Below are 72,089 nucleotides of genomic sequence, written 5' to 3' on the forward strand. Positions count from 1 at the left end.
AATAATCACAAAAAGAGATTTTATTACAAATGTATTAGCACACTTAAAATGAATAGTAAGCATTTAGCCCATTCATATTCTTTTGTGTTAATATGAGGCAATTTTTCCCATCAAAATTATGCCAATTCCCATAACAATCCATCCCCCACTGTAGCTTATGCACCCATCAGCTCTGCACTGGTATCCGCCTACATCAGGAGTAATTTTGAGGAGCTAGTTAACAGCAAGTGTTTGGGATGTGGGAGAAAACAGGAACCGCTGGGTAAAGCCTTACGCGGTCACAGCAAAAACGTGTCGACTCTGCATAGACAAGGCTGAATTGACTTTATCTCTTACATCCTTCACATACATGAGGAGTAAAAATCTTTATATTACGTCTCCATCTACATGTGCCATGTGCAGTCATAGTAATTTACAAGAATTTATAATAAATAGAACAGTCTATGTAATATAGAGTACACTCAAATCAGCGTGAGTTCATCAGTCTGAGAGCCTGGTGGAAGAAGTTTTTCTCGGAGCCTGCTGGTCCTGGGTTTCATGTTGTGGTACTGCTTCCTGGATGGTGAGATTGCTGGAGCTATAAGGCAGCGGCTTTAGCTTTGTACTGTGTCACTTCAATTAAAGTTTTCAGTTTTTTAAAATACCACTTTTATCTGTTCTTCATCAGTGATTCCTACATAGCTTATCTCCGTGTCTAATTCTAACTTTATTTCATCCTGTAGAATTTTCACCCAGGGTTCTCTGTTTATTGCCCTTATATGGATAAAAATAATTCTCACAAAACAGAATGGAGCCAGTTAATACAATGGTCCATTTATGTTTTTTTGTCCTACTTGCCTTCTCTCGTCTTCATCTCAAGTCTTCAGCATATACTTCATAACTTTCTCAGTACTCCTGAATGCACAATGCTCCTTCTTCACTGTGGAGAATCTCTTCAGTTTCCTTCACCAGGACACATTTCCATCATTTTGTTGGGAAAGGTGCATTCCCTGTAAGGTAGTATTGATTAGATATGCTTAATTGCCCTTGACCTGAGTGGCTTGCTCGGCCATTATCACAAGGAAATTTGGATTCAATCACAGGAAATGGAGTGATTAAAATTGGTGATTCTAAGAGGTTAGAGTTCAGAGGGGATCCTTGAAGAGCAATCGTCTGGAGGACCTTATACAGATGGGGAGGAAAGAACTCAAAGTGGGATAAGGAGTTTTAAATTTATTGGTCTGGAATCTGCTGCCATCAGGTAGAAGGTACAAGAGCCTCAGGACTCAAACCACCAGACTCAAGGACAGTTACTACCCCTCAGCCATCAGGCTCTTGAACAGTTGGGGATAACTACACACACTGAGATGTTCCCACAACCAATGATCTCACTTTAGGGACTCAATATCTCAAAATTTCATGTTCTTTTATTGATTGCTATTTATTTATATTGGCATGTGCACAGTTTGTTGTCTTCTGCACTCTGGTTGATCTTTAATTGATCTCTGTTATAGTTACTACAGTATTCTATTGATTTGTTGAGTATGCCCACAGAAAATTGAACCTGAAGGCTGATTTATACTTCTGTGTCAACTTGACGCCGTAAGTACGGCGTCGCCGCGAACCCTACGCAGAACCTACGTGGATCCCTACGCCGTAGCATGACGGGCACCTCTCCCAAAATGTAACTACGCGTCGCGGCAACGCAGACCGAACAAGTGTGATTGGTCCGCTTGGTAGCATCGGATTTCCTCCTACGCTGCAATAGCTTCCCATTGGGCGACTGAAGGGCAGGGAAGGAACTCTGGCTGCAATGCTTTCCATAAAGCTTTACAGACGTCCGAAATTATGGAAGACACATTTCGCTTTTACGAAAAAAGACGCTCGCTTTAAACTTGTTTACCGTGACCATGAAGCCTTGCACGGGCAGGTGTGTGTGCATGCATGACGTGCCCGAATTGCAGAGTGATGCAGACATACCAACGCACAGGTATAAATGTTCACAACGTGCGTAGGTTACGGCATCGATTTGACGCACAAGTATAAATTAGCCTTCAGGCTTGTATCTGGTGACGTACAGTGTATATAGGAAGGAAGGAAATTGCCTTTCTGCATAGGCCATCAACTTTTTGCTGCTGATGTTTCTGTAGCAGGCAATTTCTTTTTTATGAGCTCGACGCTGAAGCCAGCACGGATGGAAAGCGTGCCAGGGGAGCCGGCTGGGTTCGAACTCGGGAACCTTTGCTCTGAAGTCCAGCGCTGATGCCACTACGCCACCAGCCGGCACAGTGTATGTACTTTGATAATAAAATTTACTTTGAACTTCACAGTTTATCAAGCAGAGGCAGTAACTGTCAATGAAGGGTTTATATCATCTTAAAGACAATGCAGGTGGGAAAGAGCCTTGGATGAGGACTTTTAAGCAGATATGATAAGGCAGGTGCTGTTTGGCTGATGTTACAGGGATGGAAGTCAGCAGTCTGAATGACTAGAGTTGTATCCTGCCAACACCCACTGTTTTGGCTCATGTTGAATAGAAAGACCGGTGCTTGATGTGTGTAACATGTAATTTAACTTAAGGATTGTATCATCTCAAAGCCTCTGTGCATCACTGCAATGTTTCATTATAGAAGCCTTTCAAGGCATTCCACCTGCGTATAAGTTGTTACCATGTTCCTTGCATGCTATTTTTTAAAGAAAATAACTTTTTGCTGGATTAGATTACCAGCTGTCTTTCATTACCTGTGTCAAGGAATGAGAGAAGATGCTGAAAGCTAGTGCTAGAGGTGTTGGTCCCTGAAACTATAAACTTTGAATACCATGATTGAACTGAAACAGTAAGATAAAAACTGAAAATGATGGAAATGCTCAGAAAATCAAGCAGCATCTGTGGAAACAGATGTGGAGACAATACTTTTAAGTTAAAGACTCTTCATCAGAACTGGGAAAGAGAGAAGAACAAGTTTGTTTTAAGTAAAAGGAATTGATAGATAGCACAAAGGAGAATACCTGTGACAGGCTGAAGCCAGGGTTGAATTGGAAAATGAATCAGACTGATTATCATTAAGCTACATGTGAGATTCATTGTCATAGATGGCCGTGGGGGCCAAGTCATCGGGTGTATTTAAAGCGGAGGTTGATAGATTCTTAATTAGTAAAGGCATCAAAGATTATGGGAAGAAGGCAGGAGAATGAGGTGAGAGGGAAAATAAATTGGCCATGATGGAATGGTGGAGGAGATCCGATGGGCTGAATAGCCTAATTCTGCTCCAATGTCTTATGGTTTCATGGTCTATATGATGTGAAGTTTATTGCTTTGCAACAGGGGTAGTGCAAATACATAATCTTGCTATAAATCAAAAAATAAATATATTGTGCAAAAAATAGGATAATGAAGTCCTGTTCATAGGTTCAGAGACTGTTCAGAATCTGATGGTGGGGGGGAAGAAACCTCTCTGAACTGTTGATTGTGGGTCTTCCACAATGGTAGTAATGAGAAGAGGGATGCTGCCTTCTTGAGATCAGAGTTACTATGACAGCAGTGGTTAGTGTGCTAAATGGTAGCAGTTTTAGAATGATGATGCAGACAAGGAGGTCTAAAATGTTATGAAATGCAGGGTTGTTGGATGTGCCCAGCAGGTAATGATGTACTAACAGAGAGAGAGTGAGAGAGGACAGAAACTAGAAGATGATTTACAGTGGAAATACCCAGTCTGTTACAGGGAGAAAGTGAGTTACTGACAGAATTTGTTATTACATCTATTAGGCTGCAAAATGCCCAGATAGAAAATGAGGTTCTGTTGCTCAAGTTGGCATTGGGCTTCAGAGTGGCGATGCAGTATGCCTCTGATAGATTGATCGGAGTGGAAGGGAGACTACATCTCTTCCCTCCCTGTCATTTGCAAGGATGCTATTCCCTTCTATCATTTCCTTCATCTCTGCTGCATGAGGTTTTCCATTCCAGTACATCTGAGATGCCCTCTTTATTAAGGTTTCCCCACTAATGCTATCAGTGTAGCCCTCTACACATCTCAGAATGAAATATCCACTGATCTTTTAAGAGGAATAGATAGAGTGGATAGCCAGTGCCTCTTCCCCAGGGCACCACTGTTCAATACAAGTGGACATGGCTTTAAGGTAAGGGGTGGGAAGTTCAAGGGGAATATTAGAGGAAAGTATTTTACTCGGAGAGTGATTGGCGCCTGGAATGCACTGCCTGAGTCAGTGGTGGAGGCAGATACACTAGTGAAATTTAAGAGACTATGAGACAGGTATATGGAGGAATTTAAGGCGGGGGGTTATATGGGAGGCAGGGTTTAAGGGTCGGCACAACATTGTGGGCCGAAGGGCCTGTACTATTCTATCTTCTAACTTTTCTCTCCATAAATACTGCCTGACCTACTGAGTTTCTCCATCATTTTGCATGTGTTACTCAGGAGAATTTAAGGTGTTATTCTCCATCTTTAGCCAGAGAGTGGTGAATCTATGGAATTTGTTGCACAGGTGGCTGTGGAGGCCAAGTCATTGGTTATATTTAAGGCAGAGGTTGCTTGTTTCTTGATTAGTCAGGGCATAAAAGGATCGGGGGAGAAGGCAGGAGATTAGGGCCGAGAGGGAAAATGGATCAGCCATGATGAACTGGTGGAACATACTCGATGGGTCAAATGGCCAAATCCTTCTCCTATATCTTACGTTCTTCTGGATCCCATTCAAACTCTGACCGAGCTGTGTGTGACCTTCTGACTATTGATATGAGGTCCAATGCAAAACTGAGGATTAGCTACAAGGATATTAAGCACAAGGGAATGGGAAAAAGAACAAAATTGTACTTTACGGCCTGGAATAAAAACAGAGGAGACAGATAGACAGTGAGACAAAGGCTTATGCATGGTACCCGATTATGCATTTGCCATTAATTAAAGCACTGAAGAGATGAGGCCTTGTGTTTATTTAAAACGAGTGAACAGAAGACAAACACAAAATCATGCTGATGCTTGTGGAAGACTCGGTGCAGGGTAAATCAACAAATTAGCCTCAAGCCAAACAACTTTTTTCTTTGCATTTAGAAAAGCGAGATTTACTGACCCAACCATTTCTGAAAAGAAATTGGTAACTTGATGAGATAAGAGGTAACAATTGAAAACAATGGTGTGTTAGGGGCAGTGGTTTCACTCTTGTCATGACATTTCATATGCCATTTTGCAATTTTTAAAATGTGATTAATCGTTGAACTTCCAGAATGTTTTCTGAAGAAGATGATAAACCTGGTTCTGGGTTGATAAAATGCCACTTACAGTACTTAGAAATGCCATTTTCAGATGGGATTTTCAATCAACGACCTTTTGAATATTTCAAATTTAATGACCTAAGGGCCTAGAGAGAATTCTTCTGCATGGCTGTTGAAGGACTTTCAACACTTGCTGCAGAACAGAAGATAAATTTATATATTTCACTACAGAAAATAGGAACTCAAGGAAGATGCTAAATTCTGTTAATCTCCCCAGGCCTCGTTTCCTCTTCTGTATCAGCTCCCCATTGCCATAAACCTACTGATTTTTCAAAAATTTACTTTTTCTCTTAATACCCCTAAAGATTTAGGTTCTACAGCTCTCTGGAGTAGAGAATTCCAGAGATTTTGTCATTTTCTGTGAATGGGTATGGTGTCTGAAGATGACAGGAAACCTGTGCAGGAGAGTTTTTAAAGAGGAAAAGACATTGCACTGACATGACGAATTCTGCAGATGCTGGAGGTTCAAGCAACACACAGCAAAGTTGCTGGTGAACACAGCAGGCCAGGCAGCATCTCTAGGAAGAGGTACAGTCAACGTTTCGGGCCGAGATCCTTCATCAGGGCTAACAGCAATAAAGAGATCCAGAGCAGGCAGAAGACAAGAGCGGGGTGTCCATGAAGAGGAGGAGGGTTGAAGACGGGAGAAGGGGTCATCGGTGGGGGTGGAAGAGTCCTTGCCGAAGAAGTAGGCTCGGAGACGGAGACGGCGGAAGAAGAGTTCCGCGTCATGGCGAACACGGAACTCGCTGAGGTGTGGGCAAAGTGGGACAAAGGTGAGGCCCTTACTGAGGACAGAGCGTTCTGCCTCAGACAGTTGAAGGTCGGAGGGGATGGTAAAGACTCGGCACAGATGAGAGCTGGGATAAAAGGGGGAGGGGGGAGGCTGGGGGGTGTCAGTGGAGAGGGGAGGGTTGGGGTGAGAGGAAGATGGAGCCTCTGAGGGCCCAGGAGCTGACGGTGGGATCTGAAGGAGACGGGGCTGCAGAGTGGTGGTGGGGGAAGGGGAGACGGGAGTCACAATAGCAGCACATAAAGACCCGGCCTGGAGTTCAAGGCTGGAGTCGGAGTTGGTGGTTGCGCAATCGCTGTGAAGGTGTCCATGGTCGTTGCTGGAGTCCGGGTTTCGAATATGCCCTGAGGTGTTGGAGACGCCGAGATCAACGGCAGGAGCCGCAATCTGAAGTTCATGCCTGCTAGCGTCGGGGCCGGCAGGCTCTGGGGTCTGCAGATGTAAGATTTTGCGATCTTTGCCTAACAGGACAAAGTTAAAAAAACGGCGATTGCAGGCATGGATCCAACAGAGGATGAAATAACGGGTAGAACCATTACAGACGGCGAAGAAAGTTTCCGGAAGGTGTGGAAGGGTCTGGGATAGGGACACCAAATACCTCCTCATGGCGGAGAGGGTCGCCTTCAGAGCTTGATGGGAGAAGCGACGAGAGGCAGAGTCAATAAAATGTGAATACCTGGGATCCTTAGAAGGTCCCAATTGAGAGGCTCGAAAACAAATCCTAAAGCCAACTGGAGTAAGTTGGCGACGGAGGCACGTTCCAAGAAAGGATATATGGCTGTGATAGCGAGTCTGAGTCAAAATGTGGTTGAAAAGTTGAAGAGCCGAAGAAATTACAGATGGGGAGCAGTGAGAGGTGGTTTCACTGAACTCCCGTTGAAGAGAAAATTTAAACTTCTTCAATGTAGGCATCACCGGAAGAGGCTTCGCAGTAGTAAATTTAAAAACGCAAACATGAGGAATTCTGCAGATGCTGGAAATTCAAGCAGCACACATCAAAGTTGCTGGTGAACGCAGAAGGCCAGGCAGCATCTCTAGGAAGAGGTACAGTCGACGTTTCGGGTCGAGACCCTTCGTTAGTCCTGATTAAGATTAAGGTTGAGTCTGTGGTAAAGAAGGCGAATGCAATGTTGGCATTCATTTCTAGAGGAATAGAGTGTAGAAGTAGGGATGTGATGTTGAGGCTCTATAAGGCACTGGTAAGACCTCACTTTGAGTACTGTGGGCAGTTTTGGGCTCCTTATTTAAGAGAGGATGTGCTGACGTTGGAGAGGGTTCAGAGAAGATTCACTAGAATGATTCTGGGAATGAGAGGGTTAACATGTGAGGAACGTTTGTCCGCTCTTGGACTGTATTCCTTGGAGTTTAGAAGAATATAGGGGGGAACTCATAGAAACATTTCGAATGTTGAAAGGCATGGACAGAGTGGATGTGGCAAAATTGTTTCCCATAGTGGAGGAGTCTAGTACGAGAGGGCATGACTTAAGGATTGAAGGGCGCCCATTCAGAACAGAAATGTGAAGAAATTTTTTAGCCAGACGGTGGTGAATCTATGGAACTTGTTGCCACGGGTGGCAGTGGAGGCCAAGTCATTGGGTGTATTTAAGGCAGAGATTGATAGGTATCTGAGTAGCCAGAGCATCAAAGGTTATGGTGAGAAGGCGGGGGAGTGGGACTAAATGGGAGAATGGATCAGCTCCTGATAAAATGGCGGAGCAGACTCGACGGACCGAGTGGCTGACTTCTGCTCCTTTGTCATATGGTCTTATGGTCTAATATAGTGTAGATCCAGGCTCTTTAGCTGCTGATGATAGGGCAATCTGCTCATGCAAGGAATTAACCAAGTGAATCTCTTTTGCATTGATTGTAACGCCAATATATTCTTACTTATATAAGGGGAACAAGACTGTGAACCAGGTATGGCTTCACCAATACCCTGTACAATAGTCACAATAGTTCCCTATTTCTAAACTCTTAACATTTTTTGCAATGAAAACTAATATGACATTTACCGGCTTATTTGCTTGCTGCACCCTCTTGCTAACATTTTGCAGTTTGTGCATAAGATCACCCTGTACTTGGCTCATCTGCATTCTTTATCCCGTCTTTCTTTTGATTCCTCTTATGACCATACAAAACCATGTAGAAAAGCAGCATCCATCACCAAAGATCCTCGCTACCCAAGCCATGCTCTTTTCTCGCTGCTGCCATCAGGTAGAAGGTTCAAATACCTCAGGATTTGCACCACCAGGTTCAAGAACAGTTACTACTCCTCTTGAACAAAAGGAGATATCTACACTCATCTATTGAGATGTTTCCACAACCAATAATCTCGCTTTAAGGACTCTTTATCTTGTTATTTCATGCTCTCATTATTTATTGCTATGTATTTATATTTGCATTTGCACAGTATGTTGCCTTCTGTGCTTTTGCTCTTTCATTGATCCTGTTTACAGTTACTATTCTATAGATTTGCTGAGTATGCCCACAGAAAAAGAGAATCTCAGGGGTGATATGTACCGTATGTGCTCTGATAATAAAGGTTACTTTGAACAAGCTCAGATCAAACTCCATTTGACGCATTTCTGTCCACTACCTCAATCCGTCTATATCCAGCAGCAGAGTCCTAATATCCCACAACAACACGCCTCCCACCTTACATTCTGCCCTCTATCCAGGCCATTGATATGAATTGTTGGGGTCCTCCACTAAGTCCTTGCAGAATGTGAATACTGTAACTTGTCTTTTTTTCCAACCCTTTGCCTTATATGCAATAACCAATCTTCAGTCCACATTCCACACTTGCCATAATACCGTGTGTTTTTGTATTGTGTGCCAGCCTTTTACGTGGCACTTTGCGAAAAGCCTTTTAAAAACTCCAGAAACTGCTATGCCTACAAATTCCCCTGTAAGGACTCTGCTAGTTATGTCCTTGAGGTGCAGCAAATTTGTCAAATATGATTTACTTTTCATAAAACAGTGTTGATTTGATTACATTCTGCTTCTCCAAATGACTAGTTATTTCTTTCTTGATTATAGACTTTAATATCTTGCCAATAACAGATGTCAAACTAACACACCTAAAAAGCAACATACATCAAAGTTGCTGGTGAACGCAGCAGGCCAAGCAGCATCTATAGGAAGAGGTGCAGTCGACGTTTCAGGCCGAGACCCTTCGTCAGGACTAAAAGCACCTGATTTTTGTCCTTCTCTCTTCTTGAATAATGTGGTTTTCTGGTTTGCTGGTACCTGTCCAGAACACAAAGGGTTCTGAACGTGGCTATGTTATCTCTGCCGCTGCTTTCTTTAAAACTCAAGGGCATTGTGACTTGGGTGACTTGTCTGTCTTTGGCCCCATTCATTTTCCAGCACATCGGTCCTCAAATCAACACTGTTTTAACTGAAAATGGCATTTGAAACCAGCACATCAGAAATATTTAAGATATTTGCAATATCCTTAAATACTGATGCAAATTATTGTTTTAACTTAACTTCCTTTTTCCTTATTTCTTGCTGTTAATTCACCAGTCCTCTTGGGGTCCCACGCTTATAGCTTTTCTCTTTCTTTTTATCTGTCTATACCTTGCTACTTGTTTTGATACCATTTGAAGTTTCTTTCGTAATTATTTTTCTCCATGACCTATAATTCATCATCATTCAGTTTATCATTAGCTCTTGCCACACTAAATGCCTAAGTCTTTCATCTATTTTTTTTTTGACCTTCTTTGTAAAACCTTGATGGATCATCTTTCTTTTGGGATCCTCCTATCTAATTGGGATCATTTCTGTTGAGTATTATGCCTTAGCAGTTGAAATATCTGCCACTGCTCATCCATTGATCTATCCATTGCTATGTTTATCCAGTCCACACCTTCATTCAATTCTAACTGCCCTTATTTCAGCTGAGGGCACTGGTTCTGGACCCTGGGTGTTTGGCCACAGATTGTATCTGGAATTCCAACATGTTGCGATCACTGCTCCTAATGAGATCCTTAGCCACATCCTTAATTAATCCTACCTCATTGCAGCTGACCAAATCTAAAATAGCTGGGTTCCAGGGAAGTTCTGTAACATGCTACTCTCCGAACCAATCCATGATACATTCCACAAATTCCTCTTCCATGGCACCCTTGCCAGTTTGATTACTCCAAACACTATATAGATTAGAACCACCTGTGACAATTACAATTCCCATTTTGCATGCCTTTGATAATTCCCTATTTGTGCCCTGCCAGTTTGAGATGAATCATTGTATTACCATGAAATGAATCTCCTCCCAGGATTTGTCATTGCATTTCATGTCAATGTATTATCAAAGAGACAATTTCTCCCTTGAATTTTGCTTAAACAGTATCTTGCTCTGGTATCACAAAGCACTTCCTTCAGTAAAATTGGAAAGACCTTCAAGAAAAGACAGACAGTCTCTTGGAGCCATTGGGTAGTGTCAAGGGAAAGAGATATGAAGAGAAAAACGAGCTCTGAAGTCTGGAACGTGGTACACTGCCTCAGAAGAACTGTTGCTTCCTCTCATGTTTTACTAAAAACACAGCAGTTCTCTTCGCATATACTGCCTCAAAGCTCGCTCTCTAATCCTGAAAGCATCAGTTCAAACTTTCAAAGCAGCAATATCACACTCGACTCCTTTTACAAGATTACTAAATCCAGAGAGGCAGCCAACAATGATGGAATCTCTGAACTTCTCAAACACCCCAGGGTCAGAGCGCCTGACTGGATGACATGAATTTTCACAGACATATAATTTTGTCAGGCAATTCATTGAACCTCAGTCAATTGTGTAGAAAATAATGGAGAAAGCAGTCCATGAAAGTTCTTTCAAAATGCAAATTGAAGTGCTAGAACACATCAGCACTGTATATTCACTGTAAATGTTAAGGGCATCACAGCTCAACTTCCATCCGTGAAAGGTTTCACCCCAGGGCTCCATGCTTGTTTATTTATCCTCTGTATAGCAAAGGGCACTAATCTCTCCCTTGAATTTCGCTTAAACAAACATCTTGCTTTGGAGCCACAAAGCATTTCCTTCAGTGAAGCAGAAGAAAAACATCGATGCTGCCTTTAGATTTACAAGGGAGATGATACTGGATGTTTAAAGCTGAACACTATGGAATGCTTGCTCTACGTTTCACCAAGGTAATGTTAAAGCAGAATACTCATGCACTGCAAAAATATTTTTTAACTTGCGCGTGTTTTTTTGGAGTTACACTGGAATGTATTCTCAGATTTCAACAACGTCTGTTGAACTTTGCAAGGAAAGCCTGGTTAAGTCAGTAACAGCAACACCTCTCCATCTGAGCATTAGTAATGGTCTTTGTTCCCCTGCATCTCAACTCATCGAGTCAGTTCTGATTATCTACGATAGATATCCAATGCTTCCAGTGCAGCCAGCCCCCTTTCGATTGGTGAGACTTGAGGTAGATTGGGGGACCACTTCGCCGAGCACCTTTGCTCCATCTGCTGCAAAAGGCAGGATTGACTGTATGCCATCTATTTCAATTTGATTTCCCATTCCTATGTCTGACCATGGACTCCTTTACTGCCACAATGAAGCCACACTCTGGTTGTAGGTGCAACACCTCATATTCCATCTGGGTAGCTTCCAATCTGATGGCATGAACATCGATTTCTCTAACTTTCAGTAATTTTTCTCCATTCCCCCTTTTCTCTTTTTCCATTCCCCATTTTGCTTCTTCTCTCACCTCTTCTCTTCTCCTCACCCGCCCATCGCCTCTCAGTAGTGCCCCTCTTCCTTCCCTTTCTTCCAATGCCCACTGCGTTCTCTTATAAGGTTTCTACTTCTTCAGCCCTTTACCTCTTCCAGGTATCACTTCCCAGCTTCTTATTTTATCCTCCTTCAACCCTCCCCCTCCGACAACCACCTTCCACCTCACCTGGTTTTACCTATCACCTTTCAACTTGTACTCCTTCCACTCCCACACCTTCTTGTTTTGGCTTCTGTCCCCTTCTTTTCCAATCCTGACGAAGGGTCTCAGCCCAAAACATCAACTGTTTGTTCCTCTTCGCAGGTGCTGCCTGACATGCTGAGTTTCACCAGCAAGTCACCAAATTCTAACAAATGATCATTGAGTGGAAATGTTATTGTTTTTTTAAACCACAATTTCTCTCCAAGCTGCTTAATTTTTTTCAACATTTCCTCTTTATTTCAGATTTGCAGAAGCTGCAGTACTTTAGTTTGGTATTTAATACTCAGATACACTTAACATATAAAACATTAATTTCTGCTTGTGACTAGTTAATGAGCCAATCTATTTCTTCAGCTTGTATTTTTCACTGTATGCTTTTGGCTATGCTGTGCAAATTTCCATTGAATTATTTTTCTAGTTCGTCTTTCTCCTGTTGCAAATGTAACAGTACTCCACGTTGTAAACCTGTAGTATCTGACACGGTCATTTGCCAGCGAGGTAATGACTGCTGAAGTTGAAAACCTTAGAAGAAATACAAAGCATTGTTTCTCATGACTATTAACAGTAATTAAAACAAATATTAGATTTAATGAGAAGCTAGAGACTAGTAACTGTAATGGAACTGCTCACCAGGTCAGGCAGCATCTATGCAGGGGAATAAACAGTCACCATTTCGGGCCGAGACCAAGTCCTGATGAAGGGCCTCAGCCTGAAACATCAGCTGCTTATTCCCCCTCCATAAATGTTGCCTGACCTGCTAAGTTCCTCCAGTATTTTGTGTGCACAGCTCTGGGTTTCCGGCTCTGTAGAATCTCTTGTGTTTCTGCAATCGATGTCAGAAAGAAGCAGACAGATAAACAAGGCAACATCTGGGGACATTTGGGACCAACTGAAAGAAATCACAAACAGCTCTGGCCTGAAGCTCAGATGGAAGTTAAAGCATTCATAAATCACGAGCCTTCTGATATTCATTTGAAGGTCATTAAAGGCATTCCCACATTTGTGCCTTGGGGTGTGGACATCCCAAAAATTGTTGGCTGCTCTTCCCAAATACACCACAAAGCGTTCTCTTCTTGGAGGTCAATACTGTTGCTTATCAATAATAAGTACATCGCTTTGGATACGGTCAGTGGGGAGAGGGGTGGGGAGATGTCCTATCAGGGGGAAGCCCCAGCGACAAGGTCTCTGGCACTCGGACTGGCTCTGTGGCTCAGAAGTGGAAGGGGGAGAAGACGAGTCCAGCAGTGATAGGGGATTCCATAATTAGAGGAGCAGAAAGCTGATTCTGTGGATGTGAAAGGGACACTTGGATGGTGTTTTGCCTCCCAGCTTCCAGGGTCCAGGATGCATTGCATTCTAAAGGGGGGAGGGTGAACAGCTGGAAGCCATGGCGCATATTGGTAGCAACGACATAGGTACGGAAAGGGAGGAGATCCTGAAGAGAGAATGTAGGGAGTTAGGCAGAAAGCTGAAAAGCAGGACCTTCAGGGAAGAAATCGCAGGATCGCTGTCTGTGCCACGTGCCAGTGAGGGTAGGGATAGGATGATCTTGCAGATGAATGTGAGGCTGAGAAATTGGTTCAGGGGGCAGGGTTTCAGATTTCTGGATCATTGGGACCTCTTGTGGGAATGACCTGTACGAAAAGGATGGGTTACACCTGAAGGGGACCAATATCCTTGTGGGCAGGCTTGTTAGAACTGAGAGGGTGGGTTTAATCTAGTTTGGCAGCAGGATGGGAACCAGAATGATAGGGCTAAGGGTGGGGCAGTTGTTATACAAGTGGATGCGGTGTGTTGTGAGACTGCCAGGAAAGACAGGCAGATGATAGGGCATAATTGCAGGCAGTGGGATGAATTAAAGTGTAACAGGGGTCCAAAATTGAAAAGGCTGATGAATACAGGACTGAGGGTGTTATGTTTGAATGTACACAATATCCGGAATAAGGTAGATGATCTTATATGTATATAGAAAATGACTGGAATGATGTTGTAGTCTTCAATGAGTTGTGGCTGAAGGACGGTCCTAGTTGGGAGCTGAATATCCAAGGATACACATTATATTGAAAGGGACAGACATTCCGGCAGAGGGGGTAGGGTGGCTCTGTTGGTAAAAAAGTGAAATGAAATCCAAAAAAAGAGGTGACATTAGACCAGAAGAGGTTGAATCCTTGTGGGTAGAGCTAAGAAATTGCATGCTGAGGAAAACCATCTGAATCAGTGAGGCCAAATATGCTGAAAGCTCTGTTTATTTCCCTGTTCGACCTGTGGTAGTACTTCCAAGGAATTATGGACCTGTATTCCCAGGTCTTGCTGTTCTAACACGCTCCTCAGTGCTCTACCCCAGGGTTTGCCTCTGTGGCTAGGTGGGCCATCGTTTAGAGTTGCTAATTGGATGCTGGTTGCCTCAAGAGGGAGGAAGGAATACTGAGGAGGAGCCACTCGCATCCAAAGGGCTCTGCACAGAGAGTTATTGACAACCTGCCATTGAGCTGAAAGTTCTCCAGTAGACAGTTCTCCAGAAAAGAGTGTCTGTAGATAAGGATCCTCAGAAAACTGAATTGGGAGAATCTCCAGTACTTCCAAGGAAGGAAGCAAATATACTTATAAATTTATACTTCAGGGATAGCATATAAAATACTTCTTTTTCTAATCATGTTAACTTTCCAGGAAAGCAAAGCAATAAATCTCACTTCCTGTCACAAACGTTTCTCTGTCCTCACTGATTTGAACTGTTTCCCTAAGCCTTTACAGTGTACTCATGGTCTGCAGAGAAGAGTGTCAACAGATTACAATGCTCAGAAAAGAGACTTGGGAGAAACAATGCATTCTTTGTTTTACCATCCTTGATCTTTTAGTCAGCTAAATCACTACTGCCTATGTCCTAACTTGTTCATCCACCTCTCCTGTGCTTGCTAAGTGCCATTTGTCCCAAGGTAAGCAATGTCTCAATTCTAATATTCTAAAATCCTTAACATTTCTTATTATTACAGTACTGTACAATAAAGACTCAGGCAGATATATATATAACTAGGGTGCATGGAGTTTTGCACAGCACTGTACGAGGGGTAATTGATAAGCTCATGGCCTAAGATAGAAGGAGTCAATTTTAGAAAACCTAGCATATTTATTTTTCAACATAGACCCCTCCTACATTTATACACTTAGTCCAGCAGTCGTGGAGCATACGGATCTTGGACCTCCAGAAAGTGCCCACAGCAGGGGTGATTGATAGGTTCGTGGCCTAAGGTAGAAGGAGGTGAGTTATACAGCTCTCGTTACATGCACATGCAGTTCAACTCTTTGAGTGATTATGCAGAAAGTTTGAACTTAATAACTCATCTCCTTCTACCTTAGGCCACGAACTTATCAATCACCCCGTGTGTGTGTGTGTGTGTGTGTGTGTGTGTGTGTGTGTGTGTGTGTGTGTGCGTGTGTGCGTGTGTGTGTGTATATATATATATATATATATATATATACCTAAGACCTTTGCACAGTACTGCAGTTCCATAATCTCTCCCAATCTTGTAATCCTCAGATATCTGTGTTTCTCCAATATTGGCCCGTAATTCAGTGCTGAATTTAGCTGCTCGACCACTGGCAGCCAAGTATTCTGCAGAAAGCCCAAGTTCAGAAATTATTTCCCTAAAGCTCCCCCACTCCTTCAAGACCTTCGTTAAAACCATCCTGCTGACCAAAATCTTGATCATTTTCCCTTATTTTGATTTAATGCCAATGTTTGCTTTCTGGTAGAAGATCTGGCTGATTGGTGCCGCAGCGTCAGCCTCTCACTCAGTGTCGGCAAGACCAAGGAGATGACTATTGACTTCAGGAGTAGTAAACCGAAGGTTCATGACCCAGGTCTTATCAGGGGATCAGAAGTAGAGGGGGTCAGCAACATTAAATTTCCTGTTGTTCACTTCAGAGGATCTCTCCTGGGTCCAGCATGTAAGTGCCATTATGAAGAAAACACCGCAGCACCTCTACTTCCTTAGAGGCTTGTGAAGATTTGGTATGTTGTCTAAGACTGTGACAAACTTCTGTAGATGTGTGGTGGGGAATATATTGACTGGTTGCATCACAGCCTGGTATGGAAACATCAATGCCCTTGAATGGAAAAGCCTACTAAAAGTAGCACATACACCAGTCCATAACATGTAAAGCCCTCCCCACCACTGAGTGCATCTACATAGAGCACTGTCGCAGGAAAAGAGCATCCATCATCGAGGTAACCCCACTATCAAGGCTATGATCTCCTCTCACTGCTGCCATCAGGAAGAAGGTACAACAGCCTCAGGATGTGCACCACCAGGTTCAGGAATGGTTATTACAACTCAACCATCAGGCTCCTGAACCAGAGGGGACAGCTTCACGCAACTTCACTTGCTCCATCACTGAACTGTTCTCATAACCTAAGGAATCACTTTCCAGGACTCTTCATCTCATGTTCTTGATATTTATTGCTTATTTATTTTATTATTGAATTTTATTTTTAATAATATTTATTATTGTTATTATTTCTTTTTTTCTTTTTCTTTTGCTGTTCACAGTATGTTGTTTTTTGGCACATTGGTTGTTTGTCTTTTATGTCGGGATAACTAGGGGAGACCAAATACCAGTGGCAGTTCAGGTGACTTAACTAGATAGAAAGATATTTCTTCATGATAGTTGCCTTCGAGCACCATTTGGAGGGGTTGGGTGGAAAGGTGGATCTGGCTGGTTCCCAAAGGTCAACTGCCCAGCGCCTTGACGTTGATCTTTTCTCTTAATTCCAGAGTTGGATCTCTCCACCTTTGCGCAAGACAGATGTCCATGCGATTCCCGGCTGCACCAGAGTTGATAAACACCTTAAGTTCATGGGTCTGAGACCTTCACAACAAGGAAGCTGTGAGCATTACAGAATTAGGTGACGCTGACTGAAGAGAGAATCGACCCGTCAGGATTCCCCTCCCTACTGACGGGTATTCTCTTTTACTGACACTTGGAACGTGCCGCCCGGAAGTGTCCTGGATCACCACAATAGAGGCAGGAACCTGTCCTCCAACACCGCTCTCATTCCTCCTGAGACAGGCGCATGCGCCCCACTTGCGTAGGCTCCTCCGTGGGCTGGGTGGTGAGGGAGGGGGAGAAGGCGAGGAAAGATGGTTATCAGGTGAGGGGGGGAGGGGGCGAGGAAAGACGGTGATCAGGTGGCGTGTAGAAAGTTTGAAACATTCTTTCCCTTCACGACTCAGTTACCCGGTCGTCAACTCGAATAGCCAGATTAATCAGGTAATCCAAACTACCCTGCTTGACCCGGACAGCGATCTCATGCCGGACCCTTGCGTTCAGTCCACGCTGGAAGGCAGTGATGAGAGATCTCTCATTCCATCCCATCTCTACTGCAAGGGTACGGAATTTAACTGCATAGGCTCTCACTGTTCCTCTGCCTTGGAGCAGATCCAAGAGTCAGTGGGCAGCCTCCTGACCTTGTACTGGAAGATCAAAAACCCTCCTTAACTCTGCCACGGAATGTCAGAACGACTGGGCTGCGGGGTATCCTTGCTCGCGTAAAGTGTTGAACAGGCTCAGTGGAAGTCCATCAAGAAGATTGACCATGTACGCCAGTTTTCGCGCGTCATCACCATAACGACAAGGCTGGGCTTGGAATGTCAGCTCGCATTGGGCAATAAAATTCCTGCAACCGTTGGGATCACCAGAGTGTCTGCCTGGTGGTGGAATACTCGGTTCCTGTATGGTTGTGGGAGTTGGCTCTGGTCCAGGCACGGGAGCGGGAGCATTAGCAGCAGAGATTGTCGGGGCAGCAGAAAAGGAGGACCTGCGAGATGCTGGGAGTGGGACTGAGGCGGCCTGAAGCTGCTGAATTGAGCTGGTGAGAACGTTAATGCTTGTCAGCTGTTGCTGGCTGCTCACAGTAAGTTCATGCACGGTGGCCGTGAGTGTGGAAATCGCAGACGCCTGAGTCCGATTATCTGTGGTGAGCTGTTGAACAGCTGTGGCTAGGGACAATACCTGTTTCTCCAAGTGAGGCTGGGCTTGTCAGCACGAGGTTATCTGTCTCATTGCCTCTGTAACTTCACTGAGAACAGATTCCATTGCCTGCAGCTTGTCTCCTACCTGACCAATGAATCTCACGGCCAAGGTTAGCTGCTCTCTCTCTGCTGGGTCCACCTTTGTTGGTCGAGACATGCTGTAACCAAGTTCAGATATGGCCCAAGTGTGGAGTGAGAGACACTGAAGCAGGTCGATAGTTCACAACTTTAATGCGAACAGTGTTAAAGGGAAAATAAGACAATAAATGCTAGGCCAAATAGGGCTGTTAACTAAAACTCTCAAATGGAAAATGAAGCCTACACTGTGGCTGGAAAGAAAATCTAAACGTTAAACGAATACCACTAGTCTTCAGAGTCAGTTGACTCAAAAGTCCAATTTCTTAGGAAAGGCCAAAAGCAAACAGGCAGCGAAGCATTGCTGTGCTCTGTCTAAAGGCTGATTTATACTTGGGTGTACTAGCTTATGCCGTAGCCTATGCAAGTGGGCTACGCCGTTGTGAGCATTTATACTTGTGCATTGGTGTGTCTGCGTCGCTCTGCAATTCACTGCCAAAACGCTAGTTGGCGGTGGGGTTTCTATGCCACTGTGTTGAGTTTCTTCATGTTGAAACTCAACACAAAGAAACTCGAACTTCAAACAATGGTGACTGAAACTGAAGGAGGGTGAATTTTCTGTGCTTGTCCGGCCACTGAGAGACGTGGACGATGAAGTGCATTTCAAATATTTTTGTATGTCAGCAGGTAGATTTGACGATTTGGTTCATCGTCTCCAACCATTTATTTTGCATCAGTGTACACTCAGTATACTCAGAGACTGGCAATCACCATTCGAGTTTTAGCTTCAGGTGGAAGTCAACAGGCTGTAGCAGCTAGCTACAAACTGGCGTCAAACACAGGGTCCTCCATAATTTCGGAGGTCTGTAGAGCTTTATGGAAAGCATTGCAGCCAGAGTTCCTTCCCTGTCCTTCAGTCGCCCAATGGGAAGCTATTGCAGCGTAGGAGGAATTGCGATGCTACCAAGCAGACCAATCACAGTTGTTGCAGTCTGTGTCGCCACGAAGTGTAGTTACGTTTTTGGGGAGGTGCACGTCAGGCTACGGCATAGGGTACGGCATAGGATATAGTGTAGGGTATGCGGCTACGCCGGTACCTACGGCGTCAGTTTGACGCACAAGTATAAATTGGCCTTTAGTCTTGACAAGCTTTACGACGACAAGTATGGAGTTAAATACTATCACGATTAAGTAATAATTGGCTGACACGTGTATATTCACAAGCGCAGTTGCTGTATCTACTGCGCTGCCAAATCCACGGTTGTGACAAGCTTCTTTCAATCCTGTCCAGTACCCCCACCCCATACCAGACAGTGATGCAGCCAGTCAGAATGCTCTCCATGGTACATCTGTAGACATTGTTGAGCATCTTGGGTGACAAACCAAATCTCCTCAAGCTCCTATAGCCTTGGTCTTGCCACCTTTATAGCTGTATCGATATGTTGGGACTATTAGATCCCCAGGGACCTTGACACCCAGGAGTTTGAGATTGTTCACTCTATGGGGATTGGTTCGTGTTCCCTCTTCTTATCCTTCTTGAAGTCCACAATCAGCTCTTTGGTCCTAATGATGTTGAGTGCAAGGTTCTTGCTGTGAAACCACTCAACTAGCTGGTATATCTCGTTCCCGTAAGCACTTGTATAGAGAGGGTAGAGCAGTGGGCTAAGCACACATCCCTAAAGTGTGCCAGTGTTGATCATTAACGAGGAGGAGATGTTACTACCAATCTGCACAGATTGTGGTCTCCCAGTTAGGAAGTCAAGGATCCAATTGCAGAGCAAGGTACAGAGGCCCAGGTTCTGTAGCTTATCAATCAGGACTGTGTTAAGCACTGAGCTATAGTCAGCAAACAGCATCCTGACATAGGTGTTTGTATTGTCCAGGTGATTTAAAGCCGTGTGAAGAGCCATTGAAATTGCATCTGTTGTAGACCTATTGTGCCATTAGGCAGACTGCAGTCGGTCCAAGTCCTTGCTGAAGCAGGAGTTGATTCTATCCATGACCAAACTCTCAAAGCATTTCATCACTGAAGATATGAGTACTACTGGATGATAGTCCCTAAGGCAGCTATCACGACTCTTTTTGGGCACTAGTAGAGTTGAGGCAGGTGGGAACTTCTGACCATAGTAGTGAGAGGTTGAAAATGTCATTAAGTACTCCAGCCAGTTGGTAGGCAGAATTTTTCCGAGCTTTACCAGGTACTCCATTGGAGCCTGCTGCCTTCCAGGGGTTTACCCTCCTAAAAGAGAGCCTGACATTGGCTTTTCAGACTAGATGGGCTGAAGGGCCTGTTTCTGTACTGTACGTTTCTATGACTCAATGTCTCTATAACTCTACATGTGACCAATGTGGGGATTTCCTTTCCTGCGATGGACTGACCTTTATCAACTACTTTCTGAGGCCTTTTCTGGTGCTTGGCATTGATGTTTCTGTAGCCCAGGTTAATTGAGCCCAAAAATATGTAATGTTAGAAAGCTCCACCTATGGAGGGATGAAAAGGAGGTTTACAAAAATTTAAAAAAAAGAGAAGTTGGGGAAAAAAAAGCTATGTGAGAATTACACGTGGCTGATGCAGCATGGGAAAGAGAGAGAGATGCAGCAAACTATTTGAAACTAAAGATATAAACTGTTAAAAGTGAATTAGTAGTGAGTATCTCTACCCTACTTACTTCAAAACATCAGGTTGAAACCCATGAAGGAGAGACAATAGTGATAAAAGGTCTAATGAAGCTATGGCTATAAAAAGCTGCAGCTGTAACGAGACAATATCGGCAGAGATATGTCCAAGATCTCTACCGTATAACTGGGAAATAGTTTTGTTAAATCACACCGAAGGATTTGGTCAGGTATTTTTTTGTATAAATTTGTAAATCGACTTTTGGTGGATGATCAACTATTTAATCCAACGAAACAAGAGACAAGATGGCAATCCACCCATGATTGAAGAAACAACACGAGATCGAAATGTTTAATCACATAGAGGATTTAATAGGGTTGGATGTGTAAGTTTATTTTCATTCAAAGGACCTGAATTTGATTTTCTGAAATAACTTATTATTTTTGCAAAGATTTGGATAAGTTACTGAATGAGATTTACTTTGTTTAAAAGTTGTGATGTTGGAGAATTGTCATGTAAGGAGTTAAGCTATATATTTTGTTTTTGAATTTGAATTTGTAGACATACTGACTGGAACTGAAACTGAAGTTAACCATAATATTTAAGAATAAGAATTCAATTAGTTTTCTAACTAACTAGGGATAAATAAAAAGGAAAGGTTAGTCTGTAAACCTTTAAATAGGGAATAACATTAGATCTAATTAGTTAGAAACATAGAACCAAAGAAAACCTGCAGCACAATACAGGCCCTTTGGCTACAATGCTGTGCCAAATATGTACTTACTGTAGAAATTATTTTTCTAAGCTCCATGTACCTGTCCAGGAGTCTCTTAAAAGACCCTATCGTATCCGCCTCCACCACCGTCACCAGCAGCCCATTCCATGCACTCACTACTCTCTGCGTAAAAAACTTACCTCTGACATCTCCTCTGTACCTTCTTCCAAGCACCTTAAAACTGTGCCCTATCGTGTTAGCTATTTCAGCCCGGGGAAAAAGCCTCTGACTATCCACACGATAAATGCCTTTCATCATCTTCTACACCTCTTTCAGGTCACCTCTCATCCTCCGTCAGGCCAAGTTCACTCAACCTATTCTCATAAGGCATGCTCCCCAATCCAGGTAATATCCTAGTAAATCTCCTTTGCACCCTCTCTATAGTTTCCACACCCTTTCTGTAGTGAGGTGACCAGAACTGAGCATAGTACTCCAAGTGGGGTCTGACCAGGGTCCAATATAGCTGTAACATTACCTCTTGGCTCTTAAACTCAATCCCACGGTTGATGAAAGCCAGTGCACTATACGCCTTCTTGACCATAGAGTCAACCTGCGCAGCAGCTTTGAGTGTCCTATGAACTCGGACCCCAAGATCCCTCTGATCCTCCACACTGCCAAGAGTCCTCCCATTAATACTATATTTTGCCATTCTATTTGACCTACCAAAAGGAACCACCTCACACTTATCTGGGTTGAACTCCATCTGCCACTTCTCAGCCCAGTTTTGCATCCTATCAATATCCTGCTGTAATCTCTGACAGCCCTCCACACTATCCACAACACCTGCAACTTTTGTGTCATCAGTAAATTTACTAACCCATCCCTCCACTTTCTCATCCAGGTAATTTATAAAAATCACGAAGAGAAGGGGTCCCAGAACAGATCCCTGAGGCACACCACTGGTCACTGATAATATTAGGAATTAGTTGGAGGAATTAGAGTAATAAAGGTTATTCTAATGAATATCACTGATTCTAACTAAACAGGAATTTGGTTTTGTTGATATTTGAGGGTAGGAACCTTAGCAGAATGTTGAAATTTTGTATTGTTCTTACTCATGTAAATATTTTGTATTTCTTGTTTTTTTATATAAACAAAACTTAACTCCAGAAGTGTGTGTTTTCTATTCACTGCTTCCTTCTGATATCTAGAGCTTCTGATGACCTACTAGCTCCTAGAGTAGTACTACATAATTTGATGTTTCTGAACAGAGGAGAACTTTTAGTAATAGACTAAAGACAACTGACCACCCTCCTGTACGGCTCCGAGTCGTGGGTCACCTATCGTCACCATCTACGACTCCTTGAGCATTTCCACCAGCGCTGCCTCCGCACCATCTTCAAAATCCACTGGAGTGACTTTGTCACCAACATTGAAGTTCTTGAACAGGTGGAGGTTACCAGCACCGAGGCCATGCTGTTGAAGACGCAGCTGCGTTGGGTAGGGCACGTCTCCAGGATGGGGGATCATCGCCTGCCCAAGATTGTGCTGTATGGTGAACTCTCCACTGGCCACCGTGACAGAGGGGCACCGAAGAAGAGGTACAAGGACTCTCTGAAGAAATCCCTTGGTGCCTGTCACATTGACCATCGCCAGTGGTCTAAACTAGCCTCCGATCGCGAGGCCTGGTGACATACCATTCACCAGTCTGTCTCCTCCTTCGAGAACGCACGCAGGACTGGCATTGAGGACAAAAGGAGAAGGAGGAAGAACCGTGACACAGCAGCACCATACCCAGAACAGAATTTCCCTTGCAGCTGCTGTGGCCGGGCCTTCCTGTCCCGTATTGGCCTCATCAGCCACCAGCGAGCCTGTAGCAGACGTGGGCAGCCCCCTTCCTAAATCTTTGTTGGTGAAGCTAAGCCATGTATGTTAAAGACAACTGCACTGCTCCGCGGAGCGCTATCTGAGGCCAGTCGTACCCTCGGCCATTCGGCTCTATAATGAGTCAACCTACAGCTGGGGAAGTGATGACCCTCTCCTGTTAGACTGTTTGAAGTAACTTATTTTTTATTATTTCTTACTTCTCTTCTAATAGTTGTATATTTGTATTTCTGTGCACTTGTAATGCTACTGTGACACTATAATTTCCTTTAGGATCAATAAAGTATTTATCTATCTATTTGCTCAATTACACTCGAATGACAAATTAACCTACCAACCAGTACACCTTTAGAATATGGGAGGAAACCCAAGCACCTGGAGGTCATGGATAAAACGTACTAACTCCTTACAGGCACCAGTAGGAATTAAACCCAGTTTGCTGGCACAGTAATAGCGTTAGGCTAACCGCTGCACTACCATGGCACTCACTATCTTAAAAAAAAAGCAATGAAATAAGTATAAATATTACATTCGGACCGTTGCCCCATATTGCAGTCCCCTAATTCTGCACCACCTGGGGATAGAACCAGAGACTTTATGGTCTGATATACTGTGAGTTAGATGAATACTAATATGTCATCAGTGTCTAAAGTGAGACTGGTAGGAACTGACTGATTCAGAGACTGGGCATATGTTCAGATATGACCCTTTATGATGTGAGGATTATGTGTCAGTTCAGTAGGATTTCCCCAGGTGTATTGTTCTGAGCATGACGCGGCTCATAGAGCCTGTGATATACCAGGTGCTGGTTTAAACAAATATATTGAGATTGGGATTTGTAAGCTAACACAGATCAAGATGGTGCAAGGATTAAGTTAGCTGTGAAATTGAATTTCACATTTTCAGGAGTTTCTCTTACTATCAGCCAGATTGTCTGGTAGCCTGGGGAGGAATCCAAATAAAGATATATACTGACCCAAGCAAGGTCATTCATTAAGTCATAATTATTCTAGTATTTGCCATACAAGCTGGTTATTGAGGGAGCTTTCTCTTTCTGCCCTCAGCATTTTCTGGTAACTTATTCCTTCAATCAATTACAGAAAAATGTAATATGTTCATCTCTTGCCCTTTCATCTAGGCGGTGAAGAAATTTAAGCTCCAAGACCACTTTAGTTATGGTGATCATCACAGAACACTTTCTCAGAGTGAGATCAGGTGTATATTGTGGCAGCACGGAGTGCAACTAGAAGTATTCCCTGTACATTGACGCCAACAGAAGGCTGGAGCTGTGACTGGTCTCCAGGAACACTGCAAGCTGTTTCTCTTTCAAAACTAGGCAATGGTGATAATAGCAGCAGATTTACTTCTTTGAAACATTGCAGAGTGAGCCATAGTTAATGAGCAGTTTTGAGCAATGTTCATATTCTGACAGAGATCTTGCATGCAGCAAGAGCTTCCGAATTGTGACACAGAGCAGCTGAGTTTTCTTACATTATACGGTTCTGCTTATGCCAGGAATGTTCACTTTGGTGTCTGGATAACATGCTTCTCCTGACTGTGCTGAGATATTCTTCAAATCTTTTTCAAGAGCTTGGTGGATGGAGTCCAGAACATTCCTGTTCACATTGCCCTCCCCACACACCCCTTTTGTTTTGCCCCTCTGTTATTTCAGTCCATTACAGGAAAAGCCATCTCCACCATTGAACACATCTACAAGGAGCAGTGCTAAAAGGAAGCAGCATGCATCACCAAGGACCCCTACCATCCAGGCCATGCTCTCTTCTCACTGTTGCCATGGAGAAGGAGAGACAGGAGCCTTAGGACCCACACCAATTAATATCACCAGTATACATCATGAAATTTGTCAATTCTACAGCAGCACTACATTGGATTACATGACAATATAGAGAAAAACTGTGAATTACAGTAAGTATATATATATAAAAAGTTAAATTAAGTAACACACACAAAATGCTGAGGGAGCTCAGTAGGCCAGGCAGCATCTATGGGAAAAAACACAGTCGATGTTTGGCAGGACTGGAAAAAAAAGCTGAGGAGCAGATTTGAAGGGTGGGGGAGGGGAGAGAGAAATGCCAGACGATAGGTGAAACTTGGAGGGGGAGGGATGAAACAAAGAGCTGGGAGGTTGATTGGTGAAAGAGACAGAAGGCCATGGAAGAAAGAAAATGTGGGGGGTTGGGTGGGGTGGGGTGGAGCACCAGAGGGAGGCAATGGGTGGGCAAGGTGATAACATGACAAAGGGAAAGGGGATGGGAAATGGTGAAGTGGTGGGTAGAGCTATTACTGGAAGTTTGAAAATCAATGTTCATGCCATCAGGTTGGAGGCTACCCAAATGGAATATAAGGTGTTGTTCCCCCAACCTAAGTGTGGCATTATCACAACAGTGGAGGAGCCCATGGATGGACGTATCGGAATGGGAATGGGAAGTGGAATTAAAATGGGTGGCCACTGGGAGATCCCGCTTGTTCTGGAGGACGGAGCGTAGATGCTCAGCGAAGTGGTCTACCATTCTACATCGGGTCTCTCCGATATTCAAGAGGCCACACCAGGAGCGCTGAACACAGAATATTACCACAACAGCCTCACAAGTGAAGTGTCACCTCACCTGAAAGGACTGTTTGGGACCTTGAGTTCATCCAGCATTTTGTGTGCGTTGCTCGGATTTCCAGCATCTGCAGATTTTATCTTATTTGTGAGTTAAATTAAGTAAGTAGTGCATATTAGTCTATACTAGACAACCCGGTGACCCGTTGGGGCACCTTTTGAGAGAAAGGTAGTGCAGTGTGATGTGATGTGCTTTGGAAATTAAAGAAGAAGAACTCAGTGTATTAAAGAAGAAAGACGTGTAACAAGACAAATATTGCTCCTCCTCGTTTAACAGACACTTTTTATAACCATATTTCTGGTTTAACGAAGGACACTTTTTATGGCCACACCTCTCGCAATAATTTACTCTGTGCCGCATATTCTCGAGTTGATCTTTCTTTTTCTGCTCTGTCTTTTCCTCTCTCCTCCTTCTCTTCCTGTTTTTGTCATTCTGGAGACACTTTCATTCTTCATCTCTTCTTCCATTTGTTTTTTCTCTCTAATCCTGGAGTCGTGCGGCCCTGTCCTGATCGGATTCATGTTCTTTTCTCCGTCTGTGCCTATTGTTGTCATTTTGGAGACCTGCATGGCTGTCCTCCTCTGTCTTCTCTTCTCTCATCTTTTTTGTCCTGACTCTTTGATTCTGGAGTCGTGTGGCCCTGGCCTCATCTGATTGTTGTTTTCTCCTTCTCCTTGCCGCTTCCCAACGATGTTTGCCGTTATCTCTTGACCATAATGTCCCCCTTCTCTTTCCACATGACATAATTAGGCTATCTATATATTTTTACCCTAATGCTTGATAGAAGATAGGAAGCAGTAACATCAAAGGCTCCAAGATGCTGTTGTTTCTTGATGATGTGGTTGGTGCTCTCCTAAATGGACGTGATAGCCCTGCTCTTTTGCTGCAGTTGGTGCGGCTGCTGTGAGCATCGTGAGATGCTGCTGAGGCTGGCTGTCCGTATGCATCGGGCTGCGGCGTCGCGGTCTCCATGGAAGGTGGAGCCGACTCTGTGAGCATCGTGAGGTGCTGCTGAGGCTGGCCGTGCGCATGCGTCGGGCTGTGATGTCCCGATTTCCATGATGGCCGATGGGGTCTCGGGTGAAAGGCCTCCTGTTGATTTTTGGCGAATGAGCAATTTTATACGAATATAAAACTCTGAACTTTGCCTGCATTCTGTAAGTTAGCGCATTTTAATTCAACTTAACTGAAAAAAGTGCCGCTGTAATGCACCATTTGTGCTAATTGAAGGTCGCAAACAGACAAACAGACAGACAGAGCATGAGAGTTTTAGTAGTATATATATTACTAGGCCGATGTCAGGCTGTCTTTTAGGAGTGTGAACCCTTGCAAGGCAGCAGACCTGATGGGGTACATGGTAAAGCTCTGAAAACTTGTGTCAACCAACTGGCAGGTGTACTCAAGGACATTTTCAACCTCTCATTGCTTTGGTAGGAAAGTCCCACCTGCTTCAAAAGGGCGTCAATTATACTAGTGCCCAAGAGAGTATTGTCCAGTAGCACTCACATCCACGGTGATGAAATGCTTTGAGAGGGTGGTCATGGTTAGAACCTTACAAGTCTCACAAGTACACAGGTCTCAGCAAGGACCTGGACCCACTGCAATCTGCCTAATGGTGCAATAGGTCTATGGCAGACGCCATCTCAATGGCTCTTCACACAGCTTTGGATCACCTGGACAATACAAACACCTATGTCAGGATGCTGTTTGTTGACAATAGCTCAGCACCTACTATAAGGACCCCCACCTCCCAGGCCATGCCTTCTCCTCATTGTTACCATCAGGAAGGAGGTACAGGAGCCTGAAGACACACACTTAGCGATTCAGGAGCAGTTTCTTTCCCTCTGCTATCCGATTCCTAAATGGACATCGAACCCACGAATACTACCTCACTTTTATTATTAATGTTTTGCACTATTTTTCATTTAACTATTTAATATGCACATACACGCTATCCTCGTCATATGCATCTTCAGACAATGCAGATTCACAGATATGCGAGGAGCCTATTTCTACCAAACTCTCCTTATATGCGTCCAAAACTCACAGTTATGCGAGGAGCACTGCTTTCCCGCAAATACAAGTCACGTGAGCGCACCTCACAGTCTCACTGTTGAGACGAGAAGCACTGCTTTCCCGCCAATACAAGTCACGAGCGCACGCCTCACAGTCTCAATCCTGCCAGTCTTGCATTGGTTTTGGCAACATGTTGATGTGAGATCTTGCGCTCTTAAACTTTTGTTGTTTTTACCTGCGGTGCAGTGATTTTGTGCTTGAAATATTTAACAATGCCTCCTAAGCGTCCGATGTCAAGTCCTGGGCCGACTCCCAACCTCCATCTCTGACCAGACAAAAGGTGTGATATCCATATTCAAGGCGTATTTTTTTACGGCAAGCTATCTCTCAGATGCTGCAAGCAACAGACGATTTTGAAAATCCCGGGAGTTTACCAATGGTGAGGGAATGGTGGAAGTCCTTCAACATCAGACATGTCATCAACAACATTGATGAATCCTGGAAAGAGGTCAGGTCTTCCGCGCTCAGTGGAGCGTGGCAATCAATTTGGGCGGAGTGTGTGTGCACCCTCAAGGGGTTTCCTGCCTTCACTGCAGCTGTCCAGGATTGTGTGGCCCTGGGCCATAAAATTGGTGGGGAAGGATTCTCAGATCTCGAGACTGCTGATGTGGTAGAACTCCTGGATTCTCATGATGAAGAATTAATTGTGGATGACCTTCTGCGTTTAACTCAGACTGAAAGTGATAACAACGATGAAGAAGCAAGTGTCGAGTTGCAGGTGAAGGAACTGGCAGAAATTTTTAAGGCTACAGAACATTTGGCACAAATGGAGATGGACATGGACCCAAGTTTAGAACAGAGTCAGCATTTCAGTCGCTCCCTGCAGTCAAGCCTTCTTCCCTACAAGCAAATTTATGCTGAAAAACAAAATGCTGCCAAGCAAACAACCCTCACCACTTTCTTCAAACCGATGTCACCTCCTGCTGCTGGCAGTACTGAGAGTTCTGTGAGCCTTCCTTCACCCCTCGCTGTCCTTGATGATCCTGATGACACACAACCATCCACCTTGTCCATGTAAAGCCGTCCGACACCACAACAACCACTCATCTCCTGGCGCGAACACAACCGCCACTGTTGGTGTGTACTGTACACCAGATGATGTTAACTTTCTATGATTCATTACATTGAATATTGCCTTAAATTGATGAAATATAATACGAATGTTGCCTTGTGGTACTGCTTTTGTGTCGTATTGGTATGAAGATGTGAACAAATTAAAGACAAACCATATTTATGAAGCCATCCAGAACGCATCCCTATTTTCTCCATTTAAATAATTATTCACATTATGTGTCGGCTGCGAGGAATGTATGCCCCGTACATAACGAGGATAGGGTGTATATACTTACTGTAATGGATTTACTTATTTGTTGCTTTTTTCTGTATTATCATGCATTGCACTCTACTGCTGCTGCTAAGTTAACAAATTTCATCTCGTATGCCAGTGATATTAAATCTGATTCTGATCTGAGTTATTTCCCATGAACCTTCAGACTACTGAACGAACATGGATAACTGAACTGATTCCACTACTAATGGAATCACTTTCATAGACTCTGCTGTTCTGCCCTGGCGGAGGGACACTAGAACACATCCTCAACAGCTGCTGGATAGCTTTGGGAGAATGCTGCTACCGTCAGAGCCATGGCCAGTTCCCTGACCTCATCCCTGGTCATTCTGTCAGAAACCTCGACGCAGGTGGTCATGGTAGAACTGACAGGCTCTTGAGTAGACCAGATTGAGGAGGCGTTTGAATGTAAGAAAGCCAAATACCAGCGAGTGGTAGAGCAACGTCAGAGACAGGGGTGGAGGGCACGATGCAAATCTATTGAGGTAGGGTATAGAGATTTTGCTAGCTGCTCACTCTGCAGAACCTACTCTCTCCTTAGCATTACAGAGGCGGGAAAGAGAAGGCATATTAGGACCGTAACAGAGGCTGCTGAATGAGCCTCCAGGTGGCTGTGTGACCTGTAGACCAGTGCTGCTAGAGCCTGATCAACCCTGGCTGGGTTTGCCTGGGTGAGACTTCTGATATTGAAAGACCCGAGACTCCCGGTGGCTCCAGGTTACATCACTGATGAAGTGTCCCAGTGCATCCTCGGATGTATCTTAACATCAACTCTTGTTTTCAGTTTTATTTCTTTTTTTCTTTCTTTCTTTTGTTCATACTTTCTTTATTAATTTGTTTGTTTGTTTATTTTTGGATTTGCACAATTTGTCTCCTTTTGCTTTTTGGTTGTTTGTCAGTCTTTTTTTGTGTATAATTTTTCATTGATTCTATTGGAAGGTAGGAGATAAGATGTCACCAGAGGGTAGCTACTTTGAGCTAATCTGTGAAAACAGCTTAATTTCTTCCTTTTATTGTCTCTTTTCTCCTTTTCAAGGTGGATAGGGTTCTGTCAGAGTCTGTGACCTACGGTCCTTCATGGCGATGGTTCCCACCTGGGGCTCACCGACTGGCTGCTTCTCGATATCCCAAGAATGAGGCCTGGAAGATGTGCACACCTTCCGGGCAAGGTCCTGCAGCCCTGTGAATGGCCTGATTCCACGCCGATGTTGCTGACTGAGGCATCACGGAAAAATGGAACATCGCAAACAGCAGATTAGCTGTCAGAGGTCTCTGTACTTGGGGAATCGCGCTCTTTCTTTCACTCGATGGTGGGGGAAGAGTTGATCCACAGTCAGAGAACATGGAATAAAAGCGATACAGCAGACTTTAACATCATAATCAGCAAATTGCTTTGTTTTGTTGGTCTCCCCTCTCACTGTGCTGACACCTCCCTGTCCCCCTATTTGGGAGTGAGAGCCTGTGGCATGTTGAATTGTCAGGTGAACAATTACTTTTGTTGTATTGCTGATCATTGTCTCTTTTGGAGCTTTGCTATTGCTTGCTTGGTGGGTGATGGGTGCTGATGCTTCCTGTTGGAATAAGTTGGGGTGGGATGGGGGAGAAAGTTAATGCTTTCCTGCTACTTGTGCATGGTAGGAAGGAGAGGGGACTTTGGGCTTCTAATGTTTTACTGTCATTCATTTTTTTCCCTGTTTCGCGGATGTCTGTGGAGAATAAGAATTTCAGGTTGTATACTGTGTACATTCTCTGATAGTAAATTGAACCATTGAATGTCTTTATTTTTCTATGAATGCCTGCAAGAAAATGAATCTCAGGGTAGTATATCGTGACGTATTCTGTATACCTTTGACAAAAAACTTTCTTAAAGCTTTGAAATTTGACTTTGGACTTTGAACTTTATTTTTGAAAACTTTCATCAATGCTAGTGCCTCCTACAACCCATTTCACTGAGTGTCTCACTTCTGTGATCAGTTGCAATATTCTTGACCTCCTGATGTCAACACATTTCCATGCTTATTCAGCAAGCATTACCCAATAATAATCTCTAAAACATGCCTAGGCCATCTTTCAGTCTGAACTGCCTTGCTGCTCCACCCCATCTTTTTGGCTCAGGAATACTGAGGCCATTTGTACTCTTCCATCATTTATCTGCCTGAGCCAAATGTATTTTGCACATTGTGGTGAGTGAATGTAGGTATATTCTGGTATGCAGAGTAAAGTTAATTTCTTGTGATCAGATATCCAATCAGCAATCAGGAACCTCAGTTAAGACCATAAGGCAAGACATAAGACAAAGGAGCAGAAGTCAGCCATTCGGCCCATCAAGTCTGCTCCGCCATTTTATCATGAGCTGATGTATTAATAAACAAGTTTGTCAAAGCAAATAAGGACATAGAAGAGTAAAGAGAGTGCTACGGATTAGCAGTTTGGTGAATTGGGCCACAGCTATATTGCATACAACAATCTGAGACCAGTATCTGCTAACAGTGAGGCGCTGATGACTGGGAAGTTATACTAGACCAATCAGAACAACATAATTACAGTAGAATTTTGCATTTGGTATCACTACACAACTTCTCTGGCATCAATTCATAAACATTTGGAAGATGGAATCTTGATGTTCTAGAAGATATTTATGCAGCCTCCGAAGCAGTACTAACTCGAGTTTCACAACAGTTACCTCAAGTTTATTCAAGATCAGATTCAATGTATGTTACACTTTTCATTTCAGCTCTTAACTTGGATCACCTTTGCTCCATCTCAAAAGCTCTTCCACACTAAAAATGTGGTCAATTGTCAAATGGTCAAGTGCAAGTGAAAATTAGAGCTCAGAGGAGATAAAAACCAATCTCTAAAGTACAGCAAAAAAAAAATCAAAGTAATGGGATGGTCTTATTGTCAAACTGCACAAGTGGCATCTTCTCATATTGAGCTTCAAGATAATGATAAACCTATTGAAGGATTCACTAAACCCTCAGACTGTCACTGATTTCTTGATCAGCGCCAGATCAAAATGAGAACAGGGGAAGGTCAGTTGGGGTGTTGGGGTGCACACTATTAGTGTGCTTTGTGAAGTTTTACCTGTTGCTACTGAACTGGAACATAATAACTAACTGCAATAATCTAGCTATATGTATCATAGAGAAAAGATCAAAAATATTTATACTACTTGCTATACATAGTTATAGCTTCTTTCTCAATCTTTTTTATTAAGTTTCGAATTGATAAACGCAACAATGATAATGATGCAAAGAGTCGGGATTACATTAATAACGGTTAACGTATACAGAAACAGACTCCGAGTAACATATATAATTTAAGCCTCCCAATCTCTTAATAACTGAACATGAAAAAGATTCAAAAAATTTTATACAAAGAAAAAGTCCCCCTACACTAAAAAAAACAAAACAGAACAAAACAAAACAAAGTCTGGGCTGTCATGTTTCATCGGTTAAGATCATGATTTGTCATTAACTCCGCTCCTCTATACACAAACAAAAAGTTATTGAAAAGGATTCGGAAAACGTCAGCTTACATAAATGAAAGTGTTGAATAAATGGCCTCCAAGTTTCTTCAGATTTAACCGGAGGATCCCCGTCAGCTTGCCATTTGGTTGCATTTGTTACATTAATAGCCAGAAGATCCATTTTATTTAAATGGAAAGATTCTAATCCCCGACTACATTTCAGTGGTTTTCCCAAACTATAACATGTTTAAACTTGAAAAAAATGAGGATACATAACTCTATCTATCATAGAGAAAAGATCAAAAATAGTTATATGATATTACTACATAATGTGACAGTGGCATTGTAGACTCCTAATTCATCTATTCTTTCACAGAAGAGGTAGCCAACAGGTGGTGCAGTGGCATCAGTACTGGACTTTGAGGTGAACGGTTCTGGGTTCGAATCCAGCCGGCTCCTTGCACGCTTTCCATCTGTGCTGGGTTGGGCGTCGAGTTAGCAACTCGGCCCCGTAAAAAAAAACAGAAAAATGCAAAGGAAACTGCAAGGGTGCTGCTCGATGCATCACAAGCTGTGGAGAGAAATAACAACACAATCGCAGAAGAAAGAGGCTAATCATGTCTTGAGCCCTGCAGCCTCTGTGGATTCCCATAGAGTGTTGAGCTTTGAGGGTTCTTGAGCACTTGTGTTTACTAATCATTATCTTAACTAGAGTTGTTAAGCCATGTGCTTTCGGGTTAATCTGGTCAAGTTAATTGTGATTGGCATGTGTTTACCCCGTTCTATGGTTATTTAAGGAGGACTCTCGTTTAGTGCCTTCGTGGAGTCATTGTGTTGGACAGAATGAATTGTCTCATGGTGTCACTCCCCAGGGCTCTGACGATATTCCCATGTCTAACTTCATGGGGAATCTATTGCCCTCTGCCTCTAGGTCGCATCATGAGCCTGCTGTCCTTTACTCCTGGGTCAATTTATGAGTCTGCTGTCTTCTGCTCCTGGGCTTGAGTCATTTTCAGCGTTTCCCATGATTGAGAGCTGCTGTTCCTCTGCACTTGGGTCCAGCTGTGTCCTCTAAGAACATAAGAACATAAGGAATAGGAGCAGGAGTTGGCCATCTGGCCCGTCAAGCCTGCTCTGCCATTCAATAAGATCATGGCTGACCTGACCATGGACTCATCTCCACCTACCTGCCTTTTCCCCATAACTATTAATTTCCCTACTATGGAAAAATCTATCCAACCTTGTCTTAAATATACTTACTGAGGTAGCCTCCACTGCTTCATTGGGCAGAGAATTCCACAGATTCAGCACTCTCTGGGAAAAACAATTCCTCCTCATCGCCATCCTAAATCTACTCCCCCAAATCTTGAGGCTACGTCCCCTAGTTCCCGTGTCACCTACCAGTGGAAACAACTTTCCTGCCTTTGTTTTATCTAACCCTTTTTAATTTTATATGTTTCCATAGGATCTTCTCTCATTCTTTTGAATTCCAGTGAGTACAGTCCCATGCGACTCAATCTCTCCTCATAGTCTAACCCCCTCACCTCTGGAATCAAACTGGTGAACCTCCTCTGCACCGTCTCCGAAGCCGGTAGACCCTTCCTCAAGTAAGGAGACCAGAACTACACACAATACTCCAGGTGCAGTACACTGTGACAAATGAAAAATAGCACATCCTGCAATGGTGAGGAGAGTCTATGGCATGCTTGTCCACTGATCAGACTGCTGACGTACAACCTATACACTTTTGTTCAGTATTAAAGTGTGTGTATATATACACTTTCTTTCCAAAGGTCAAAATATATTGGACTGGCTAATCCTGGATTGCCTATGATGGATCCTGCACTTGTTCCAGACAGAAAAGGGACCGATGAGATGACCCTCTGCAACCAACAGACAGAGTGAGCATCCAGTGGCAAGTAGGATTCAGGCAGCGCACCACTGTAGTCACACCTCTGAAACAACCTAATATGTTTTGACTGCTCATTGCTGTTAAAAAGTTTTAATAGATAAGGAAGCCCCTTGAATAGAGACATATAAAATACTCAAATAGAGACAAATAAAACTATAATATAAAAAATTAAAGTACTAACAAGTAAGTGAAATACTATAATAAAGGTAAAATGAAGTAGGTTAAGCACTTACCAGCATTGTCCTTGTCCACATTTATCAAATGAACGGTTACCTTTTGTCCATCGGTTCCCTGTGGGTAATGCTCAGATGTAGTGAATTTTGATGTTAAGTACATCTGGTTTCAGATTTCTGCCTTTCCACACATGCCTCATTAACAGGGCTGATTTGTGAGTAAAGTCATGGATCAGACATTCATGTGTTCCAGAATCTGACCGCCACCATTTTGGTCTTCTGTTGTTGACTGTATGCATGCAAAAACCAGAGGGCTTGCTGAGGTCCACCGGCTGCTAGTCAGTGTGGTTGGGCCAAAGGTTCAGGAAGTGCTGATAACTGAGGAAGTGTGCAATTCCATTTTAACAGATCTGGTGGTTGCCCGTCACATCCAACGATGACAGGAAACCTGTGTGGGCAAGTTTTTAAAGTGGAAAAGCCATTTCATTGGGGCAGTTCCACTCTCTCATCCCTGGAAGTCTGAATCTAGTGGTGCTGGTAGTCGTCACAACTGGGGTTTTCTTGGTTGCAGTGGATGGCCATGACAGCTTCTGTGCCTCATCTCGTCCTTCACTCTCCACGGTGTTTTGCAGAACCCATCTTCATGGCCATTGGATGTCACTGTAGATCTCATCCATCCAGTCTGCCGGAGCTGATTTTGCATACTGAGATAGGCATGTTCCTATCTCACCAGAGTTTGAAGCCCGCTGGCTACCCCTGGTTTAGCACACCTGTCAAGGTGGCATACTGGGGTGTGGCCGCTGTCACATCCAAACAGCTACTTGGAGCCACAGGCGAGAGCTGAGTGTCCAGTGGGAACCAAAGGTAAGTGAGCTGCCCCAGGGTAGACATGTAGAAGAACTTTTTAAAACCAGACATCAACTGTCTCCCTCCATCCTCTCTCAAGTTAAAACTCTTTCTTCATCTGCAATTTTTTACAGTTGTGCAGAAGTATCAATGTGGAAAGTTACTTTTTTTAATCTGCACAGTTGTTGGTTCAGCTAGTGAGTATTTTTCCCTTTTATATTTTATTTTTGTTAGCAACTGATCAGAGTTAAACAGCACATAATTTCAAGCCAGTGAAATGTGACATTTTCCCTCTGCACCTGAGAATCTTGTGCTATGCTCCAATTTGTTAGTCACAGTCCAATCGTCTTGTGGCGTCACATTATAAATATTACCTAAACTTGTATAAAAATGTAATTGTGGGTATGGCAAACAGGGATTTAGAATAGTCATTTACTCTCATATCTAGTTGGGATACAGTGAAATATTTCTCAAGGACATCCACAGCTTTACCTCTGTATTACTTACGACTCTGACTCTAATGTAGGTAAACATTCCTAGGTGGTCTGCAGGTGTTCTCCCAAACAATATTAGACATTGAATGACATAATGAGATTTTTTAAAGCTGAATACTAAAAGCATAGGAAAAGAAGAGGTTTCAAGCATCTTAGGGTCATAAGACCATGAAGCAGCAATAGGTCAAAGACCTGAATGTGATTCTGAAACTGATGGAGCCTGTGATTGGTAGTTGGGAGATCGTTTGAGTGTTTCAGAGCTCTGTAGTCTCCGAGGTGATACCGGGAGGCAGGGGCAGCTTGGTGAAAAGACTGTGAGCCAATATTCAAATCCATTTTGCCGATTAAAACTTCCATTGTTCGCCGATTAAAGCAACGAGGGAGACTGAAATGCCCACTGCCTTCCTTTTTATCACTGGGGCATCGCTCTGCTGGCTGAGAGGGGAGACTGCCTTTGTATCGCTGGTGAGATGGCTCTGCTATGGAGAGGGGAGACCACTCTGCTACGAAGAAGGAAGACTGTCTTTTTATCGCTGGCAAGATTGCTCTGCTATGGAGATGGAGAATGTTGCCCAGATTTTCTGCGTTTTGACTGTGGACTTGGATTGTGGACATTTTTCAGTCTTATGGTTTTTTTGTATTCTGTGTTTTTCTCCCAATCTTTCTTGTGTTTTTTTTTTGTATGCAGAGCAAGGGGTTTGGGGGTTGATGTGCCTGTTCCATTTTTGTTCATTTTTTTGCGGGTAAGAAAGATTTTGGGGGTTGGTGATTGTGCTGCCTTTCTTTTCTTTCTTGGTTTCATGCCTAACTGGAGAAGAAGAATTTCAGAGTTATATACCTTGATAATAAATGAACCTTTGAAGAAGAGTCTTGGCCCAAAATATTGATTGATTATTTATTTCTGTAGGTGCTGCCTGACCTGCTGAGTTCCTCCGTCATTTTGTGTGTGTCGCTCTGGATTTCCAGCATCTGCAGAATCTCTTGTGTTTATAATAGGTCAAAAACACTCCCTGAGCTTGAGACACCATTCAATATTATGGTGAATTCAGTTCCTCAAACCCACTTCCAATACATCGCACTCCCCATATTCCTCGTCACCCTTAATGCTCAGGAATAAACTTTATTGAATAATAATTTTGAATTAAGTATCAACTTTATTCACCATATACATTTACAAGTATTATGAATTTGCTGTGGTGTGTTGGTCAGGGTGTGTCATGCAACAAAAACATTTAACAATTATAAAGTTTTAAAAAATTATATAAGAAATAAAGAATAATATAGATAAAAGTTAATAAAGTTAGATGTTAAAGGACAGAAATGGAATAAAAAATGCTTGAATAAGTAAATACCAACATGTATTTATTTATTTCTTGAGATACAGCGCTTCCCGCCCTTTGAACTAACCTGCCAGCAACCCCCGATTTAACCCTAGCCTAACCACGGAACAACTTACGATGACCAGTTAACTTACTAATTGGTGTGTCTTTGTCTGTGAGAGGAGGCCCACACCTTTACGAGGATGACATAAAAACTCCTTGTAGAGAACATTGAAATTGAACTTGGAACTCTGACACCCTGATGTAATAGCATCATGCTAACGGCTATGCTACCATACAATGTAAGCAGTATAATAAAAAGTGGTTTAAAGTGTTTACAGCACAGCACAGTGACGGGAGAGAGAGGAGGGGTGAGGGTAACTAGAATGGTTGATCAGATTAACTGCCTGGGGGAAGAAACTTTTAAACTGGTGTGAAGTTTTTTTATTTTAGATCCCTATAGCACTTTCCAGAAGGGAGCTATTGGAAAAAGCAGTTTGCAGGAAGGGTAGTGTCCACAATGATTTTTCGAGAATGAACAGTCTGTTGGAGTAATCAAGATTCACAACTAACTGAGTAGTGGAAGTTTGCATCATTCTACTTCAAAATGACTGACCATTAATCTTGTCCCAATATGCCCTATAACAATGCCCCAAGTACTACATATCCTAGACCAGGAGTTCCCAAGCTTTTATATGTCTTGAACCCCTACCATTAACTGGGGGGGGGGGGTTCTATAAAGAGATGGAGAAATAGCACTTAGAACTTAGCTCTGTTTCTTTTCTCTAATGAAAGTTAAATTAGCCCAAAAAGCCCCACAGACTGCACAAAATGAAACACAATGTTGTGAACCAAATCAAGGCAGACTCAGCATTTAATTTCTTCTCAGAATAAATGAGCCCTCCATCCATTTTAAAAAAAAATTGCAACAAGGAGAGATCAACTTTCTGAATTATTCCTCAAAGTTTTATCCTCCCATCTAATGCATTAATCAGAGGGATCAATCCGACGCGATGTGCAAGTATATCATTCCTCGGGAGCCCCTGTTTAGAATTCAAAAGTCCATTGGCTTGGATTGTCAATGCTATCAGGCACCCTATACATTGGAATATTGCTTCTCCAGGCCCTTATGCAAAATAGGCACAGGCTTCTCAAACATGTATTTCCACATATTAAATAATTATTGGGTCAATCTGATACTATCTGCAAGGTAAGTATAATGGCCCTCATGTTAGGAGACTGAAATTTTCTGCAGTCTTTCTCCCAAGTGCCATGTATTTTTTATTGAAATTGTACATGTAGTTCATGATTCTGCCAAGATGATACTAATATGTGTACTTTGACATGTAACATGGCAGGGATACCGGTTGGAGACTTTGGATGACTAATAACATGATCTGTTTGGACTCTAAACTTTAAAGTGTACTATTGATCTCCCTTTTGGTGTTTTCTGGGTTACATCCTCTGATTTCTAGTCTTCAAACAAAACAACCAAATCTTTGTAGTCTAACATGTGGCTTTCTATTTGCCCACCATTTCTGTGCTGCTGGCCTACATTAGCTCCCAGTCTGGCGATCCCTCAATTAAATAAAATCATCTTTGTTTTCAAATAATCTCTCCATGACCATCTCCCTTTGCTTCCTCATAACCTTCATTCTATAGAACTCATCTATCTTCTGTTTTTTTTCTTTTAGATCACCCCCATTTTAATGGCTCCACCATTAATAGTTCTCCCATCAGCCAGCAAGCTTTGGAATTCCTTTTCAAGCCTCTCTGTGCCTCAAAAAGTTGTTTCCCCCTGACACCTCTCCACCACTTGCTTTAAGGGGCTGGATTACTCTGGTCACTTTGTGAACTCAGCTGGTGGTCAAAGTGTGTGTGTTGTGAATGAGAAGAACAGTAAATGGAAGTCTGATTTCTGTTACAGCGCTGAAGTGTTTGATACAGCTGAAATCAGAGTTCCTGGCATCTGCTCATAACCACGAAATGCAGTACTCACCTTCTGTGAGCCGCTCTCCTAACAAGTGGTGCCTTGCAGTACTTTTCAATTGTTTTCACAGCTCTGGGTTACTGCGGATGAGACGTGTCAGGTTCTGTGGCTTTTTGCTGTTCATCTCTCCAAACGTTTGATGTACCTTTTCGTTCCTCTTTAGTCATGTGATCTGTGTTGTGAGGCAATTTAGTGTAACTGCGAAGATAATTAATTTTTGTCCCCTCTCTCTCTGAACTAGCTGCTCTCTTTGGGATGCCTTTAAAGGGTGGTGCGAGAAGGAGTGTGATGAGTGGGGAACCATTCTTTTCTGGAATTGTATTATTGCACGGGCAACACCACAATACAAGTTTTCATATGCTTCCCAAACTTTGCCCTCAGCCTTTTCACTTAGAATGTTAGAAAGCTTATGGGTTTGCTTCTCACTGCACATTAGATTTATTTTTCAGGTTAATGTCTTTGCATTAAATTCTCAGCTAAATAATGGCTATGACAAAATAGCATAGGCATGAACTTACATTAATTAGCTCATGGAAGAAGTGTTGAAGGAATCAGAAAGGATGATAGGTGGCACCTTATGATCATGGAACAAGCATTTCTTCCCTCTGAAGAAGAAATTTATGTTTAACATCCGGATCCAATTTTTAAATTATTTTTTATCTTTCATGTTGTCATGTTCACATTCTCATTCTCAGTTTGCTTGAGCAATCACATTTACTTTTTGTCATGGCAACTGAGTGTTTGACACTACCTTTTTTTTGATAGTCAGGTTTACTCAAGTTCACCTGAAGTTCAACACTTCCCACAAAGGGTTTGTCAGCATTCTTCTTTTCAGGTCACAGGTCACGAAAGAGGCTGCTGTGTGATATGAGAGCAACTCATCTTATGGTCTTGTTACCTGGTGTCTCCCCTGGGGACTGGGGTTCAAAGCACAAGGGCAGCAATCACTGCAACCTTCTTTCTTCTGAGAGCCCTCTCAGTTCCAATTTGTACAGAGAAAGCAATGGCACACTGAGAAAGAAAGACAACATTTTCAAGCAGAACCAGCAGCATGAGCTGCTAGAGGCTCTGTGATGCTCCACAGCACTGTATGTATGTATTCTGTTTTCCTAGTGTCACTGCTGGACATCGGAAAAAGCAAACCTATTTGGTTTCATGTGCCTGCATGCTAGGTTAATTTGCAGGTTGAGTCTGCGGTGAGGAAGGCAAATGCAAAGTTAGCACTCATTTCAAGAGGACCAGATTACAAAAACAAGGATGTCATGTTCAGACTTTATAAAGCACTGGTGATGTCTCACTTGGAGTACTGGGAGCAGTTTTTGGCCCCTTATTTTAGAAAGGATGTGCTGAAACTGGAGAGGGTTCAAAGGAGGTTCACAAAAATGATTCCAGGATTGACTGGTTTGTCATATGAAGAGCATTTGATGGCTCTGGGACTGTATTCACTGGAATTCAGAAGAATGAGGGGTGACCTAATTAAAACCTATCAAATATTGAAAGGCCTCGATAGAGTGGATGTGGAGAGGATGGGAGAGTCTAGGACCAGTGGGCACAGCCTCAGAATAGACAAGTGCCTTTTTAGAACAGAGATGTAGAGGAATTTCTTTAGCTGGAGAGTGGTGAATCAGTGGAACTCTTTGTCACAGGCGGCTGTGGAGGGCAAGCCTTTACGTATATTTAAGGCCGAGGTTGATAGGTTCTTGATTGGTCAGGGCATAAAGGGATACAGGGAGAAGACAGGAGATTGGATTTGAGAGAGAAAATTGGATCATCCGTGTTGAAATGGTGGAGCAGACTTGATGGGCCAAATGACCTAATTCTTCTCCGGTACCTTGGGTATTATGATCTTACGTTGTCCATTGCTCTGTCTGTTTCTCACGGTGAACACCTATCCACTCCACCTTTCTCTGTAAAACCAGCTTCTCTCATCATTTGAAAGAAGCATTCCTGATTCTGGCATCACTTTAAAACACAGAACGTGGAACTGTATAGCACAGTATAGGCCCTTCCACCTACAAGGTTTTGCCAGTCTTCTAATCTACTCCAAGATTAAGCCAACCCTACCCTTTCACACGGGTCTCCATGTTTCTTTCATCCATCAGTCTCTTAAATGCTCCTAATGTATCTGCCTCTATCACCACCCCTGACAGTACATTCCTTGCATTTACCACTCTCTGTATAAAAAGACTAACTTCTGACATCCTCCTTATACTTTCCTCCAATCACCTTAAAACTATGCCCTCTCTTACTAGCCATTGCCACCTTTGGAAAAAGTGGCTGGCTGTCCATCCATCTATGTCCCTTATCATCATATATATGTATGGGGTCTTTCTTTTTTGTTATGTTAAATTTAAAATGGCTTCTTTGTTATGTTATACTGGGGAATGCTTCTTCGTTATGTTAAATGCTGAGAAAGTCTCTCGCTAGACAGTTGCTTGGGTTAATACAGATAGTGGGGTGCTATTAGCCAATGGGTGTTCATGTATCATTCTGTTTTCGGATGATTATGCTGTCTCATATGACTGGTAATAGGGTTTTTGGCAGGGAGTCGGAGGAGAGACGGGGAGGACGGTGGAGAGACGGGGAGTCGGAGGAGAGACGGGGAGTCGGAGGAGAGACTGGGAGCATGGCGGACGTGCGGAAAGGCTCCGGTCCATCACTTCGGGTGGTCCCGAGCCGTGAGTCAACAGGATCCGGGTGGTCGTCAGGAATTGATTGAGCTCCAACGGTTGTGCACGAAGAACTTGGACTTTGATAAGTCTTGGCGCCTTTTTTCTCATTACTTCCTTTTCTGTATCAAATTTATATTAATTTCACAGACTTGGTAACATCTATAAAGCTACTTGGTAAAACATACTGGGTGTGCTGGCTGATGATTTCATAGACTTAGTAATATCTATAAAGTGTACTTGGTAAAACGTACTGGGTGTGCTGGCTGATGATTGATGTTTGGGATTGATTCGGGTGGCAACTGACTCCGTGGGAAGCATTGAGGCAGGTGCTGGGTGGGAATTCCCCTAGACATATATACGAGCCAATATAACTGAGTGTTACATATACCTCTGTCAAGTCACCTCTCATCTTCCTTTGCTCCAAAGAGGAAAACCATAGCTTGCTCAGCCTTTCCTTGTAAGAAATGCACTCTAATCCAGACAGCACTCCAGTAAATCAGAATCAGAATCCGGTTTATTATCACCGGCAGCAGTTCAATGCAATATATAATCTAGCAGAGAGAGAAAAAGTAATAATAAATAAAATAAAACATAATAATAATAATAAATAAACAAGTAAACTATTTACATATATTGAATAGATTTTTAAAAATACGTGCAAAAACAGAAATACTGTATATTCAAAAAAAGTGAGCTGGTGTCCAAAGCTTCAATATCCTTTCAGGAATCGGATGGCAGAGGGGAAGAAGCTGTTCCTGAATCGCTGAGTGCGTGCCTTCAGGTTTCTGTACCCAGCTCTGAGAAAAGGGCATGCCCTGGGTGCTGGAGGTCCTTAATAATGAACGCTGACTTTCTGAGACACTGCTCCCTAAAGATGTCCTGGGTACTTTGTAGGCTAGTGCTCAAGATGGAGCTGAGTAGATTTACAACCTTCTACAGCTTTTTTCGGTCCTGTGCAGTAGCCTTTCCATACCAGACAGTGATGCAGCCTCTCAGGATGCTCTCCACGGTACAACTATAGAAATTTTTGGGTGTATTTGTTGACACGCCAAATCTCTTCTAACTCCTAATAAAGTATAGCCGCTGTCTTGCCTTCTTTGTGACTACATTGATGTGTTGGGACCAGGTTAGATCCTCAGAGATCTTGACACGCAGGAACTTAAAGCTGCTCACTCTCTCCACTTCTGATCCCTCTATGAGGATTGGTATATGTTCCTTCATCTTACCCTTCCTGAAGTCCACAATCAGTTCTTTTGTCTTACTGACGTTGAGTGCCAGGTTACTGCTGCAATACCATTCCACTAGTTGGCATATTTCACTCCTGTATGCCCTCTCGTCACCACCTGAGATTCTACCAACAATGGTTGTCTTGTCAGCAAATTTATAGATGGTATTTGAGCTGTGCCTAGCCAGGCACAGTCATGTGTATATAGAGAGTAGAGCAGTGGACTAAGCACACACCTCTGAGGTGGGCCAGTGTTGATCACCAGCGAGGAGGAAATGTTATCACCAATCCGCACAGACTGTGGTCTTCCGGTTAGGAGGTTGAGGACCCAATTGCAGAGGTAGGTACAGAGACCCAGGTTCTGCAACTTCTCAATCAGGATTGTGGGAATGATGGTATTAAATGCTGAGCTATAGTCGATGAACAGCATCCTGACATAGGTATCTGTGTTGTCCAGGTGGTCTAAAATCGTGTGGAGAGCCATTGATCTCCACTACATGCTCTCTAAATTTTCATATCTTTCCTATAATGAGGTGACCAGAACTGAACACAATACTCCAATTGTGGTCTGACCAGAGTTTTTTTAGAGCTACAACATTACCTTGAGTTTTAAGCCTCTTAGATAGCTGCATGGAGCTTAGATAAATAGAGGGCTATGCGCTAGAGAAATTCTAGGCAGTTTCTAGAGTAGGTTACATGGTCGGACACTAATTTAAAATTATGGTTATTCACTCAGCAAAAGTCATAGATTTTCTACTTCAGAACCTCTTCTGTTTTTGCAAAGCTAGATAAAATCATCTCATAATTGACTCTGTTCCAAGATCCAAATTTTTTTTGATGAAACCTCATGACTTCATTATAGATACAGTAGAAACTCTGAAGTCTCTTTCACAAGTAACAGATTTACAGATATTTTTAATATCTGAAATTTATGGAGGACCTGGGTTATAAGGAAAGATTGAATAGGTTAGGACTGTATTCCTTGGAACATAGAAGATCAAGAGGAGATTTGACAGAGATATACAAACTTATGAAGAGTATGTATAGGGTAAATGCAGGCATCTTTTTCCACTGAGGTTGGGTGGGACTACAACCAGAGGTCACATGTTAAGGGTGAAAGGTGAAAAGTTTAATGAGAACATGAGGGGAAACTTCTTCACTCAGAGGGTTGTGAGAGTGTGGAACGAGCTGCCAGCACAAGTGGTTCATGCAAGCTCGATCTCAAAATTTAAGAGAAGTTTGGACAGGTACAAGGATAGTAGGCATATGGAGGGCTATGGCCCCGGTGCAGGTCAATGGGAGCGGGCAGTTTAAATGGTTTCTGCATGGACTAGATGGGCCGAAGGGCCTCTTTCTGTGCTGTACTTTTCTATGACTCTAATCCTTTTTAATAGCATAATGTATTAGGGAAACAAATAGTTAAAGCTTGTCTAAATCCAGTCTGAGTTTTCAAACAGTTGAAAAGAGAAATTGTGCACAGAATAATAGCTCTTCTGAAAAAAGAATAGCTGACATATTCTTGCTGGTTCTCAGACAGATCTGCACACTGGGTTGTGTTGTTGGATCTATTGCGATGAAGTGAAAACCATTACTATCCGCGTCAACTAAAGCATCCAATTTTAATTTTATAAGAAAGAATCTAATGGTTCAATAATGAACAAATAGATTCATAATGTGATTAAATAAAATGCCAATGCTATCAAAAGTAGTAGTCAACTGCGATTCATCCCAAGTATATATTAGTTATTAGTTGATTCCTTCAAGGGCACTGATCATGCCACAATCTGGGGAATGGTCAAGAGGCCAAAATTTGAGCAATTCTTAGGGTGATATTTACCTATACTTGGGGCATGTTTACCAACACTTCATTCACCCAGTTAAGAAACCTCCATTTTATTAACTTTTCGCTTTCATTGGAAACTCAGCTACACCATTCTGCTGATCTGCAGTCTCCTGATTAAAATTCTCATCCTTGTTTTCAAGTCCTTGTATTTATCCCCTTGGTGCATTGATTAAAAGCCAATGAACACAATGGCTTTCTCAAATTCAGCCAGTTGAGTGTTGTCGCAGCAACAACCTTGCACTCAGTGTCAATAAGACCGAAGAGCTCATTGTGGATTTCAGAAAGTGTAATGTGAGGGATCAGAAGTGGAGAAGGTGAGCAATTTCAAGTTCTTGGGTGTCAAGATCTCTGAAGATCTAACCTGGTCATATCGATGCAGCTATAAAGAAGGCAAGACTGCAGCTATATTTCATTAGGAATTTGAGATTTGGTTTGTTACCAAAGATCCTCTAAAACTTCTACAGGTGTACTGTGGAGAGCATTCTGTCAGGCTGCATCACTTTCTGGTATGGCGGGGTGGGGGGAGATGCTACTGCACAGGATCAAAAGAAGCTACAGAAAGTTATAAAATTAGTCAGCTCCATCTTGGGTACTAGCCTCCATAGTATCCAAGACTTCTGCAAGGAGCAGTGTCTCAGAAAGTTGCCGTCCATCATTTAGGACCCCTATCACCCAGGACATGCCCTCTTCTCATTGTTCCTGTCAGGAAGGAGGTACAGAAGCCTGAAGGCACACACTCTGCGATTCAGGAACAAATTCTTTCCTTCTCCCATCCAAATCTTAAATGGACATTGAACCCATGAACACGACCTCACTCTTATTATTTCTGTTTTTGCACTATTTTTAATTTAACTAGTTAATACACATATGTTTTTTTCCCTCTGTTATCATGTATTGCTTTGTACTGCTGCCGCTAAGTTAATAAATTTCATGACATACGCCAATGATATTAAGCCTGATTCTCACCCTGATTCCACGTAGGTAGCCTACTACACTGCGAAGTCTCTTCGAGGGTTGCCCAGCGTGAAGAAATTTAAATCTTCCCTTCAATGTGAGTTCAGTGAAACCCTCTCTCGTTGTCCCCATCTGTGATCACTTCTGCCCACTGAGTCTTCAACCATGTGCTTACCCAGATCCATTACCACTGCCACGTATCCTCCCAGGGAACGAGTCTTCTCCGCCATCTTGTGCCATGTGGCTCCACATCCACTTTGCAATGCAGGAACAGCTTCTTCCCCTCTGCCAGCCAATCCCTAAATGGATATTGAACCCATGAACACTACCCCACTTTTTAAAATATGTATTATTTCTGTTTTCACGATTTTTAATCTGTTCAATATACATATACTGTGATTGATTGATTGATTGATTGATTGATTTATTTATACTATGTTATGTATTGCATTGAACTGCTGCTGCTAAGTTAACAAATTTCACGACACATGCCGGTGATAATAAACCTGATTTGGATTCTGAGATCCGTTTTCAAACTTCACAATTCAGACCCTCTGAGGACCTCAGTTACCCACATTTGACTGATCGCTTCTCCTGTCGTGTTCTACGCGCCACACTTACCGCCATGAGGAGGTACCTGGTTTCCCTAACCCAGTCGCTTTCGCAACTCCACGATTCTCTCTCTGCTGCCTGCAATGGACCTGCACGATACTTTATCCTCCATCGGATCCACACTTTCAATTGCCAGTTCTTTGCCTTTCTCACATCCAGGAAGGATTGGAAGATCACCTGTCGACAAACTACAGAACCTGCTTCTCCAACACCTACAGCCCCGGACATCCCCAGATTGCGATCACTGCTGATGACCTCAACAGTTCTAACAATCCCGAGCAGATTCAGAACCCATACTCCACTGCCATCAATGCAGGTTCCAATCACCCTGGACATCTTTTAGGAGCCTCTTGTGCAACCTCCAAATCTGACTCCAGCCAGGACTGACAGCACCTCCAGCCCGAGACTTTACATGCTGCCACTGGAACCTAGTCTCCCCTTCCCCCCCCCCCCCCCCACCACTCTGCAGTCCTGTGTCTCTCAGGTCCCACTGCCAGCTTAGGGTCCTTGGAGAATCCATCTTGCTCTCACCTTATCCAAACACCCCAACCCTCCCCTCTCCTCAGGTACCTACCAACACTTTTCCCACCTCTGATCCCAGCTCTCATCCATGCAGGGTCTTCACAATTCCATCTGACCTTCCCTCTCTGAGGCAAAATGTTCTGTTCTCAGTAAGGGCCTCACCTTTGTCCCCTTGTGCCCACACCTCAGTGAGTTCCACAACATGACGCTGAGCTGTTCTTTTGCCACCTCTGTCTCTGTGCCTACTTAGGCAAGGACTCTCCAGCCTACAGCGATTATCCCTTCTCCCGTCTTCAATCCCTCTCCTCTTCCTGGACGTCCCGCCCTGGTCTTCTGCCTGCTCTGGATCTTTTTATTGCCAACTGCCGACGAGAGATCAACTGTCTCCACTTCACCACTCCTCTCTCCAATTCTAACCTCTCTACTTCTGAACACACTGCTCTCCACTCTCTCTGCACTAATCCTAAACCCACCATCAAACCCACAGATAAGGGAGGTGCTGTAGTAGCCTGGTGTCCTTGCTGAGGCCAGGATACCTTCTCTTACTTACCCCTTGAACAAGACCCCACTAAGATGCAGTAGGCCATTGTCACCCACACCATCACTGAACTTATTAAATCTGGGGATCTCCCATCCACCGCTATCAACTTCATAGTTCCCTTTCCCCACACCTCCCATTTCTATCTCCTTCCTAAGATCCACCCATCCTCTTTTACCACTCCCCATTCCTATTTCTGACTCTCACCTTATCTCGTTACTAGTCCATCACCTCCCTCTGGTGCTCCTCAACCTTCCATGGCCTTAGATCCTCTCCTATCAGATTTCCCCTTCTCCAGCCCTTTATCTCTTTCATCAATTGACTTCCCAGCTCTTTACCTCACCCCTCCCCCTCTCTTGGTTTCACCTATCACCTACTACCTTGAAGTTCTTCCTACCCTCCCCCCAACTTCTTACTCTAACCTCTCACCCCTTTTTTCCAGTCCTGATGAAGGGTCTCAGGCTGAAAAATAGAATGTTTACTCTTTTCTGTAGATGCTACCCGGCCTGCTGAGTTCCTCCAGCATTTTGTGTGTGTGTTTGTTTTTCTTAGATGAGGGGCCAAACACTGCTTACAGTATTCCAACTGTGGTCTGATTAATGCCTTATAAAATCTAAGCATTACATCCTTGCTTTTGTATTCTAGTCCTCTCAAAATAAGTATTAACATTGGATTTAGTTTCTTTGCTGCTGACTCAACCTGCAAGTTAACCCCTAGAGAATCCTATCAAAGGGCTCCCAAGTCCCTCTGCACCTCTGATTTTTGAATTTTCTCCCGATTTACAAAGTAGTCCTTGCCTTTATTCCTTGTGCCGGAATGCATGACCATGCACTTCCCTACATTATATTCTACCTGCCACTTCTTTGCCCATTCCCCCAATCTATCAAAGTCCTTTTGCAGACAACCTGCTTCCGCAACCCTGTCTTTCCCCTCCTCCTATCTTCGTGTCATCTCCAAACTCGGCCACATAGGCAACAATTCCTTCGTCCAAATCATTGTCGTACATCATGAAGAGAAGCGGTCCCAGCATTGACCCATGCAACACATCACAAGTCACCGACCACGCAGAAAAGGCCTCTTTATTTTTACCTTTTGTCTCCCTCTTGTCAGCCAATCTTCTACCCATACTGGTATCTCTCCTGTCGAGCAGGAGGTAGAGAAGCTTTCAGTCCGACGCTATCGCTACTGAGACCGATCTCTCGCAGCTGCCAGACAAGATGTCTGTGTGCGATGGTCTATCGCTCACTGCTGCCAGACAAAATGTCTGAATGTGATGGCTTATTGCTCACTGCTCTGTCTCTGTGTTTGAGTTCGTTCTCTCTCTCTCTCTCCCTCCCTCCCTCCCTCCCGCAATGCTATCAGAGGATGATACTGAAGTTGAAGTTCTATGGATTGGACTAGACTCTTTCAGTTTTATGCCATTTCTGTTCTGTGTTTTCGACCACTCTTTCTGGTTTGGGGTTTGATTTTCTTGCAGTTTGCATGATTTGCTTTTCTGCATGGGGGGTGTATGATGCTCTTGTTTCCATTTGTCCAATTTTTTTCACTTTTTAAAAATTCATTTACGGGATGTGGCGCTGCCAGCTAAGCCAGCATTTAATGTCCATCCCTAGTTGTCCTTGGGAAGGTGGTGATGAGCTGCCTTCTTGAACCGCTGCAGTCCCTGAGCTGCAGGTACACCCACAGTGCTGTCAGGGAGGGAATTCCATGAGTTTGACCCAGCGACAATGAAGGAATGGCGATATGTTTCCAAGTCAGGATGGTGAGTGACTTGGAGGGGAATTTCCAAGTGATGGTGTTCCCAGGTACTTGCCGTTCTCGTCCATCTAGATGGTAGTGGTCATTGATCTGGAAGGTGCTGACTTGGTTGGGTTTGATGATCATATTGCCATTCTTTCTTGTTTCGGTGATTTGCTAGTTTTTTTGTGCAGGAGGGGGGGGATTGGGGTTTGATGTACTTGCTATTGTATGATATTTTTCTTTGAACGACTTTCATGTTTTTCTTTATCTCGTGACTCTCTGGAGAAGAGAAATCTCAGAGTTGTATACTGCATACATACTTTGATAATAAATGAACCTTTGAACCTTTGAACATCAGGCTCTTGAACCAGCATGCTTAATTTCATTCACTGGTACTCTGAACTGATTCTGTCACTTACAGACTCACTTTCAAGGACTCCTTCCCACTCATGTTTTCAGTATTATTTTTATTTATACAGATTGCCTTTTCTTTGCACATCGGTTGTTTGTCTTTGTTTATGTACAGATTTTCTTTAATTCTATTGTATTTTTTTTGCTGTAAACACCCGTGAGAAAACTAATGTGCACTCCGTGGCCATCTCATTAGGTACAGCTGCACACCTTCTTGTTAATACAAATATCTAATCAGCCAATCTTGTTGCAGCAACTCATTGCATAAAAGCATGTAGACATGGTCCAGATGTTCCATTGTTGTTCAGCCCAAACATCAGAATGTGATCTAAGTGACTATGACCGTGGAATAATAGTTGGTGCCCGAAAGGTTGGCCTGCCTATCTCAGCAACTGCAGATTGTCTGTGATTTTCATGCACAATATTCTCTAGCGTTTACAGAGAATGGTGTGAAAAACTAAAAAAAAAGCACCCAGTGAGGGGCAGTTCTCTGGGTGAAAACACCTTGTTAGTGAGAGCTGATAGGAGAATGGTCAGACTGGTTTAAGCTGACGAGAAGACAACAGTAACTCAAGCAACCATGTGTGCAGAAGAGTATCTCTGAACGCACGACATGTTGAACCTTGAAGTGGATGGGCTACAGCAGCAGAAGACTATGGTTATTTATTCAGAGACTACCTTATTAGGTACCTAATAAACTGGCCACTGAGTGCATCTGTACTTTGAAAGTTTACGTTGAACTTTGAAAGTTCAGAACAGCAAAGTACTGCCAGATCATTTAGATATTGCAAGAATTGTGGATAGTGATATATACTATGTGGCTAAGAACAAAATCCCTGAGTATTGGAAATGAGTATGCATGATCTGGCATTGAAAATTAGTTCTCCAAATGGACATTTAAATTCCATAAAAGGACAATATGAGCCATATAGGGTCAGATCATCAGTTGAACACAGCCTACCCAATGATAAATGAAGTGTCTCTGAAAGAAGGAAGACTAACTGGATGTATTTACACTCAAGATGTTGGTACAAGGGCAATCGGTGACATTGCAACGTAAATTAGGAACAGTGTGCAATGTCTTCTCAATGCAGCTATCACTGCAAGACAGTGCAGTCAAAACTAATGAGTCAGTAAAGCTACGCAGAAGTCTGCTGGGAGATATTCAATAAGTTCAAAGTAAATTTATTATCAAAATATATATATGTCACCTCAGTATATATAAACTACACCCAATACTTGTGAAATTTCTTCAACTCTGTTCAAGTGTTGGTGTACTATAATCACCCTATCTATTAACAACCAAAATAGAACAACCACTGATATCAAAATAAACTGAGGCAGTTTCCAGGGCAACTCTTGAAGCCCACTATGGTTTTGTCCAACTTTAAACCCACACTCTAATTTACTGAATCGGATGAAAATAGGCTATCAAATCTATACTAATTATACCTTGCTATACATGGATGATTTGAAATCATACACTCTTTCATCAGTAAAGCTAACACAATTAATGTAGATAGTTAGAACTATTTTTGAAAGATATAGACATGAACTTTGGACGAGATAAGTGCAGAACATTAAACGTAAAGAAAGGTGAGATAGACTGAATAGAATACAAAACAGAGCAGTAGGATACACTACAACCAATGAATGAAAATGAAGTCTATAAGTATCTGGGACTTCAACAAGCAAAGAAAGTAGATCATAGTGCAATAAAGGGAAAACTTTCAAAAGAAGTTACATCAAGGCTTAAGTAAATCTGTCAAACAGACCTCAGTAGTAAAAATATAGAAAAGGCAATAAACACTTTCACTATGCCCATATTAGTGTATTCTTTTAGTATAATTCCTTGGCCTGAAACCGATCTGAAGAATCTACAAACAAAGATAAGAAATGAAATGACAAATTCCAGAAAACACTTGAACTCACTGAGATTTACACTGCCTAGGACAGAAGAAGGAAGAGGAATAACAGACATAAAAAATGTACACAGCGGTCAGATAAAACTTCTAAGGATATATTTTCATCAATTAAAACAGGATTTAGCACTCCAAGCAAACATATGCAATTCTGATAAGGAGTACACTCCATGAAACTTAAATTAAAACACAGCCCAGAAAAATGAAGACATTACCACTATAGGAGAAAAAGTTAACTAATGGAAGAGCATGGCCCTCAATGAAAGACGTCCTCATGACCTGAGTGGACTAAATGTCAACAAGAAAGTGTCGAACGCCTGGCTCAGAGTTGGAGACCTTTTCCCGGAAGCAGAAGGTTTCCTTGTGACCATACAGAACTAGGTGGTTAACACAAAAAATGGTCGAGAATACATATTAAAAGACGAACAAATTCAAGACGATAAATGCAGAAAATGCGAAGGGCAATCAGAATCAATCCAACATATTACAGGATCCTGCAACAGTTCAGCTCAATATGATTACTTAGAGGCACAATCAAGAGAAAATATCATTCACCAAAATCTTGCTTTAAAATACAAATTTATAAAATAAACCATTCCTTCCTATAAATACAAGCCTGATTGAATTTTAGAGTTAGTATCCGACAAATTATATTATGATTGATCCATTATTACAGATAGGACAATCCATAATACAGGATAAACAAGCAAGGACCACTTACTTAATAGATTTAGCCATTCCAAATACACATAACATGCAGAAATCAATAAGAGAAAAACATCAGAAATAGGTTGAATTAAAAGAATAAACTTAAAGATTTTGGAACAAAAACAGGGCATATATTGTCCCAAAAATAATATCTATAACTGGTATCATGCCAATGTCACTTAAACAATTAGGACTACATAGCAATATCTATGTAAATCTTCAGAAATCCACAAAGCTAAACACCACTAGAATAATCCAAAAGTTCTAGCAATTGAGAAATGAGTATGCTTGGTTATGCCTGTAACTCAAGTTTTACCAGCTTGGGCTGAGAAATAAATATTTCTAAATAATAATCATTATCATCATAAATAAATAAATAAATAAACAAACAAGCAATAAATATCAAAATCATGAGCTGAAGACTCCCCTGAAGTGAGTCCATAACTTATGGGAACAGTTCAGTGATGGGCAAGTGAATTTGAGTGATGCTATACCCAACCTCACTCGAAGTTCACTTGAAGGAATGGTACTGTCTATTTTGTATTGGTTCAATGTGGAGAAGGGAAGGAGATCTGATGAGGTTTGATTCCAACCTGGTTTCCTGATGAAGGGTCTCGGCCTGAAACATTGACTGTGCTTCTTCCTACGGATGCTGCCTAGCCTGCTGCGTTCCACCAGCATTTTGTGTGTGTTGCCTGGTTTACAACTAACACTTTTGGTCGGGTCTTGTCAGGTTCTAAGAAGCTTGTCACATGTTTGAGGAACTAATGTGAATATTGCAAATCCTCCCTGTAACTGCTTTGTTTTCAGATTCAGATTTGTTTATTTATCACACACAAATCAAAACATACCATGAAATGTGTAATTTGCCTGAACAAACAACACAATGATATGCTGGGGACAGCCTGATATTCATAAGACCATAAAGACCATAAGATATAGGAGCAGAATTAGGCCATTTTAGCCCATCAAGTCAGCTCCGCCATTTCATCATGGCTGATTCATTTCCCTCTCAATCCCAATCTCTTTCTTTCTCCCCGTATCCCTTCGTTACTTTGAGTAATGAAGAACCTATCAATCTCTGCCTTAAATATACACAATGACTTGGTCTCCACAGCTGCCTGTGGCAACAAACTCCATAGGTCTGCCACTTTCTGGCTAAGGAAATTCCTCCTCGTCTCCATTCTAAATGGATGTCTGTCTATTCCGTGGCAGTGTCCTCTGGTCTTAGACTCTCCCACCAGAGGACACATCCTCTCTTTATCCACTTTATCAACACTTGATAGGTTTTAATGAGGTCACCCCTCATTTTTCTGAATTCCAGTGAGTAGAGGCCCAGAGTCATCAAACACTTCTCATATAATGAGCTTTTCTATCCCCAAATCATTTTTATGAACCTCCTTTGAACCCTCTCCAATGTCAGTTCGTCCTTTCTTTATCATCATTCATTCCAGAACCAACATAACATGCCCACAATGTTTAGTACAGCAACACAGAACACAATAAATAACAAATCAAGCCTCTGTTCCTCGTGACACACATAAAATGCTGGAGGAACTCAGCAGGCCAGGCAGTGTCCATGAAAAAGAGTAAACAGTCGACACTTCTGTTTCTGAAAGAAAGACGAAAATTTAGAACAAGAAGGTGGGGGGAGGGGAGTAGGAAGTACAAGGTGGTAGGTGATATGTGAAATTGAGAGATCGAGGGGTGAAGTGAAGAGCTGGGAAGTTGATTGTTGAAAAAGAAAAAGGGCTGGGGAAGGGGGAATCTGATAGGAGAGGATAGAAGACCATGGAAGAATGTGAAGGGGGAGGAGCTCCAGTGGGAGGTGGTAGACAGGTAAGGAGATAAGGTGAGAGAGGATAGGAATAGGAATGGAGAAGATAGGGAAGACAGTTATCAGAAGTTCGAGGAATTGATGTTCATGCCATCAAGTTGGAGGCTACTCAGACTGAATATAAGGTGTTGCTCTTCCAACCTGAGTGTGGTCTCATCATGGCAGTAGAGGATGCCATGGACTGACATGTTGGCTTGGAACGGGAAGAGAATTGAAATAGGTGGCCACCAGGAGATCCAATTTTTCCTGGTGGACGGAGTTCGGTGAAGCTATCTATCGTGGGTCTGTTAGACACACACACACACACACACACACACACACACACACACACACACACAGAATCTTTCAACCTCAGGCCAGGCCATTCCTCCAGATGCTTCAGTACTGTCCAAAATCCCAAAAGCATGAGAAGTGGTTGGTTAATTAGTCACTGTCAATTGCTCCTAACCTATAGGTAAATGATAGAATTCATAAAGATGATGGGAACATGGGGAGAATAAAATGGAATTTGTGTAGGATTGGAGTTATAATGAGTGCTTGATTGTCAGTATGTCCTTAGTGGGTTGAAGACCCGATTTCTGTGCCTTATCTCTGTGAAAATGATTATATATTTTACTTGGAGATACAGCATGGTAGCAGGCCCTCCTGGCCCAGTGAACCTGCACTGACCAAATATACCCATGTGATCAATTAACCTACTAACTTGTATGTCTTTGGAATGGGGGAGGAAACATTTGGAGAGATTTGTACAACAGTAAAGTGCTCAGAGATAGGATAGATATTTTGCATTTACTATTGTTCTTATTAAAAGAGTGATGTAGTACATGTGATACCGATTTGTAAAATGGGGAATCGTAGGTTATATTGCTGGAAATATTTTGGTGTAGAAATGGGCAGAGCCAGCCAGCTGGTGTAGAAATAGGCCAGAGCAAGGGTGTTGCTCCTCACTTTTCGTTATTTAATAACGTACAACTATTGTTTATTTGAATCATTAAGTATTTTCCTGATCTCACTGAGAGATTCTGAGCTAACTGGTTGATGGGGGTGTATAGGGAGGGGCAAGCTTAATATTCTAATCACCTTCCAGGCAGTGGCGTTGACAATTTCCCCAATCAGCTGGGGCGAGACTTGGTCAGTGTAAAGTATTCTTGTCCTTGTTTGTGTTCTACCCATGGAGACCCATACAGTTGCAGCTTCAAAGCTTAGAGAAACATAATCTAAGACTGAAATGGATACCAAGGGAGGAGTACTGAAGATCCAAATTCCGGGTGGGCTGCCAGAGTTTGTCACGACACATTAAAGGACAGAAAATTTGCAAAACTGTTCTGTCTGTATTTGCATAACTGTTGAAACATCTAAGGGATTAATGGAGTCTGTGCGCTTTTTGTAAATTTTGGGCTGCTTAGTGTAAACTGAGGAACTCTTTCGCATTCAGTGAAGTCAAATAGTTTTCAGGGGGTTTTATCTGGAATTCTCTGCTTTGGAAAAAATCATGTCCTGGGGCTACAGAAAGTCCTGTCAGGGCTGTTTGTCTTCTTGAAAGAGTGGGCCATTGTTCTGAGGCTCTGATAGCACAGCGTAATGTCAATTAAATCTGCAGTTAAATGCCTGCCTGTTCATACCTGTGCAACTGGGAGGTCTGTACATTTTATTTCAGGTGACCCTGCTGTTCAACATACAGAAAAACTAGAAACTTAAACAAAGATATAATCTTGCAAAAATATGATGGAAACAAAACCTCTTAATCCGATATAGTTAAGAATATTGGGTTAAATCAAAAAATGAGTGCAAACAAAGCAGTAGAGATGTTAATTCCCCTTTGCTCAGAGGAATATATTTGTTCTAACTGAACTGTCATATAAAAAATTAATCCTAGTGTCAATTAGAATTACTATTGGCCGTAACACCAGTGCTGAAGGCTGCTGGCAGTTACCCTATCGATATCTGCTATGTCTTCAGAGATGAGAAGGTTTTTGGATTGGACAGAACTTGGGTTCACTTGGAGTCACTCGAGTCAATACGAGGACCACATTCTCTTAATTTATAAATAACTTGGGTACACAAGACACAATTTCCAAAATGACACAGAACTTGAAGGTGTATTGAAGTTGAGGAAGACAGTTCAAAGTTCAAAGTTCAAGGTTAAATTTATTATCAGAGTTCATACATGTATCTCACTACATGCAACCCTGAGATTCTTTTACTGTAGGCATACTTTGCAAATCTATAGAATAGTAACTGTAAACAGGATTTATAAACTATGAACATCAGGAACTGTTAACTGTACACAAACTATGCAAATGCAGATGTAAATAAATAACAATAAATAACGAGCATGAAATACCAATATAATAGAGTCCTTAAATGATGTGACTGTCACCTTTTGTTCAAGAGGCTGATGGTTGAAGGGTAGTAACTGTTCTTGAACCTGGTGGTACAAGTCCTGAGGCTCCTGTACCCTCTACCTGATGGCAGAGGCAAGAAAAGAGCATGGCCTGGGTGGTGAGTATCTTTGATGATGGATACTGGTTTTCAATGGCAACATTTCAGGTAGATATGCTCAGTGCTTGGGAGGGTTTTACCCATGATGTGCTGAGCTGAATCCATTACCTTTTGTAGGATTTTCCACTCAAAAGCATTGGTGCTTCCATACCAGGTCATAATGCAGCCAGTCAGCACACTCCCCACCACATATCTATAGAAGTTTACCAAGGTTTTCAATGACACACTGAACCTCTGCAGACTCCTGAGGAAATAGAGGTACTGTTGTGCTTCCTTTGCAATAATATTTATATGATGGGTCCATGACAATGTTCTCAAAGTTGTAACAGAAGCGGTTGAGCAGAGAGTACTGCAACACAACTTATCTCATGCCCCATGCTGCACAGAACATCGCATATCATTTGTGAAAGAAGGCTCCAAGTCAAGGGTGTACAGCGCAGGCTCACGATCAAGCATACTTTCTTCAGCCAATGATTGGTGTGTCAAGGCTGACCTGGATGGGAAAGGCAGTTTCCCGGAGCAAATAGCTTTCACCACATTGCGTCCAGATATAATCGTATGGTCTGACACCAGTAGAGAAGTGGTTATTGGTGAACTCACAGTCCCCTGGGAAGGCAACATTGATGAAGCCCATGAGCACAAGTTAACCAAGTATGCAGAGTTAAGATCAGAGTGCAGAGACAGAGGGTGGAAGTTCTCATGCTATCCATTCGAAGTAGGTTGCTGTGGGTTTATTGCGTTCACTTTCCAGAAGTGGCTGTGTGACCTTGGCTTCACTAGAAGAGAGATCAGGTCAACCAGCAGGGCTGTGGCTGAGGCAGTAGAGAAAGGATCAGCATGGGTGTGGACCAAGTATGTCCAGAGGGACAGATAGTCAGATAGTGTATACATCTTTTGCAAACCCTTCAGTAGTTGCATAGACACCTGAAGAGCAGACTATCTGTTGGTTGGAAGCAACCAACAACTCTGATAGAGGCAGATGCCAAGTTTTTAAGCTCACCAGTGGGAGGTGGTGCTTTAGCACTGCTGGCCCACCACCTCGAGGGAGTCTTGATCATAAGCGGGCCGAAACTCCTGAAGGCAGGTGGCAGATCAACTGATGATCCCACTGGTGATAGCACAGAACAGTTAACATCTTAGTCCAAGTGTATTTTCATTCTTTAATTATGATGGGTCCATGACAGGTCCTCTGAGATAGTGACACCCAGGAATTTAAAGCTACTGACCCTCTCCACCTCTGATCCTCTGATGATTACAGGCTCATGGACCTCTGGTTTTCTTCTCCTGAAATACTATCAGTTCCTTGGTCTTATTGACATTGAGTGAGAAGTTGTTGTTATTAGTGCGCATGCGCCGGTCGCGCATGCAGCCTGTTACAGCCGTTCCGATCGGATTCTTACTTTTTTCTTCTTACTTTTTAACTTACGTTATTTTTTGTATTTTTTTTCACGGTAACATGTCGAAGCTGCACCCTCTCTAACATGCTGGTAGAGAGCGTTTTAGTTGGGTTTTTAGTGCTGGAAATAGTTACATCCCGACACGCGGGGCAGCAGTATGGTCGCATTGTTTATTCCAGGGACCAGCTGCTTGCGCTATTGCTGACCAGTTTAGCGAGCAGAGCGGCGGACACCCCTGCTGAAATCCGGAGGAAAACACACAGAGGATGCAGAGGGGGATCACAAAGGTGAGGAAAGAGGACCGGGTCGAGACAACAGAGATTTATGGAGAAGAGGAGTTCAGTGGGTAATAAAATGGACGAGCTCACGGCGCTAGCCAGGCGTCAGAGAACATTTCAGGAGTGCAGAGTTATGTGTTTCACTGGAACGGGGCTGCATGAGGACATACCCGATCAAAACTTCTCCATGGACGGCTTCCAGAACGCTCGGGCTGACCAGAAGTGCACTGAGAGCAGTAAGCGTAAAGGAGTTGGGTGCTTACTGTTCTGGTTAACAACAGATGGTGCAATCCGGGTCATATTACGATCGAGGAACGTGTTTGTTGACCAGATATTGAACTTTTTACTGTTGGACTTCGGCCACATTCCACCGAGATTCAACACTGGGCAGCACAGGAGGTCGTTCCTGCCTGTGGCCATCGAACTTGCAGCTCATCCCGTGGAGGGTCAGACACCCAGAGCCAATAGACTGGTCCTGGACTTATTTCCATCTGGCATAGTTTGCATTTTGTTGTTTGATTGTTTGTGGTTTTTGTATTGCTATATTTATGCTCTATTCTTGGTTGGTGTGGCTGTAACGAAACCCAATTTCCCTCGGGATCGATAAAGTATATCTATCTATCTATCTACACCACTCTGCCAAGTTTTCAATCTCCCTCCTGTATGCTGATTCATCTCTCCCTTTGACGCAGCCCACAACAGTGGTGTCACCAGTACTGGATTTCAAGGGGAAATATGCATGGGTAACTGACACATGCGACTTAATGTGGGGAATGTGATGCTTCATTGTAGGAGGGATGAGAAACATCATCCAAGGACATAATTCTAAAATGTACATAAGAAGAGATGTGGGAAAAATATGAGACTGGCAGGACAGGTTGAGAATGTCTTTATAAAAAGAGGTGTGGAGGATCAGAGCAAGGAAATTTATAAAACATTAATTCACAGGAAACTGAAGTACTGTGCCCATTTCTGGTTGACACAGTTTAGGAAAAATGCAAAAGCTTCACATAGGATGCAGAAGAAATTTACTAAATTGATGGATGAGAAATTTTAGTTTCTTAGATAGACTGAAGAGGTTGGGGTTCTACTTCGTATAGATGAGCTTACGGGAAGATCTGATAGAGGTGCTTAAAGTCTTGAAATTTCTAGAGAAGAAAAATAAAAACTATTTCCAGTGACAGATGAGCGAAGAACTATGTGTTTGACAAAAGAAGGCAAAATGACACAGGTAAAAACTTGTTCTCACAAAATAAACAGGTTTGTGTTGGAATGATAGGAGGCAGATTCCCCGATTATGCTCAGCAGTGAACTCGAAATGTATCTGAAGGGGAAGTTTTCTGGAGTGGGTTGGTGGGGTGATGGTGGCTGTGGGTGTGAGGGACATAGAGTTGGTTTGGCTTTCTACCCTGTTATTCCACAGTGGTTGCAATATATTTGTATCACTGTTTTCAGCTCAGAATAACTGGAAATGACTGAAGAAACACATTGTGAAACTTGGTCATTTGAAAATGCTAATTCCTTTTGAGATCTTAGAAATGTGATAGTTTAGGAACCAACTTATCTCCTAGAGAGCACACAAAGTGCATGAATCTGTGGAAGATCAAATCAAGAAAGGAGCTAGCAAGGTCATCAAATGAAGAAAGATGAAATGGTTTTGATATATGTCTCAAGGTGGGGAGTCTTACCACTACCAATCCACAGGGGGCGCTGTGGGGAGATGAAGGTGTGGAGGAGGAGGATTTGGAACATTTGGTTGCCATCATGGTCTAGAAGGCAATAAAATCTGCTACTGGTACAGAAATGGCAAAAGGCTGGAATAAATTCATTGTCTTGACTGTATTCAAATTCATTCCTAGCAACAGTACCTTGATAGTTTTACACTGTAAATACTGGATGTGATTAGATCCTTCACTTGTAGAAGGCATTCCAACTTCATCTGACATTCAGACTTACAGACATTTTTCTAAGGGTGAAAAATTCCCACCTTCAGGGAGGAAGAAATCTCACTGATTCTTCCTTCAGGAACATAAAACATAGAACAATTCAGCTCAGGAACAGGCCTTTCAACCCATGATGTTGTGCCAAACTAATTAAACTAGTAATTAAATGCCTAACTAAACAAATCCCTTCTGCCTCCACAATGGGTCAGTAACTTTTAAACTCCTGGGTGCTTCTATCTCAGAGGACCTGTCCCAGACCTATCATATAAATGTAATTGCAAAGGAAGCACAACAGCATCTCTACTTCTATAGGGGTCTGTTGAGATGACATGACATCTGTGGCACCACATCTAAAACTCTGACAAACTTCTATAGGTATGTAGCAGAAAGTGTATTGACAGGCTGCATTATGGCCTGGTATAGGAACAGCAATGAACAGAAGATCCTACAAAAGGTTGTGGATTTGGTCCTGTACATCACGGGTAAAGCCCTCCCAACCTTTGAGCACCTGTACATGAAACCCTGTCACAGGAGAGCAGCATCCATCATCAGAGATCCTCACCACCCAGACTATGCTCTTTTCTCTCTTCTGCCATCAGGTGGAAGGTACAGCAGCCTCAGGACTCACACCACTAAATTCAAGAACAGTCACTACCCCTCAACCATCAGGTTCTTGAACAAAAGAGGATAACTACACTCATCTGTAGAGATGTTCCCACAACCAATGACCTCACTTTAAGGACTCTTTATCTTGTTATTTCATGTTCTCGTTATTTATTGCTATTTATTTATATTTGCATTTGCACAGTTTGTTGTCTTCTATGCTCTACTTGATCTTTCATTGATCCTGTTAACAGTTACCATTCTAAAGATTTGCTGAGTATACCCGCAGGGGGAAAAAAGAGTCTCAGGGTTGTATCTGGTGACATATATGTACTCTGATAAAAAAATTATTTGAACTTTGAGCTTGTACTTTGAATGTCCACATTCCTCCATTCTCTGCACATTCACGTGCCCGTGGAAGAACCTCTTAAATATTGTAATCGTACTTGCCTAACTGCGACCACTGGCAGTGCATCCCAGGCACCCATCATGATCTGTGTAAAGAACTTCCCCTGCGCATCTCTCTTGAATTTAGCACATCCCAATTCAAATGCATGCCCACTAGCATTAGCAGTTGTGGATTCAAGCGCCATTCTAGATGTTTGGGAATAAGAAAGCAAGTTGACATTCCCGTACATTCTGGAGGGAATACAGACATATATTCCATTTGCTTTGCCAATAAGGGTCCCAGGGCATTGCTAATATTAACCTGGCTAATATTTATCTCTCAATCGACATCACAAGGACACATTGTCCGATTATTATTGCATTGGTGTGGGAGCTTGCTGTGTACAAATTGGCTGCTTCATTTCTTAGATTATAATCAAGGCTATAATTCTTTAAGTACTTATTATATTTTCTTTATTTTTGTTTAGAGATACAATGCGGAACAGGCCCTCTGGCCCAATAAACTGCACTGCCCAGCAACTCACCTATTTAACTCTCCCCTGATCACTGGACAATTTACAATGACCAATTAACCTACAAACTGGTCTGTCTTTGGAGTGTGGGAGGAATCCAGAACACCCGGAGGAAACCTACGTGCGCACGGGAAGAACAAACAAACTTTCTTCCAGAGGATTTTGGAATTGAACTCTGAACTCTGACCCCCTCAACTGTAATAGCATCATGCTGGCCACAAACGTGGTGCCCTTCATTGTCTGTGAGTCGGTCTGACATGTCTGAAGATCAGGAAAGGCACAACATAACCACAGAAATATACAAGTCATTCTCCCTTTTGCTCCTCAGCCGAAGAGGGCCTGTCCCAACTCCATGCTAAAATCACTTAACCCGGCACAAATTGGGAATTAAAACTGAAATAGCTGCTTCGTTGTTTCAATTGTGTAGCACCATGCTGAGCAGACTATTCACTCGCAGATTAATTTTATGACCTAATTAAACAAAATTTCTCTCCTCATTTCCTTCGCCAAATCCTGACATTTCTGTTGACGCGCAGTGCGTACTGCTCTTGGACTTTAATCAAAAAGTTTGGCATTTAGGCAATTTGGCACAGTGGAGGCAGAGGACGGTTACTTGGAAAATGCTGGTTTAAATACCTAAGAAGAGGTCAGGAGGAAGAAAAAAAATCACTAAAGCCGATAAATTAATTATTTAAATTAAAACACATTTGATTATTTTGCATTTTCAAGGCAAGTTACTAAAAACAAAGTGACTGTAGATATGTATAAAGCTTGTGTTTTTCCACTCTCTGACCACCCACAAAGCAGGAATAAAGCCGACTGGACCCAATCTATTTAGCAGGGAGGCTGGAAGCACAAAGAAAGCACTTAATTAGGTGTTATATTGTGGATTACTGCAACCTTTCTCCCCCACTGCCTCTCCCCTCCCTCTGCCCCCTTATCTAACCAGCTTTGCAAACCTTTTATTTTCCAATTATGTATGTTTCAAGGTTCACTCTTTCTTACTTGTACCTTGGAGCACATCTGTCAGGATTGATGAATCAGGATTTCGGCTGTATTGCTCTCCATTCTGTGAGACTCCTTTTTCCCTAGCTCGCATTATCGGCCGGATGATCTTGGTCTGGACTTTCTGATTGCTGCCCTCTACCCTTTACTGAGTAGCTCTGTTAATTCCTGAACTAAAACAGAACTAGAACAATAGCTGCACATTTTGGGTGTGGCCAGTTGGGCAAATTTTGTCCTGTCTCATTCAATTTTCTTGTTGGAATTCCAGATTATATTCGTTGACATACTGCAGCACACATCGCATGCATTCCTGTGTTAACTGTGGCTTGCAAAGCATTTCAGAGCGCCATGCAGTGTCAACAACATCCCTGTTAGTATGGAGTCACTCATCGGCCAGACAACGTAAGAACAGTAATTTTCTTTCCTCAGGGACTTTAGTGAACAGGTCACATTTTCTTGATGATGGCAGACGCTGGCAACTCGAGAAACACAGAAGGACCCATGAAGGGTTTCCACCCGAAATGCTTTACAGGCCAATTCCTTCCACTGATTCCACCCGAACACGGCATTCCTTCAGCTTTTTGTGTGTTGCTGCACTTTAATGAGAATCTAATAGTTATTGATATCAGCCTGCTAGTCCACATTTTAACAAAAATTTTAAATGCTTCAATGATCATACTGTGACCAGAACACATTTCTGTTTATCGCTTAATCCAGGCCTCTGAACCGATAATTTGCTGACATAACCATTGTTCTCTGCATCCATTACTGTGGCATGCCAGCTCCCATTGCTACTGAGAATTGTTATTGCATCTATGGGGAGAATTTGCCCACTGAAGTACCAGAATGTGGGCCACGATTTTCTATAAATTAATTTTCCTGCACATTCTTTAAGATAGCTTCAGAAATAAAAGGCACTGGAAAGTATACTACAGAGGATTAATTAAACGTTGATATAAGATACTTTAAGTTAAAATTCTGGAGGGAGATAGGATTTTTAAGCGAACATTGGGGCAGTCCCAACTCCAGCCTGGAATCTGCACCACACCGCCCCCGTTACAGCGCACCGGCTCCTGGCCGCTGTAAACAGGAGACTCCATGGCTTGAGTTCATGATCGTCACAGAAATCCGCAGTCGACTGGTAGCAGATGTCTTCTGCAAGACAGTTGTCTTCTGATGAGCGAATACTTGGGGGGGGGGGCTGCGCCCAACTCCACCCTGGATGCTGTGTCACACCGTACACATTCCGAAACAACTGCCATAAAATGAAGAGAAATGGGAGATATTCACAAGATATAGGAGTAGAAGTTGGCCATTCAGCCCATTCCTTGTGTATTTTTAAAAAATATGAAAGTGCATGACTGAAAGGAATGATGAAATCGGAACCAATGTTGATTTTTAAAAGGAATGTGGAAAAATACTTTGCTTAACAAACCTTCAGGTTGTTCTGGGAAAAAGGAAGTGGAACGGGAAAAAATGGATCATTCTTTTAGAAACTGTAGTAGGACTGACGGGCTTACTTGCTTTCTGATGAGCTGTAAAAGTCTATAATTCTGAGCAAATATCATAATTTGCCACGGTGCACTCAGTGGACACTTAATCATGTACACCTGAACACCTGCTCATTAATGCAAAATATCTAATCAGCCAATCATCAGGCAGCAATTCAATGCATAAAAGCATGTAGGCATGGCCAAGTTGATGTTCAGACCAAACATCAGAATAGAGAAGAGATGTGATCTAAGTGACTTTGACCGTGGAATGATTGTTGGTGTCAGACAGGGTGCTTTGAGCATCTCAGAATCTGCTGATCTCCTGGGATTTCGGAATCAGATTTTCATATACAACAGTCTTTATTTAAAGGTGCATGTAGGAGGGTTTGGGTGATTTTGATTTGCTTTTTAGCTGGTTTTGCACAACATTATGGGCTGAATGGCCTGTTCCTGTGCTGTACTCTTCTATATTCTATAACGTTTACAGCAAATGATGTGAAAAACAAAAAAAAATCGAGTGAGCGGCAGTTCTGTGGGCAAAAACACCTTGCCAATGACAGAGGTCAGAGGAGAATGGCCAGACTAGTTCAAGCTGACGGGAAGGTGACAGTAAACTCAAATAACCATGCATTACAACAGCATCTCTGAATGCACAATACTTCAAACCTTTAAGACCATGAACATACTCTCAGTGGCCTACAGGGGGCGCCCAATAAAGTGGCTACTGAACGTACGTACATTTACTCCTATTATTCATGTTTTCATGGTCTTGACAGATAAGACTCTTTGCTTTCAGCTGTCTTTTTCCCCACATGTTTGCAGATGACATCTCACAGACTCTTTGGCTTAGATGTTTCCATTGACTATACCAGGCCAAAGCATCCATTTATATGTATGCATACCTCAAAATCCACCCCAATTCTCAAGAATACCACACTAAACCAAACTGTATGCAGACAGACTAATCCAGATATATTTAAGTATGGATTCAGATGATCATAGGGTCATTCATCCCTCAATACCCATACTAGCTTTTTGATTAGCTCCAGATCATCTACATATCTAATTCCATTTTGAAACTTACTGCTGAATCTATTTTCATCACTCTTACAAGGAATACAGTTCAAATTGTAACTGCCTGCTACAAAATATAATCTGTTCCCTTCTTGATCTTAAACAAGTGGCACTATCTCCTTAATCACTTGCTGTAAATTATCTTAAAAGCATATCCTCTGACCATTAGTCCTCCCACCAGTGGAAATAGTTTCAATCTAATTGCTCTCTCAAAAATTTTATAATTTTGAAAACCTTTCTTCCCTCTCCATTTATCTTTCTAGGCTCTGACCAAATCTTGCTCCCGGTCTAAATATTAGCAAATGGACTTGGCTGGAAAATCTACCTCAGGGTTTGGCATCTCCATTCTGGCCTTGCCAGTTATGTGGTATGTTGTTTCCACCAAATAGAAATCTGTTATTGTTGCTTATCATGATTTTCAGGAAATGAAAACACTTTCAGTAAAATATTACCTGGTGAAATGATAATGGAGTTTAATCTAGAATAGATTGAGGAAATAAAAGTTTTATGAAACAACACTCTCCAGAATTATTTATTATGCTTCTGTTATGACATAGATACCTGTAGCATTATTCATGATAATTCCCTCAAGAATGCAAGATAGATGATAATGTTCTAATTATTCTTAATAATCTATGTTTTAATACTATTTTTGTTCATCTTTGTTCCTACTGATGTCTTATTTGTACTATGACATTATTTCATAATGCATTTCTGATTCCTCTTTATTTTAGAATAAAAACTACACTGCGCAGTGGCTATGGTGCCTGATAATATACACCAGTTCATTACCTTGGCTCACATTCTTGCAAATTGACCATTAAGTGACAGCAGTTACAGAGATATACTGATTGTTCTTTGCAGTATGGGCAGTCCTAATCCTAGCACAATCTTCATGCTAACATAAGATTTCATGGCAAACTGGTTATGCTTTAATCAGGACTCCACTGTAATTAAGACCATTCTGACCTGCTCTCTCATCTACTAATCCAGCAATCGGGTAAAGGGCTTAAAATTGCTGCCAGTATCTAGTTACTTCTGTCTTAGCTCATGTTATTTTCCTTAATAAGTGGACTGCCTTGCATTTACCTCAGTAAATTGGGCTACTTTGTCTCTGGGCATTGGAGATGATGTTTGTGAAGCTTTTTGGAGTGTTTAGCTGCAATTACCTGTCGGAGCAAGGTTTTCAGTTTCCTATTATCCATTAATAACCTCCAGTGGGAGCTGTGCCTGCAATTTACCTCCATTTGGCTGCCTTACTGCATCCACTAATGAAGGGGTGAGGTGTATTTTTCTCGTTTCCATATGGCTGAGTGGTCACCGAGTTTGACTCACTCCTCGAATATTTGTGATGAGAAGAAGTTTATGAGCTCTGAATTTTTTGAGGACAAATGCAGAAACTACAGGGTCATTCCTTGCAAAGTATTCACAGTTTGCGCATTTTCTGGCAAACAATTGTAGCAAGTACATTAGTGTGTAACCTTAATGGAAAACATTTTAGAGCAGTTTGATAAGGTAAAAATTAACAGGTAAATATGTCCACAGATGCAACTAATGTGGCTTCATGGGAGGCAGAAGGGAAGATGCAAAGACATGCAGTTTTGAGTATTTTATTTTTTAAATATTCAGAAAAATAATTGCTTTGGTGGTTTGAAGAACTCAAGGTACAAAGTAAGTTTATTATCACAGTATATATATGTCACCCTACGCTATTTTGAGATTCATTTTCTTGAGGCATTTACAGGAAAATGAAGAAATATTGTAACATTTATGAAAAGTTACACAAAAACGAAGACTGACAAACAACCAATGTGCAAAAGTAGACTCATCATACAAATAATAAAAAAGGTATATAAATAATACTAAGAACATGTGTTGGAGAGTCCCTGAAAGTGAGCCTTTAGGTTGTGGAGTCAGATCAGCGCTGAGGTTAGTAAAGTTCAGAAGGCTGATGGTTGAAATGTAATAATTGTCGTCGGACCTGCTGGTGTGGGACCTAAGGCTCATGTACCTCCTTCGTGACGGCAGCAGCAAGAAGAGAGCATGGCCTGGATGATGGGGGTCCTTGATGATGAATACTGCTTTCCTGTAGCAGCACTCCTTGATGATAGAAACATAGAAACATAGAAAATAGGTGCAGGAGTAGGCCATTTGGCCCTTCGAGCCTGCACCGCCATTTATTATGATCATGGCTGATCATCCAACTCAGAACCCCACCCCAGCCTTCCCTCCATACCCCCTGACCCCTGTAGCCACAAGGGCCATATCTAACTCCCTCTTAAATATAGCCAATGAACTGGCCTCAACTGTTTCCTGCGGCAGAGAATTCCACAGATTCACCACTCTCTGTGTGAAGAAGTTTTTCCTGATCTCGGTCCTAAAAGGCTTCCCCTCTATCCTCAAATGGTGGCCCCTCGTTCTGGACTTCCCCAACATCGGGAACAATCTTCCTGCATCTAGCCTGTCCAAACCCTTTAGGATTTTATACGTTTCAATCAGATCCCCCCTCAATCTTCTAAATTCCAACGAGTACAAGCCCAGTTCATCCAGTCTTTCTTCATATGAAAGTCCTGCCATCCCAGGAATCAATCTGGTGAACCTTCTTTGTACTCCCTCTATGGCAAGGATGTCTTTCCTCAGATTAGGGGACCAAAACTGCACACAATACTCCAGGTGTGGTCTCACCAAGGCCTTGTACAACTGCAGTAGTACCTCCCTGCTCCTGTACTCGAATCCTCTCGCTATAAATGCCAGCATACCATTCGCCTTTTTCACCGCCTGCTGTACCTGCATGCCCACTTTCAATGACTGGTGTATAATGACACCCAGGTTTCATTGCACCTCCCCTTTTCCTAATCGGCCACCATTCAGATAATAATCTGTTTTCCTATTTTTGCCACCAAAGTGGATAACTTCACATTTATCCACATTAAATTGCATCTGCCATGAGTTTGCCCACTCACCCAACCTATCCAAGTCACCCTGCATCCTCTTAGCATCCTCCTCACAGCTAACACTGCCACCCAGCTTCATGTCATCCGCAAACTTGGAGATGCTGCATTCAATTCCCTCATCCAAGTCATTAATATATATTGTAAACAACTGGGGTCCCAGCACTGAGCCTTGCGGTACCCCACTAGTCACCGCCTGCCATTCTGAAAAGGTCTCGTTTATTCCCACTCTTTGCTTCCTGTCTGCTAACCAATTCTCCACCCACACCAATACCTTACCCCCAATACCGTGTGCTTTAAGTTTGCACACTAATCTCCTGTGTGGGACCTTGTCAAAAGCCTTTTGAAAATCCAAATATATGGGGAGGACTTTCCCTGTGAAGAACTGCATTGCATCCGCTACTTTTTGTAAGCTTTTCTGTCACTGGGTTCTGGAATTTCCATACCATACTGTGATACAACCAGTCAGGGTACTCCCTGGGTCACTGTGCATCTACAGAAGTTCATCAAGTTTTAGAATCAATGCAAACTTCTATTAAATACATAGATTGCATAGAGGAGAAGAGCACAGAACAGGCCATTTGGCCCACAGTGTTGTACCGAACCAGCTAAAAAGCAAATCAAAAACACCCAAACACTAATCTTTCCTACCTATACCATGTCCGTATCCCTCCATCTTCCTTACATCCATGTACCTATTCAAATGTCTCTTAAAAGCCTCTAATGTATTTGCCTCTACCATCATACCAGACAGCACATTTCAGGCATCCACGATTGAGTAAAAAACTGATACCTCACATCCCCTTTGAACATATCCCCTCTCACCTTCAATGCATGTCCTCTGGTATTAGACATTTCAACACTGGGAAATAGATAATCTCTGTCCACTCCATCTATATGCCTCTCATAATCTTGTAAACCACTTTCAGATCTCCCCTCAGCCTTCGTTCCGGGAAAAACAACCCAAGTTTATCCAGCCTCTCGTGATAGCACATTTAAGAAATTTGAAATTTGTGCCTTCTTGCTGATAGCACTTACATGCTGGTCCCAGGACAGATGCTCTGATATAAGACCGTAAGACCATAAAATGTAGGAGTGAAATTGGTCATTTGGCCCATCGAGTCTGCTCCACCATTCTACCATTATCCCTCTCAAACTCATTCTCCTGCCTTCTCCCCATAACCCTTGACACGCTGACAAATCACACACCTATCAACCTCGGCTTTAAATATACTCAATGACCGGTATCCACAGTGTCCATGGTAGTGAATTCTACAGATTCACCACCCTCTGGCTAAAGAAGATCTCCCTTTTCTCTGTTCTAAATGCACAACCCTCTATTCTGGGACTGTGCCCTCTGGTCCTGGACTCACCCACTCCACACCCACTGCTTGCAGGCCTTTCAATATTCAACAGGTTTCAATCAGGTCTCCCTCCTCATTTTTCAAAACTCCAATGAGTTGAGCCCAGAGCCATCAAACTCTTCTCATTTATTAACACTTTCAGTCCCAGATTCATTCTTGTGAATATCCTCTGGACCCTCTCCAATGCTAACACATTTTTTTCTGAGATAAGGGACTTAAAACTGCTCACAAATACTCCAAGTGCAGTCTGACCAATGCCTTATAAAGTCTCAGTATTACATCCTTGCTCTTATATTCCGGTCTTCTCAAAATCAATGCTAACATTGCATTTGCCTTCCTTACCACTAACACAACCTGCAAGTTAACCTTTAGGGAATCCTGCACGAGGACTTCAAGTCCCTTTGCACCTCTGAGTTTTGAATTTTCTCCCCATTTGTAAAACAGTCTAAGCTTTTATTCCTTCTACCAAAATGCACAACTATACACTTCTCTACACTATGTTCCATCTGCCACTTCTCTGCCATTATTCTAATCTGTCTCAGTCTTTCTGTAGTTTCTCTGCTTTCACAACACTATCTACCCGTCCAACTATCTTCAAATCATCCACAAACTTGGCCACAAAGTCATCAATTCTGTCATCCAAATCATTGACTTATAATGTGAAAAGAGGCAATCCTATTACTGGCAGCCAACCAGAAGAGGCCCCTTTTATTCCCATTCTTAGCCTCCTGGCAGTCATCCAATCTTCTATCCATGCTACTATCTTTCCTGCAATACCACGGGCTCTTATCTTGTTACAGAGCCTCATGTGAGGCATCTTCTCAAAGGCACTTATGAAAATTTAAGCATACAGCATCCACCGACACTCCTTTGTCAACCCTGCCTGTTACTTCCTCAAAGCATTCCAAAGTTTTGTCAGGCAAGATTACCCTCAGGGAAACTATGCTGACGTTGGCCTATTTTATCATGTGCCTCCAAGTATTCTGAAGTCTCGTCTTTAATAATGGATTCCAACATCTTCCCAACCACTGACGTCAGGCTAACTGGCCTATAATTTCCTTTGTACCTCCTTCCTCCCTCCCTTCTTAAAGAATGGAGTGACATTTACAATTTTCAGTCCTCCGATACCATTCCAGAATCTAATGATTCCTGAAAGATCATTACTAATGCCTCCACAGTCTCTTTAGCTACTTCTTTCAGAATCCTAGGATGTAGTCCATCTTGTCCAGGAGACTTACCTACCTTCAAACCTTTCAGCCTTCTGAGCTCCTTCTCCTTAGTAAGAGCAATTACACTCACTTCTGATACTCAAATTTTTGGCAAACTGCTAGAGTTTTCCACAGTGAAAACTGATGCAAAATACTTATTAAGTTCATCAGCTGCTATTTCTTTGTGCCCTGTAACTATGTTTTCAGCATCATTTTCCAGTGGTCTGATATCCACACTCACCTCTCTTTTACTTGTGATATATCTGAAAAGACTTCTGGTATTCCCTTTATTATTATTGGCTAGCTTATCTTCATATTTTCTCTTTTCTCTCCTTATGGCTTTTTTTTGTTGGTTTCTGTTGGTTTTTAAGTCGTCCCAAACCTCTATCTTCCCTCTAATTTTTGCTTTTATGCTGTCTTTGACTTCTCTTGTCAGCCATGTTGCCTTATCCTCCTTTTAGAATACTTCTTCATGCTTGGGGTGCATTTTTCCTGCGCCTTCAGAATAGCACCCAATTACTCCAGCCATTACTGTTCAGCTGTCATCCCTGCTAGTGTCCCCTTCCAATCAGCATTTCTCACCTCCTCTCTCATGCCTATGTAATCCCCTTTCTCTCCACTGTAATACTGATACATCTGACTTTATCATCTCGTAACACCAAAGAATTTAACGTGACAGCAAATCAGTATGAAAATCTAGACTACCTATGTCAGACACATGAAACACAGGAAGAATCCCTCCATCTTTCTCCGCAAAGTCTTGAAATTCATTCAAAGGTTGAGGAAACCAAA

This window comes from Mobula hypostoma, chromosome 8, assembly GCF_963921235.1.
Source record: "Mobula hypostoma chromosome 8, sMobHyp1.1, whole genome shotgun sequence".
NCBI lineage: Eukaryota > Metazoa > Chordata > Chondrichthyes > Myliobatiformes > Myliobatidae > Mobula > Mobula hypostoma.